Source organism: Humulus lupulus, chromosome 7, assembly GCF_963169125.1.
Source record: "Humulus lupulus chromosome 7, drHumLupu1.1, whole genome shotgun sequence".
NCBI lineage: Eukaryota > Viridiplantae > Streptophyta > Magnoliopsida > Rosales > Cannabaceae > Humulus > Humulus lupulus.
In genome coordinates, this window is record NC_084799.1 from 17,080,527 (window position 1) to 17,152,615 (window position 72,089).

Below are 72,089 nucleotides of genomic sequence, written 5' to 3' on the forward strand. Positions count from 1 at the left end.
GCGCCGCTTCTTGAACGATGGAATGCCCGGCTCGAGAAGGAAGAGGCTGAACGGCTTGAGAAGGAGAAGGCTGAGCAGCTCGAGAAGGAAAAGGCTGCTCCGGGCACCGTTTCGGAGGAAGCTCAGGAGGATAGCCATGCTATTCGTCCTGAGGGGTCCGGTGCCACTGATGCTGAGAAGGCCAAGGAGACTCCTCTCTCGTGAATCTGACCTCGGGGAGATCAGTTATCGGGGCTGCGTCCCTTTATTTCTGTAACTATTTTAATATATGCCCACGGGGCTGATACAATTTCTTTTACCATTCTTTTATATGCTTTACATTGCTCGAAATATTTTGCATATTTTTAAATGGATGAACCGGTTATGTTTATTTATTCATACAAACATAGTTTGGACTTGGGCTCGAAATTCGATGCATTCATGCATATTTTATTCGAATTATCCGCTTCCGACCTCGTTACTTATCAAGGTCGGATATTACTTTAACCACGAACTCGAAAGTACTTATATGGTATGTAATATGAATGATTTGGTTATCTTTTTAGTCACTTTTCCTCATCCTCAGTATTTTGCCTCCGAGGTTATGAGTTCGAAACTATTTTTCTTTAAGATATTCCAGCCTCGATCTCGACATATTTCGCAATAGGTTTAGGCTCCCATTTATCATCGATCGATAATTTGGCTGGTTTGTTCCAAACCTGTTGTGTTTGCACATCTGGTTAACTCCAAATGTTTTAGGTTCTTGATGGTCGGTTATATCCGATCTATCTAAGCTCGCGTATTTGGTCATATCCAAATACTTTGTTTTTGATAATTCGGTTGTGTCCAAACTATCTAAGATCGCGTATTTGGTTACATCCAAATACTTTATGTTTTTTATAATTTGGTTATGTCCGAACTATCTAAATCGCGTACTTGGTTACATCCAAATACTTTATATATATTTTTTATTTTTTAAGCTGGTGGTATGTATACCAATGATGCCCCCTTAATATCCTATGAGTGTGACCATAGGTTATTAAATTAAGGGAGATTGCAAAAATAAAAATACATTACATTTGAAACAAAGCAGAACTTTTATTTGATGAAATTCATAAACAAACAAACAAACAAACAAACTAGTACAGATAGAAATTCATGGTTATAGGCAACACTTCCTACACTATTGATAATATGGTCTAAGGTGTTCGCCATTCCATGCTCGTGGTATCAGGCTCCCATCTAATCTCGCAAGTTTGTATATGCCAGGTCGGATGACTGATTCTATCTGGTATGGTCCTTCCCAGTTTGGCCCGAGCACTCCAGCTGCTGGATCTCGGGTTGCTAAGAATACGCGTCTCAAAATCAGGTCTCCCACTCCGAACTTTCGATCTCGAACCCTTTTATTGAAATATCTTGTGGTTCGTTGCTGGTAAGCAGCATTTCTCAGCTGAGCCTCTTCCCTTTTTTCTTCGATCAAGTCTAGGGTTTCTTCAAGCCGAGTGTGATTTGAATCCTGATCGTAAATTTGAGTTCGAATCATTGGGATTTCGACCTCGATGGGCAACACTGCCTCGCATCTGTACGCTAGAGAGAACGGGGTATGTCCCGTTGATGTCCGAGTTGTAGTTCTATATCCCCAAAGGACTTGAGGTAATCCCTCGGGCCATCGTCCCTTTGCCTCCTCCAACTTCTTCTTTAGAGAACTCTTGAGGGTTTTGTTAATGGCTTCGACCTGACCATTCGCTTGAGGGTGAACCACTGATGAAAAACTCCTTATTATACCGTTCTTGTCACAAAAGTTAGTGAATAAGTCGCAATCGAACTGGGTTTCGTTATCAGATACAATCTTTCTTGGTACTCCATATCGGCATACGATGTTCTTTACCACGAAATCAAGGATCTTTTTCGAAGTTATGGTCGCCAATGGTTCAGCCTCTGTCCATTTTGTGAAGTAATCAACGGCGACCACAGCATATTTTACTCCGCTTTTGCCAGTTGGGAGTGAGCCTATGAGGTCGATGCCCCATACCGCGAAAGGCCATGGGGATGTCAACATGGTCAGTTCGGAAGGTGGAGCTCGGGGTATCGTTGCGAATCTCTGGCATTTGTCGCACTTTTTCACGTACTCGAAAGAGTTCGTTTTAATGGTTGGCCAGAAATATCCTTGGCGTATAATCTTCTTGGACAGGCTATGCCCCCCGGTATGATCTCCGCAGAACCCTTCATGAATTTCTTCAATGATCTTTTTAGCTTCGAGAGGAGTTACACATCTAAGCAGCGGCATGGAGTACCCTCTTCTGTATAACTTTCCATCCAGAATGGTGTAACGAGGAAGTTGATACATCAACCTTCGAGCTTGATTTCGATCTCTTGGAAGAATTCCATTTTCGAGATAATCAACTATTGGACTCATCCAGGTTGGTTCTGTTTCAATCATACACACATCTTCCTCGTCTGGCTCAGTAATGCTTGGTGCTGATAGGTGTTCTACGGGTATAACATTCAGCTCTTCATTTTCGGCGGAAGTGGCGAGCCGAGCTAAGGCATCTGCATTTGAGTTTTGTTCTCGGGGAACCTGTTCGATTGCATAAAACTCGAAATACTCTAATGCGGATTTTGCCTTCGCCAGATAAGCTGCCATTCTTGTGCCATGAGCCTGGTATTCCCCCAAGATTTGATTAACCACGAGCTGGGAGTCGCTGTAGCAATGTATAGCTTTGGCCTTGAGCTCTTTTGCTATTCGTAGTCCCGCAAGTAGAGCCTCGTATTCAGCTTCATTATTAGATGCTTTAAAACCAAATCTTAAATCAGAGTGAAATTTGCTCCCTGCAGGAGTGATCAGAATAACTCCTGCCCCCGCTCCATGTTCATTTGACGAGCCGTCGACGTAAAGTTTCCACAGCTCGTGGGCCGTGGTTATTACCTCGTCGTCGGCTATACCAGTGCACTCCAATATGAAGTCTGCCAAGGCTTGTGCCTTAATGGTCGTTCTTGGATGGTAAGTGATCTCGAACTGCCCGAGCTCAACAGCCCATTTAAGGAGCCGACTTGACGCCTCTGGTTTAGACAGGACTTGCCTAAGTGGTTGATCTGTCAGTACATGGATGGGATGTGCTTGAAAGTAGGGGCGGAGCTTGCGAGATGAGTGGATTAGGCTGAGGGCAAGCTTTTCCATCAATGGATATCTTGACTCTGCCCCCTGTAATCTTTTGCTAATGTAATAGACGGGTTTCTGCAATTTTTCTTCTTCTCGAACAAGCACCGCGCTTATCGCGTGTTCGGTAGTCGAGAGGTATAAGAACAATACTTCTCCCGTCTCAGGCTTCGATAGGATGGGCGGTTCAGCTAAGTGCTTTTTGAGCTCCTAAAAGGCCAGCTCGCACTCCTCTGTCCATTCAAACTTCTTACTTCCTTTCAATAAGTTGAAGAATGGAAGGCCTCGATCCGTTGACTTCGAGATGAATCTGCTCAGGGCGGCCATCCTGCCTGTCAAGATTTGGACATCTTTATGCTTCCGAGGTGAAGGCATATCAATCAGGGCCTTTATTTTGTCGGGATTAGCCTCGATCCCTCGAGAGTTGACAATAAAGCCCAGAAATTTTCCCGAAGATACCCCAAAAGTGCACTTCTGAGGATTTAGCTTCATGTTGTATTTCCTGAGTACGCCAAAGCACTCTTCGAGATCATCAACATGGTTCTTGTTAAGTTGAGACTTTACAAGCATGTCATCAACATAAACTTCCATGTTGTTCCCTATTTGCTCTGAAAACATCATGTTTACGAGCCACTGGTACGTGGCTCCAGCATTCTTGAGTCCGAATGGCATAACATTATAACAGTATAGCCCTTTGTCTGTAATGAAGCTCGTATGTTCTTGGTCGGGGGCATGCATGGGAATCTGGTTATATCCAGAATAGGCATCCATGAACGACATCAGGCCATGCCCCGCCGTGGCATCCACGAGCTGGTCAATTCTTGGCAGCGGAAAACAGTCTTTTGGGCAGGCCTTGTTGAGGTCTGAGTAGTCAATGCAGGTTCTCCACGTCCCATTGGGCTTCGGAACCAACACTGGATTGGCTACCCAGTCAGGGTAAAAAGCGTCCCTAATGAAATTGTTTGCTTTCAGCCTGTCAACTTCCTCCTTTAGTGCTTTCTTTCTGTCTTCGTCCAGCTGTCTTCGCTTTTGTTGCTTCGGGGGAAAGCTTTTGTCTATATTCAATGCGTGGCTCGCTACATTCGGGCTTATCCCCACCATGTCTGAGTGTGACCATGCGAAGACATCCTGGTTTTTCTTCAGAAAGCAGATTAATTGCTATTTTGCCTCGTCTTGGAGGTGTTTTCCGACCTTCACCTTCTTTGAGGGATCAGCTGCCTCGAGCTGAACTTCTTCGAGTTCCTCCAAAGGTTGGAGGTCAACTTTTTCCTCGATCCTCGGATCGATCTCCTCATCAATTTCTAAAATCGTCCCATCTTTATTTTGTATGATAACGAGTGCCTGAGCGCTCGTTTGTTTCTTTCCCCTCAAAGAAATGCTATAGCACTCCCTTCCTGCCAATTGATCTCCTTTTAAAGTCCCGACCCCGCTTGGGGTTGGGAACTTAAGGGCCAGGTGCCTCACAGATGACACTGCCCCCAGCCCGACCAGGGCGAGTCTCCCGAGCAGTACATTGTAGGCAGATGGTAACTCTACCACCACGAACTCCATCATCTTGGTCACCGAGACTGGATAATCTCCCAAGGTCACGGGGAGTTCAATGGATCCCATACAAGCAGTCCCTTCTCCTGAAAAGCCGTACAAAGTAATTGCACATGCTTTCAGGTCGCGAAGGGAGAGTCCCATTTTCTCGAGGGTCGCCTTATAAAGAATGTTGACCGAGCTCCCATTATCTATGAGAACTCGGCGGACTCTCTTGTTGGCAAGCTGAAGGGTAATAACCAATGGGTCATGATGAGGGAACTGAACATGAGATGCGTCCTCCTCAGTGAATGTTATCGGTTGCATTTCAACCCTTTGGCTTTTTCGTGCCCTAGGTTCGGGTTCATAAGGAGACCCGTCCCCTATCTTCAACTCATTAACGTATCGCTTTTGAGCATTTCTGCCCCCTCCCGCGAGATGAGGCCCTCCCGAGATGGTTATTACATCCTCTCCATCAATCGGCGGGGGCCTGTCTTCTTCTCGAGATCGGGAGTTATTATTTTGTGCCGTCGAAGGCGCGGCTACTCTCTGACTCGCAGTAGTCTGTCCAGTACTCTGGTTTTTGACATACTGCCGGAAATAACCTCTCGAGATCAACCCCTCGATCTCGTCCTTCAGCTGTCGACATTCATCAGTGGTGTGTCCGGTGTCTCTATGGAACCGGCAATACTTACTGGAATCCCTTTTTGACTTTTGATTTCTCATTGGGTCCAGACGCCTGAAGGGGACCTGGTTTTCATTAGCCAGGTATATGTTTTCCCGAGACTCGTTGAGTTCGGTGTGTACTTTATATACGGAGAAATACCTTTCTCCTTTCTTTTTCTTTCCTCCTTCAGCCTCGGGGTTATTTCCCTCGCTCTTTTTCCTCTTGGAGGGATTCTCCGAGGTAGGCTGTGGAGCTGCTTGGTCAGCCGAGGTTGAGGCGGAGTTAATGTTTATCGTTGTAGTTTCGGTCTGCGAGGTCGCCTTCAGCGTTGACCTCGCCTCCTCTACATTGACAAATCTCTGCGCCCGTCTGTTAAACTTGGTTACTGACCTCACCGGTTTCCCTTGCATGTCATCCCAAAGGGCACTTCTGGGTAACACACCAGCTCGGATAGCCATCAGGTGCCCACTGTCATCCACATCTCGAGCCCGTGCGACCTCTAGATTAAATCTTGTCAGGTAACTTTTCAGTGTTTCGCCCGGCTGTTGTCGGACGTTAGTCAAAGTGGATTCCTCTGGTCTGACTCCCATCATGGCTCGGAACTGCTTCTTGAAGTCTTTAGACAACTGATCCCATGAAGTTATCGAGTGCCTCTTGTACTTTTCGAACCAACTCTTAGCAGGTCCGGCCAATGATGTTGGTAACAACATACACCTGAGCTCGTAACCCACGTTACTAGCTCTCATAATAGTGTTGAATGTACTCAGGTGACTGCATGGGTCGGTTTTTCCTTCAAACGCTAGGACGTGAGGAATCCGGAACCCTTGAGGAAATTGAGTGTTAGAAATATTTGGAGCAAACGGCTCGAGCTCCTCGTCAAAGTCCTCATATCGACCGTTCCCTCGTTCATTCTTTAAAAGCCTAAAGGCTTTTTCGAGCTGATCAATCCTTTCTTGGACTGGGTCCTTAGGTGGTGTCTGGAATTGACAGTCATTGATCATGATCCCAGGCTCGCGTCTCCGTGAGGGATCTCTACGCCCATTTAGGTGATTCCTTAGGTCCGAATTTGTCTGATCTCCCTTCCCCCTGCTCTGATTCAGATGATTCCGCAGGTCAGGACGGATCTTGCGGCTTCCAGTATTTTTACGACCTCGGTCGCGTTTACTGACGGACCTGGTCTCTCCGGACTCGTCACTGGTGAAACTCATTGATCGGTCGTTTCGAGATGGGTTCTTCCCATGTCACCTTGTCTCCGCAGTGCGAGACCGGGACATCTGACTTCTCTCAGATTGTGCGCCTCTCCGCTCCTGGAAAGTCTCCCTGTGTCCTTGTCTATCCCCCGTATGCCCTTGATCCTGATTCTGAACAGGTTGAGCGTTTCTGCAGGGAGGTGAAGGATATCTTATGGGAGATGGAGGGAACCAGATAGGCGACGGTGGCTGCCTCCCTTGCCTCGGCCTAGAGGGTCCAGAATTTGCCCGAGATGGGTCAGCCGCGTTCGGTGCGCTACCAGGAACCTGAGTCCGAGCCTCGGTAGGAGCTCGGTTATTCTCAGTTCCTGCAGGCGCTTCCGCAGGTGGATTAGGCGGGACCCGAGCTCGGGTACTCCTCTGGGGCCTAGGAGGAGCAGATGGCTCTGCTGGTGCCGGAGGTTGAGTCGGCCTCCTCGTGGCAGCATCTTTTCGTGGTCGTCCACGGGGCCTCCGGGGAGGAACATGCACGTCCCTTGGAGGAGGGACTTGGTTTTCGCGCGAAGGCGGGGGCTGAGCCACCTGCGCCTCCGCGGCTCTCCTAGTCAAATCCTCATTCCGTTTATTGGCTTCTCCCAACAGCTGTTTCAACTGCCGGTTTTCCAGTTCTACAATAGGAACGTAACATTCAGGATTGTAGTACATATCCTCATCCCTCTGTGGAGGCGGTTGTCCCCGAGAATCGGAGGACCCACTTCTCTCCTCAGACTCCGGGTTCTCCATTGGTTGTTTTCCAGGACGGCTTGGGTAGCTATCGTCAGGGGTGTTCTGATTATTTGTAGCCATGAATCTCTCAGGGATGAACGCTTGAGTCTCTCAATGAAAGCACCAAACTGTTGACGCCGTTTTTCGTCAACAGATAAAAGAAGAGCACAAAAACAATGAATGACAATGGCCAAACGAAACAAATAAATCAAACACATGATTTTTTACGTGGTTCAGCAGTTAAATCTGCCTAGTCCACGAGTCTCTGTTATTAATCTCAAGATTATCTCTGAAAAATTCTTTAGTATGAATTCTCCAGAGTTTTCTCTCAATGATCAGAATTTCGGTCATTTACAATGGTGCATGGCTTCTCTATTTATAGAGAAGGATGCAGAATACTATCCCACATATTTTGGGTAGTTACTCTTTTGTGAATAAAATAAATGGCTTTAAATGCCTATAATCAGATAAAAAAGGAAACGTCCCTGAAGACCAGGAAACGCATAACTGATTAAATAATATCACACGATTCTTGGGGATTTACATTAATAAATGAGGATTACATCTCATGTTTATAATACTTGTTGATATTCAAAGCGGCGATCGCGTATCTCTAAGGCTCTTGCCTCCCAAGTTTCCCATTATTGCCCGAGCCAGTGACATCTCCCGAGCTAACGTGGCTTTCGAGATAGTACGTCGAGCTCAAGACCCCTGCTCCGAAGTTGTTCCTGAAGATGAGGGTGCTCTCAGAGCTACCTTTCGAGATCGAGATCATTTCGAGGTCACGATACTCGAGGTCGTGTATCGTACTTTGCAGGCTCGATTTACAATCCTAGAGCATGCCCTAACCCTCACGAGACCATTTATTGCGAACTCAGCTTTCGAGCTCATATTTACTATAGCTCGAAATCTGGGTATAACAATGATAATATCATGAATTTAGACACATTTAATAATCAATACTAACAATATAAACCAAATTAAAAGTTAGGATTTAGAGAAATACAACCTTTGAAATGAGCAATTGAATCTTCAAATTTGGGGAACATCTAAAGGCTTATACGTGAGGAGTATCTGTAACATCTCAAATTACCTAATAAGGCTTAGAGCCTTGATTAGGGGCCAGGATGGCAATATATGAAATTATATGCTTATGTAATATTTATGTATGATTATGTGATTATGTGAGTTATATGATAATTGTTGGGTTTTATGCTCTTATAAAACCATGTCGGACATGTAGCACGATTTCATATTATCAATAAAAGTAGTAGAAATCATTTAGTTTGACAACCGTGTTGCTTGCTTGTTTTATTACATGATTATTGAAATAATACAAACATTTATAAAATCCCGAACATATGGATAGTTACAATTATAGTGACTAGGTCACAGTGGATTATAGTTGTAATTATATGTTCAAAAGAACGAGTCCTAAGATTAGATCAGTGCATTGTATTTTCACTGATTAGTCAATCTACGATATGATCTACTTACACATTCAGGGTGTGATGTCTTGTCCAAGGCTTCGACCAAGTAGATAAGATCAGATGTATTTAGTTACATCGGATTAGGACCGATATTGATTATTGATTGATAAATAAGTATCATTGTTATCAAATCTAATCAATGTCACAACGTTGACCATATATTAAGTCGATCTTAATTCTAAGTGATAATATTCTGCTAATTATATTATTTAAATCTTTTGACTTGTTCGTTACCAGCTTACCCTACGGTCTAGCCCATACTTACATCTTGGAGATTTATTAGTGTAATTGAGTGGGAGTATTATTCATGGATACGAAATCTATAACTTCTGTATGAAAAGCGAAAATATGATTTCCTTAATTGCTTTGTTCAAAAGGTTAAATGATTGAGATCTCATTTCTGTGATTAAGTTCACAGAAATATCATTTATAAGGAACTTAGTGGGAGTTAAGGATAAAATACTAATGAGGGGTAAAACGGTAATTTACACCCAGCTCGTTAGTAAGTCATCGATAGAGGATTGACTGACTGTAATGGTTATAACAATGGATAGCGTATTTATGGTTTTGAAAATACGTTCTATGAATTCAAGAGTTCAATTCCGAGTCTATAGTGGAGTCACGAGGAATTAATAAGGTAGTTAAATTATTCGTAAATAAATTCACGGTAACTTGTTGGAGCTTGATTTCATGGATCCATGGTCCCCATATCACCTTTGAGTAAATCATCTAGAATGTCTCAATTAATTGATTTAATTATCAATTAGGATTTTTAAAGTTGACTAGGTCAATTTTGGAAAATTTACAGAGATATGAGATTTAGAGAATAAAAGAGAATCTTTGGGTAAATTTATTAATATTGATAAATTGGTATCAATATAAATAAATAATTTTAAATCAAGTTTCAAATTATAATTAGTTAATTTGAATAAGGATTTAATTAATTAATTAAAAATACATAAATAAATAAAAGGTTTTGAATTTAGGCCCAGTTGGTATTTAAATTCAAAACAAAGAGATTGGGCCCAAGTCCATTTATGGCTGCCCAAGGCTTTTATTTTTGTTTATTATTTTTAATTAATTTAAATTTAAATAAATCCCATTAAGTTGCCTATATAAGGAATATGATATCTAGGGTTTTCATAAGCAAGTCAGTCTCAGTTGATTTGGGTAAGTGAAAATCTAGGCACTCTAATCCTTTCTTAGCCACAATCTCTTCTTCTTTTCTAGATCTCTATCTCATGTGTTGAGAACCAGCCCACACTAGTTCTAGGTTGATCAAAGGCTTGGTGAGGAAGACTGTGTTGCTGATCTTGTTCAATCTCTTGATAATACTCTGCTACAGAAAGGAATCAAGGGTTAGAGAGATTGAAGGATGGAGTTGTTCCAGTTCCGTTGTGTAATGTAAGTTTTTACTTTACTCTGTATTTGTATCAATTTCATAGGAGCATGTTCTAGGAATTTGCATGTTTGTTTGATAATATGTAAATTGCATGAAAATAAATAAAGATCATACAAGAGTTTATCCTACAATAATATAACTAGTTATGCATGTTTAGTAATATTAAACATGCAAGTGGGCTTGTTTCTTATTAGAAGAGCAATTTTCGTAATTTTGCCCATTATGGGCATAATTGTATATATGTGCATATATGTAATATATGTGAGAGACCACATTATTATGTGGGTTTATTTGGGTTACTCAGCACGAGACGATCGTAGGGAGCAAGTTAGCGGGATAGTTTCAATGAGACCTAATACCCGACTCGGGACGAGTCATGGGGTATTTTAGGTATATAGCTCAGTATCAGGTTATCGGGTAACGGGAATGAATAATTGATGATATATTTGGAGTTAGTGAGATTAGGAGGGAATACTGGGGATTTTGACCATTTTTCCCTCACAGACGTTTTTGGTAACCCGAGCCTCGGGATTAGCTTAAGATTACATAAGCCTTAAGAAAGCAAACAAAACACTAAAACACTCAGCATCCTCCTGTTAGGAACGAGTTTTCTAATACGCAGCGGAATGGTGGTGGGTTGGCCCAGTGTACAACAAATTTTTTTGTAACATATTTAAACTACATTTAAATATGCGGATCCATTAATATACATATATTAATCATAAGTAAGAAAAGAATAGTAAACATACCTCTTGATGCCTATCAAGTGTCATTGCTATATTTTCGTAATTTGAACGAACTTCCTATCCAAGCTGCTCCCAGGTACTCACACCAAGATCTTCCACAACATTCTCTATACCTCAAGAAGTGTGTGAGTGCTTAGAGAATAAATGATGGTTAATTTCTGATTCTACTTGATGTACTCAACACATGAGATCAAGAGAATATGCCTGAGATTGGTTCTTTATCTTTTTCAGGGAGAGATAGAAAAATATCGTTATTTTCTTTTTAGAGCGAATAATATAGACTTTCTTATTTTCTGATAAGTATAACTTAAACAGAAAATATTTAAATTTAAAAAATAAATCTATAATCAATTTACAATTCATCTTTTAATTAATTAATTATCTTATTAATGAAAATATCAAAAAACTAACTTTTAAAATTTTCATTAATTAATTAATTAATTAAATAAAATTGAAAAAATTTATCCCTGAAAACTGTGTAGTACACGCCACACACAGTTCATGGACTATGTGTGTCGTGTACCACCCTATATTTTAAGGATATTTGATTTTTCCATAATTATTTAATTATTTATTTAAACTATCTTTTTAACTAATTATCAAATATAATTAATTATTAGAATAAATAACAATATTTTAAATTCAAATCTAATTTGAACTTATCAGATTATTATCTCTCACTCAAATAAATATATTTAATTAATTATACTCATTAATTAAAACTAATTTAAATTAAATATTAATTTTGAAATTAAATATTTAATTTATTATAATTTTGAAAATTATAATTAATTAATTATTTAATATAATTTCAAAAACTACATAATAATTAAATATTAATTAATTTTGTTAATTACCACTAATTTGAAATTAATTATTTAATCACTATTATCACATAATTGCATATTTGGCTCGAAGAACAAATTTCTTCTTAAATATGTCTTTCAACTATTTTTCATTTTATATCAACTCTTCCATTGAATATTGTTGATATAGCCGCTATGGGGACCTATGGACCTATAATTCCAAGCTCCAATAAATTTGAGATTATTAATTAAATTATTTAATTAAATAATATTAATTTATTAATCTCATGATTACTCCACTATAAATACGAGATTGCACTCTTGTAATTATAGACATTTCATTTACTAAGCACTTTATAATAATAAAGTGTCCATTGATATAATCATTACATACAAATTAACCCTCTAATAATGGTTCATAACTAATCGGGAATAAAATTACCATTTTACCCTTTTTAATTATATCTTGTTTCCTTAAGTATCATTAATTTTACTAGTGAAGGTTAATTCATAACTAAATTATGAATTTGAGCCCAATAACATTTTCAGTCCCAAAAGTCAACCCTTAAGAGAACCATTATTCAATCTCTCACGAGAAGGTATAGATTCTATATCTGTATACTATATCCCCATCCATTTACATTAATGAGTTCCCAAAACAAAAGTTTATTGCTTGATCATTCTGACAGGCCCTAACGAGTGAATCAAAGAACTCATATTACATAAATATGAGTTCATAGTAACTTCAGGATTAAGATCTATTTGTATATGATCATCAGATGATATATTTAATTAATACTTCGAAACGGTATTTAACTAAGTATTAATTAACATATCTGGTCCAGTTCTATATATTCTAATATATAAAGTGCATCCACTAAAGTGTCCTACTACAGTAATGATCTCGATCTAGATCACATGTATTCATAATACTAGTGAATCGTACTTGCAGTAATTAATCTAAAGATTTCATAACTTTATTTTACTGCGAACTATTCAAGTTCATTTATCTCAAACACAATTCTCCCGTAGCAATACGTAGTTGAGATCACATATATGAACTTAGGAATTTTTCTGATATTTACTTAATATTATCACAAAATAATATAGTCCATAAAATATATGCATAACAAATTCAATTTATTTATTTATTTCTTAAAACAATGTCTACTACATATGCTTTCAGGGCACAATTCCCAACAACCTCCCATTTGCCCTAAAGCAAATGAGGCATCACTTTAATTCCCATGTTTCTTACATGCTCCTTAAAAGATTTTATGGATAAAGTCTTTGTGAAAGGATCTGCAAGATTATGCTTTGAAGCTATCTTCATAACTGCAACATCTCCTCGGTGAACTATCTCTCTTACCAAGTGATACTTCCTCTCGATGTGCTTTTCCCTCTTGTGACTCTGTAGTTCCTTTGAGTTAGCCACTGCCCCATTGTTATCACAGTATAAGACTAGTGGCTTATTCACATCTAGCACTACTTCCAAATCATAATAGAACTTCTTGAGCCACACAGCCTCCTTAGCTGCTATATACTCGGCTTCCATGATGGAGTCTGCAATGCTGGTTTGTTTAATACTTCGCCATACTACTGCTCCTCCTCCAAGAGTAAACATTGATCCAGAAGTCCATATCCGACTACCTCTGTCTGATTGAAAATCAGAATCAGTGTAACCAGTGGGGTTCAGGTCTCCACCTGAATATACAAGCATATAATCTCTAGCATTTCTAAGATACTTGAGAATATTCTTCACTGCAGTCCAATGACTCAATCTAGGATTGGATTGATAACGGCTGACTTTCCCTACTGCATAACAAATGTCAGGTCTAGTACACAACATGGCATACATTAGACTGCCTACCGCTAAGGCATAGGGATATTGTCTCATATTTTCCTCTTCCTGAGGTGTTTTAGGACACTGTTCCTTGTAAAGGAATACTTTAGAATGAGTTGGCATATCACCATTTTTGGAGTTTCGCATATTAACGCGTTCTAGCACCTTATCAATATAAGTTGCTTGAGACAGTGCCAAAGTTCTATTATGTCTATTTCTAAGAATTTTAATGCCCAGAACATACTTGGCTTCTCTCAAATCTTTCATTTGGAATTGTTCAGCTAATCATTTCTTTACCTTTGATAATGATGTTACATCATTTCCAATCAGTAATATATCATCAACGTAAAGAACGAGGAATACTACTACACCATCTTGATTTGTTTATAGACACAAGGTTTGTCAACGTTTTGTTCAAAACCAAACGTTTTAATTATGTCATCAAATCTAAGATTCCAAGATCTAGAAGCTTGTTTGAGTCCATAAATGGACCTAAGAAGCTTGCAAAATTTTTGCTCTTGACCTTTTTCTTCGAACCCTTCTGGTTGAGACATGTAAATGGTTTCGTCAAGGTAGCCATTCAGAAAAGTTGTTTTGACATCCATTTGCCAAATCTCATAATCCATGCATGCAGAAATGGACAAGAGTATACGAATGGATTTTAGCGTGGCTACAGGAGAAAATGTTTCTTCATAATCAACCCCTTCTTTCTGTGTGTAGCCTTTGGCTACAAGCCTTGCTTTGAAAGTCTCTACTTTTCCATCCGCTCCTATTTTCTTCTTGAATATCCACTTGCTACCAATGGGTTTGATATTCTCAGGTGGATCTTCAAGAACCCAGACAAAATTGGAATACATCGATTCTATTTCTTGGTTCATGGCGTCTTGTTATTCGTCATTGTCAGAATCATTCATTGCATCTTTAAATGTCAATAAATCGTCTTTGTTTGTGTCAGACACAAGCATTTAAACTTCGTGTTCATAGCGTGTGGGTTGCTTACTAACCTTCCCACTATGGCGAGGCTCTCTACTATTCTGATTAGAACTAGCAGTTTCATTTTGCCGTTTTTCATTGGTTGTTGTTGGTGACTTTGCAACTTCATTCGAGACCATCTCCTCCAGTACAACTTTATTGCGAGGTTTGTGGTTATTGACATAGTCATGTTCAAGAAAAGTTAAATTTGTCGATACAAATATTTTATTATCTTTTGGACTATAGAAAATTCCACCTCTAGTCTCTTTGGAATATCCCACAAACATGCACACTTCAGAGCGTGATTCCAACTTCCCGGTCTTTCCTTTAAGCACATGTGCAGGACACCCTCAAATTCAAAAATGGTGTAAACTAGATTGAGTTTGGTTGGAGAAAAATGAAGAAATTATGGGTTCGCAGGGTCAGGTCATAGCCTTGTTCTTGGGGCGCCGTGCCCAACCGAACCTAAGGCCCTTGGGGGGCTTCTGTCTGGGAGGCGCGCCGTGACCCTCAAGGGTAGGTCGCAGGCCGTATCCCGTTTCTAGGAAGAAGGGGGCCTCTGACTTGAGGGACGCGTCGTGACTCTCATGGGCAGGTCGCGGCCCGCATGGGTTGTTTTGGCCACTATGGGTTTTAAGAGACAATGATTTAAACCTAAGGGCAAGGGATCGATTCTACTACTCGATTTAGTAGAGTTTGAGGTCCCGGAGTCTAGGACTCGATCCGAAAGCCTTTATTTGTTCGATATTGACGGAATCCTATATTATGGTTGTGACTAGGTTATCGCTAGAGGCTCAGAACCGGAATCGTGCTCGAGGGTCCACCTTATTTTATGCTATACTCAGACACGAGGTAAGAAAATTGCACCCAATACGCGATATATGTGATTAAGGCTTGGCCCGACTGTTAATTATAATTATGAATAGGGCTCAAGCCCCTGAGAATGAACATGTTTAAGTTATCGTTTCACTTGTTGATTAAACATACTTGAATATTCTGTACCTGATTAAGTGTTATATGACTGTTCGCATGGTTTGCATAGCTAGGGCTTGGCCTCGTTAAGGACCATGGTTATTACTATGTTTGTAATTATTTGATGATGTTATATGATTAATATGTATGCATACTTTTGTTGTCTGAAGTATGCTTATCTAAATCTGTTTCTGCATCTGTATCTGAATACTTGGTTCAGGGCTTGACTTATTAGTCAAGGACGACAATAGCGCGTTGTGCGCTGGTCGAAAGGTTTATGCCCAAATCAGAAACGTACTATTACGTTGGCCGACCCAATGGTCGTTGGAAAACAAAGCATTTGGCTAGCTCTATGGCTAGTTACCCAGAGCTAAGGGCGTAGGACCCAGGTGATCCTATGGTCCAATAGCTAGGGCATAGGGCATCGGGGTTGGCTCTATGGTCAACTGTTCAGGGTAGTGCCTCCAAAATGGTCCAATGACCATTTATTTATGATTGTGTGCATGCGTGAGTAGGTTTTTACTGTTGGGCATGCTAGATAAGTATTTGGAAATCTGTATTTTCTATTCATTCACATGTTTAAGTTTTCTTGCTGAGCCTTGGCTCACAAGTGCTATGTGGTGCAGGTAAGGGAAAAGGAAAGCTTGACCAGCCATGAGTTGAAGAGCTTCGATGACAACGTGTACATATGCGGCTGCTCATCCACCACGACCGAGGATATCTCAGAGGAACCAGGGTTGTAGCCCTAATTTTGCCGCTTAGGTCGGCCGGTTATAACTTTTGATGTATATACACCCTTTTAAACGTTTGTTTGTAATATTTTGGGATCACATGTATGTATAAAAAATTTTAAATAAAAAAGGCAACAATTCCTTTGACAAAAAATTTTAACCCTAACCCTTGATGTAAACCTTAGTTACATGTTTATAACCAAATGACTTGATTAGCAAGTCTGACACAATTTAAAGTACACAGTGTAACAGTCCTGGATTAGGAGGACGTTACAGTATCACTGTCCAAAATCTCTATTCTAGGCCTTTCCATTAAATGCTTGAAGCTTCACCAAGATAGAATGAGATTTGGGATTGAATAAGCCTTTGAAACTCATACAAGTCAAGCAATTCTTGATAAGTTTCTTAGAGAAAATTTATGATCTATGAGAACTAAATAGAAAGAGGTTAGAGAGACAGTTGTAAAGTGTGATCAAGACTTTGCAACTCTAATAACCCTTATTTATAGCGCAGGCACCGTCATTATGTCTAACCAATAGGATTAGAGCTTTGAACACATCATTCAGAGCGAAAACTATGTAACCGTACGGCATGTAAGGCAATGCATCGCTTGTAGTGTGTCTTCGAGTATTTCACACTTTAGGCGATTCATCGCCCATGATGAGGCGATCCAAGGTCATATAGGCAGGTCTAACTTCTCAAAAGTGACCGTAAACACCTCAAAATGCTCCCAAACTTTTTGGGCATGCGTAGATACATCATTGTATCACTTTAAACCGTAAAAGTCAATAATAGATGCCTACTATAAAATCTCACATTTTCACTTCAACTTAAATGAAAACCGTTAAGTGTTTTGCACCACATTATGTAAACAACTTAATCAATCTCAACATATACTAGGGTACAAAAGGAGAAAGACAACTCAACAAAACATGTGTTGAATTAAAATCACGTGATTCTGGGCTTTTAGTGTTATAACATGATGTTCGAAATAGGAAAAAATGACATGATTAATAAAGTGAGCTTCTAGTATGTTAATATGTGAAATTCATGTCTTAACATGATGTTCAATGCATGACAAAACTACATTTACATTAGTAACTTTTTTTAAAATATTAATTTTATTTTAGTCAATATTTAATACTTTGAGCTATTAATATAGTTGTTACACCCAAATTTCGAGAATGAGAATTTTGATCTCAAAACTCAGGCTCGCAAGGCGTAAGCTCGAGATTAGCACAGTCATCATGTGACCTGCAAGTTAGAGACAGTCTCGCTAAGGCAGTAAATGGCAACCTCAGATTGGTGAGCTCGGAAACTACGCAGTCTCGGAGGTGCTCCGAGGTTATAAGTTAGGCTCACAACTCACTGTAGCAATGGTTCAATACTTGTATAAACTTCTTGATTTATTTCCTGCCCTCAGACAGGACGGTTCGAGCTCGAGAGGTGTAAGCTCGAAGAGGATCGTTTCGTCAATAATTACTTATTGGGAGCATAGGCAAACCAAGATGACAAGCTCGCAATAGGCAAACGGTCTCGAAGGCACGTGAATCTAGCATCCAAGCTCGTCAGCTGGGTGTGAATGTGTTTATTGTTGTAAAATCCTTATATTTAAGGGATCAGATGTAATTTGTTATTAAATCCCAAATATCATGGGATATTACCGCGCACATGATAAATGTATGCATTTAATGTAATTGTTTTATTTGATTTGTAGAATAACTTCCCAAAATTTGTGGGAAGATATTCAGAAAACCCCTCTATAAATAGAGTGTGATAATTCATTTGTAGAGACCAAATGATTGATATAGGAAAAACTCTGTACAATTGCTTCTAGAAAGCTATCAGAGAATCCCAAGAAGTTAATAACACAAACTCGTGGACTAGATAGATTTTAACTGTTGAACTACGTAAAAGAACCTGTCTTTCTGTTTCCTTTGGTTTATTTTGTTTAATTGCTTTTCTTCTCTAAGTTGACGAAAAACGGTGTCAATAATAGTGTAATATATATATTAATTTTAGGTGATGTACATTTTTTTTTAATTATTTTACTTTTAAACAAAATGGGTACGGACACGTATTTTAAGCTCAAAATGGCGAGTTCTTTAGTCCTAATCATATTGTAATGATGATACCTACACTATAAAATGATCCTAATAGAACTTTGGAATATTCTATCACTCTCTCCCATCTCTATTTTTTTACTTTAGTTTTAATTCTATTTTTAACATCAAAAGTTCAAAATATATTAACAATAATAAGTTTGGGGGACCAATTTGCCAATACACACAAAGTTTAGGGACCAAATTATTTATATTGCCTTTTCTTTAACATAATTATTAACATTGTTAGTCCAAGGATGTATTTGCATCAAACCAGAAAGTTTGGGGACCAATTTGCCAAAACATGTAAAACTTAGAAACCTGCCTTACAAATAAGCCAACTGTCAAACTCTTTGTTCACATAACAAAGAGCTAGTATAGGGGCTAGTAACTTTCATTAGATATGGTCTTGCTCTTAGCCCTTTTCCTAGAGATCTAGGATATAAATACTTTTGTTCAAATTTTTTTTTTGATTTATCAAATATATATAGGGAGCTTATTAGGTAGATGCATCAGTTTTGCTTCTACCGTATGGGCATTTTTTATATTCGGTACTTTGAGAAATTATAATTGATTTTTTTTTTTTTGTATGACAACATACATGATAGTTATAGTAGGTATTCCGCTAATTTTCGAAAAATTCTGAATAATTTACGGTGCCGAAATTAGAGTTCAAAGAGTCTATTTTCCACGCGTATAACAAAAAATTAGGCATATATGTAACTGACTGCTTGAACTTTGATTTCGGCACCATAAATTATTCTAAATTTTATAAAAATTGTTGGGGTGTTTGTTATGTACGCCATCATGCAAAAAAAATTAGATTATAATTTCTCCAAGTACCAAAAAAAAAAAAAAAAAAAACGCTCCTACGATAGGGGCAAAAGTGATGCCATTATCTAAAAAAATTCCTATAGGGAAATTTCATGCTCTATGCTTGAAAATATATCTAAATTAAAAAAATGACAACATTATTAGGCATCCCAAAAATAGGTATTTTTGTAAAATTTTGACCATAGTACCCTTGCCATTAATTCTTTTCTCTCTCTCCCTCATAATCTATCTTTCTTGTTCTCTCTCTTTACCAAGGCGACACTACTACCACCACCACCACTATCTTATGTTGAAGCTCTTTTTCTCTCTCTTAAATCGTTTATCAATATCATTTCTCCTTCTAATCTCTACCCACAACCATCCTCTTGGATTGAATCACCATGGTCATTAATACCCCATGAAACATGCATTGAATGAATAATCAAAATTGTATATTCCTTATATAAATTTTAAGATTTTATATAATTTAATTTTGTAGATTTAAAAAAAAATTAAAATTAAAAAACAAAATCATCTAAAATAGATATTTAAATAAAAATATATGAATCTTCAAAATTTTCATTAAATTTATGAAATTAAAATAAAAAATGTTATATTTGAATACTTTTTATGTACCAATCGGAAAAGTGAGAATAAGAATTTATTAGCACTCCTCGTTAATATTTTTATAAGTAATTGTGTTGCAAGATTTGATCATGATTTTCTAACTTATTATAGAATTTTTATCGTACTTTATTATATTTTTATATTAAAAATAACAACAACTACGAAACCAAACTAAATTTCAAAAAAATCATTACGAAGAGGTAGTCATACCCAACGTAAGAATTGCACCCACTTATTACAACAACTAAACCATAACTAAACCACTAAATGATAATCACATTCAATAAAGCGAATGTTTTACGCTTCACCATCAATTATTTATATATAGTGTTTTGTTTTTGGTAGAATTGGGTGATCATAAGAAAATGAATGAAAGAAAGAAAAAAAAAGAAAGAGAATAATAAGTATTAAAAGATTTGATAAAATGTTACAAATAATTACTAAAAAGAGTACATACAAAAAGAAATGATAAATAATATCTTTAAGAAATTGCTTCTTATTATTCTAAGTGGCAAAAATTAAAAGAATAAAAGCTGATATAAAGACCTTACAATTTGATATAGTTTTAACAAAATTAAAAAATTATGTCCACACCTTTTTTTTTCTTTTTATAAAAAAAAAGTCACGAACCTTCTGACGTATATATACAAATTATTCTCTTCTGTATACTTCTCATTTAATTTATTTATAAGTTCAGTTCATGCCATTTAAAAAAGAAGAAGGAATATTTGCTTTTCCTCTTAAAAAAATAAATTAATATTTCTTTTATAAAAAAATCCTCGCCGATCTCAAGACTTTCGTTTAAATAAATTAAAATTAAAAATAAAAGAAAAAGTATTATTTCAATTAAATTGAGCTAAAATTAACGCTTTAATTAATTTATTTTATTATTAATTTTTGTAAGGTTTTAAGTTCATCCTATCATACTATATTTTTTTTCACTAAAATTATTACAGTGTTTCGTTCATAATTAATCCGTGATTCCCGAAAGTGATAATTTTTTTTAAAAAAAATTAATTTTTACACAATGATTCTCCATGCAGTATGGGCAGAGTGATTATTTAATGAAGGTTTTTTTTAAAAAAATAAATAAAAAACTATAGTTACCATTTTTTTAGTGGCTTATCCCTGACTCCATCTCCATGTTCATTTTGGCAGAACAAGATTTGAACTTTTTCTTTTTATTTTTAGTGCAAGGGCAGAACCTTTTCAACAAATGACTTTTGTAATAATATAGCTATATAGTAAAAAGAAATGAAATAAAATGATGACTACAAAAGGGACCAAGCATTTAATGGAGTCATATCATATCATGTAAGTAATGTATACTTGTAAGCTTCATCCCATCCCATTATGTATATTTGGAAAAGTGTCACGGTCAAACCCAAATCCAAACTCATTATTACTCTTTATAACTAGTAACGAAATCATATCCTTTATTATTTATTGACATTGTTAATATTTGTGGAAGAAGGTATAGTGAAATAGATCAATTAATTACATGGTATTGTTATATTTAACTTGGAATAATGGTATTGTGAACACCATGAATTATTTTAATTTTTTGAAAATTGAAAAAAAAAACTGAGATGAAAATTATTTTTTTAACTAAATCAGAATCTTGCCTTATCCGTGTCTTTTATTTTTTAAGAATCGTCCAATAATCTTTTTCTGAAAATGCATTTTCAACCTCAAAATCTTGTATAGATATTAGATAAAGACCTTTCACCTCAATTAATTAATCGATTTAATCCACCCGAACCCGAACCCGAACCCGAACCCGAACCCGAACCCGAACCCGAACCAATTCCGAACTGCTGGCAGGTTCAACTGGCGCTTTCACTAGTTGTTATAGTAAGTAAATAATATTTGGCCATTAGTTCTGTTTCAGACCACCCACCACAGTTTTCTCTCTCTAAATTTTTCCTTCTCTTTATCATTTTCTCCCTCTAGAATCCTAGGGTTTGTCCTTTGCTCCCCAATTGTTTAAATCCAACCGAAGATTGGCCTTATTGTTAATATTATTATTATAATAATATTATTATATCTATAGGTATATATATTGGTTCCGAAAAACGGAATTTTCACGCATCAGTTTGATTCCTTTTTACGTTTTTTGTTTGTTTTCTCTTTGCCTCCAAATTGACCGACTACACAGTCTTCGTCCTCTTCTAACTGTATTCAAAGTTCCCCTAAGAAGACGATTCCGAACGGAGAAGGGTTGCTTCTTCTTCACTAGTTCTATTTTGGGCGATTCGGCCTTTATTTTTAGCTGTAAAGCGAGTTGCAGACAACTCGGTATTGGTTTTTCTCTTCTGCGTTGAGTTGAGCTGAGTTTAGTCTTGATTGGAGACCATTTTCGGTTTCTGGACTCGTTTTGACGTACTGATTCCGGAGCGAGTCACGATTTAAGTAAGTATATACATGGACATGTTTTTTTCTTCACATTTTTCGTTTTTTAGATCGATCACGAGTTGAAAACTTCGAACGTAGCCGTTCTGATTTTGATCGTAGAGATTAGAGAGGAGAGATTTTGAGGAGTTGGAGTTTAGACTTCTTGGGTTGTGTGTTTGTTTGGTGAGAAAATTTTGACGATAGAAAGAATCGATTCTTTGAATCTCTTATTCTGTGATTTTTGTCTTGGGATCCTCTGCACAAAAACTTTTAATTTAATTTTTTTTTATTTTAAGTTGGGTTATTTTTTAATTTAATAATAATTGATTTATATATTTACATATTTATTATAAATAAAGTTAATGTATTCTGATCTCTAGGCGTTTTCTCAGTAACCAAACCAAAAGCGTTGGATTTTATTAATACTTGCGCGCGTGTGATTGTGTGAACGCATCTATTTGCCATTTTTTATTTTAAGCAGGATTTTTTTGGGACTTCATTTTTGTAATTTTGTAATTATGCAGGGCTAAAGTGGAGTTGGGTATTAGTGCGTGCTTTTGGATGCTAAGAGAAAATCGTTTTTGAACTCGAGTTTTCAGAAAGCGGAGAAATGAGTAAACTTTTGGAAATTCAACCTAAAGAATTGAAGTTCACAAGTAAGTTCATCATTATTGTCTTATGGGTATTGGTCCCTGATTTTAGCATCATCGTGATCCCTGTAATTATTAATGAATTTTCTCTTTTTCTTTAATATGATTGATCGTTAGTTGGGATTGTGTTCTTGCAAAAGCTCTGTTTTTTTTATTTATTTTTAAAAAATTTATATACTAGTCTTGTGTGTCAATTATTGGGGAAGAGGGGTGGGAAAGAAGTAAGGTAGTGTTTCGTAAAAAATCAATTGACTTAGTTTTAGTGGCAGCGGCTTTAACTTTTAATATAGAGAACTTGTTTGGCTGTGCTTAAGGAGTTTGTAAGGCTGCTGGAAGGTCACAACTGAACAGTTTTGTTATTTCACTTCCTTGACATGTTTCGTTAGTTCGTCGATTGATTTTCTTATTGTTTTTCATAGTTGAATTGAAGAAGCCTAGCTCATGCTCAGTTCGGCTTGCCAATAACACCAACTATCATGTTGCTTTTAAGGTATATTTAATTTCTGTTGGTTAAGGTAATACCAAACATTTGGTATATGATGGTATCCAGATTGCAATGTGATTTAAGAATGATGATATTGGCAGGTTAAGACCACTTCCCCTAAGAGATACTGTGTACGGCCCAATGTAGGTGTTGTCATGCCAAATTCGAGTTCTGATTTTATAGGTACACATTATTCAATTGCTTTTGTTGTTTGCCTTTCTTCTTTTATATTTTCTGCCTTGCAATTTTTTTTTTTGGCAAGGGTGTAAGTGCTTTCAACCTATCTATTTATTTTAAACAAAACCCACAATCATCCGCTCTAGACAATTTTGAGGCTCATAAATTAACTTTCTGCTTGTCATAAGATCATTTGGTGGTGGGTTTTGTTGATAAGCGAAATGTTTTGCTCAGTTTTCATTTTTCTTTCAGTATGCTCCTTTAGTAATTTTTTTTTCTTTCTTTTATGTGAACTTAGTCACAATGCAAATGCCACGGACAACTCCACTAGACTTGGACTGCAAGGATAAGTTTTTAATCCAGAGCACAGTTGTTTCTGCTGAGACAACAGATGAGGACATTACAGCTAGCATGGTAATTTTTGTTGTTTTTGTTGTTGTTTATCTTGATTTCTCTTTTAGTTTCTCATTGTTTCTTTTTGCAGTTTGTCAAAGATAGTGGGAAGCTGGTTGAAGAGAAGAAACTAAGAGTGATTCTTATCAGCCCAACTCATTCACCAACCTTGTCGCCAATTAATGGAGCTTTAAACCAGGGGATGGGTCATGATTATTTAATTTTTAAAGATCAATCTTTGAATGGAGTTGAAAATTTATCCAAACAGCACACGGTTAGATAAACTCTTTAATTTTACTTTGTTGTCTCAATACCACCTCCTCCTCACTTTTTACATATCAAATTTGCTTTTGTTTCTTATTTTCTCAGACGAGATGCATTGATTTTGCATGGTAAAATAGTTATTTACTTTGGAGGATGCATTAGTGTAAGGACATTTGTCAGGTGTAGATATATATATTTTAAATAAATTCATCATGTCAATTATGCTAAGTATTTTTATTTTTAATATCATTTTAGTCTTCTCGTGACTCAGGTTAGCAAGGATACAGAGGAGTCTGTAACAGTTAAAATTAAAGAGCCAAAGCCAGTAGAGGCTACAGAATTGAAGCCAGTGAAAAATGTGGAGTTTATGCTAGAAAAGGATGTCCAGGAGTTGAAACCAGCAAAGGGCGTAGAGGAGCTGAAGCCTGCGAAGCACGTGGAGGAGTTGAAGCCTGTAAAGTACACGGAGGAGTTGAAGCCTGTAGAGTACACAGAGGAGTTGAAGCCCGCAATGTATGAAGAGGAGTTGAAGCCCGCAATGTATGCAGAGGAATTGAAGCCGTCAGTGTACACAGAGGAGTTGAAGGCATCAATGTTTGCAGAGGAGTTGAAGCCTGCAAGGTACGTGGAGGAGTTGAAGCCATCAATGTGCACGGAGGATTTGAAGTCTGCAAAGTACGTGGAGGATTTGAAGCCATCAAAGTACGTGGAGGAGGTGAATCCAGCAAAGGATGTCAAATATTTGAATTCAGATAAAGATGTAGAGGAATTGAAGCCAGCAAAGGACATAGAGTTAAAATCTGTAGGGAGTGTGGCGGAGTTGAAACCAGTGAGAGATGTTGAGATGAAAAATGTAAAGGCTGTAGAGGAGTTGAAGTTGTTTAAAGATGTTGAGGAGATTAAATCAAAGCTAAGCCAATTTGAACTAAAGCTTCACCAGGTTGGTCTTGTCACAACTACATTTAGTGTTGGTGTGTGGCTTTTATGGATTGCCTTTAGTTTCATATTATTATAATTCTTTACTCTCTTTGTTTTTTTACTTCTTTTCATGTAAGATTGGAAGTTTTTTTTAACCCCGCATGGAAGGAAAAACTGAACAAATGTAGTAATTATCCTTATTATTTGGATCACAATATCATTTGGTCTTTTATCCTTGGTTTTTTTATTGCTCTTTCATTAATCAAGGGCCAACATTAACTGATATTTTTCCTTTGTAGGCTGATGTTGCTATTTTAAAGCTGATGGAGGAGAGGAAATCAAGCATTGAAGAGAGAAATTTTTTACAGGAGAAATTAGTAATTCTTTTAACCCCCTATTCTCTTTTGTGTTTCTGATATATTTCCTTAACTGTTATGTCTTCTCTTTTGTGTTTCTGATATATTTCCTTAACTGTTATGTCCTGCAATAAAATCTGGAAAAAAAAAATTGTAATCTCCATAGCAGCAGAGGGATGAATTTAGCGCTCAGATAGTGAGTGGAAAAAAAAATTAAAAATTAAAAATTAAAGTATGAAAAAGGTTAAGCAAGAAATTAATTTCACAACCATTTAAAGAGTATCTGTTGGTTTGTGCTAACTTTATATGCTAGACTAAACTATGTCTTAGTTGACAAGTACGAGGTAAAGTAGAAGTAAAAGGCGCAGACTTACTTTTTTAAAACCACTACAATCATTTGCCTCTATCAGTTGATGAATGTTTCCTTTTCAATAACTGGCTTGGAGCCTCTACATCACTGAGGTTTTCACAGTATGGCGGAGTACCTGTAATTTGCAGCTTCATTTTGAAAACTGGGTTGTCCTCTCTTTTTTGTATTTGTCTGGGTGTAGCTTCAGAGCAATAACTTTCTTTGTTTTGCCTTGTTTTTTGTTCAATAAGAAGTCACGAGTTCACCCTCGACTTCTGCATCAGAGACCTGTCTCAAGTGTTATTCTTTTGTTAACTGCAGGCAGAGTTGAGCAAAGGGGGCGTGAAAACAGTCCAAGTTGGGTTTCCTCTTCTGTTTGTTTTAATGGTTGCATTTATCAGCATCGTTCTTGGGTACCGTTTACACCCCTGAAAAACCCTCCTCCTCCTGATGGTTGAATGAAGCCATTATTATCTATGCCATTGCTTGTATGTAGGAATATAGGTATAAGAGTTTCTTTACTTCTCTTTATCTACTCTACTCCACATGTGGAAAAAGGAAAAGATGAATGGATGGTCAGTTATTGATGTTCATCAACTTAGTCTTTATCTACTCCAGGAGTAAAACTCTTCTACATGCAATATGCCAGCCACTTTTTATTATCTATAAAAATATATATTATGTATATTTAGAGAAAACAGAGGATAAATCGTGTAAAGTATTTTCGTGTTATTTAAAAAAATTATAAAAAAGAAGAGCTACTTGCATTTGGGAGATGCTACCAAAGTCAATTGGTTTGTAAATTGAGGGCTCGAATATAAAGATTTCTTATGGTGATAAAAGTAGGAAGAGAGCCTATCTTCGAATTTTCTTATGTGGTTTATTAACTTTTTTATTCGTTCCATGCATTTACTTTTCATGCTGTGAGAACTTGGTTCTGCAAGCTGCTACGCAAGTATAAAAGCAAGTAAAGCTCGTCTTTTTCACCTCATTTCTTGTGATTTTTAAAAAGTAAATTGTATTGTTGATTCTCAGCAAGTAAAGTTTGTCTTTTTCTCCCAATTGACAAACGTGCTATGACTGCATTGTAATGAGATCTCTATTAAATAACAAAGACGCGACAACTGTATAATTGCAAAACCAATATTAATTATTGTATAAAAATAAAGCTTAATTGTAGGGTTGGTCTTTAATTTTTGTTCTTTTAAGTGCTAGTTTGTCACACAAGATTAGATTGGATTGAACTAAATTATTAATTGAAATTAGAATGAATTGGATTGGGCTGAATTAAATTGTCTTACTATTTTTGTCTTGTTGTTATAAAAAATTAAATGAATAAACTTTTAATTAAATAACATTTTAATAAATTATATATTTTAAACATACATGTTTAAAAAGTATGTTATATTTAATGTCTGTATAAAAAAATATTAGTTAATTTTTCTTAAATATATCTATAATTTTTAATGAATACAAAAAATATAAACTAAAGATAGAAGAAAAAATGAAAAAATAAAAGTCACGCTACAGGACTATTTTTTTCCCATCTCCAACATGGGTTAAAATAGCCTAAAAAACGAAGTACTATTGTAAGGCCCTAAACTCCAAAGACCGCTAAGGTGTACATTTTAAATAGTGCTAAACTCGCTAATCGAGTCATTTGACCATAATCGTGTGACTAAGTATGATTAGCGGTTTAGGATTAAAATTTTTGGTTAAGACATAACGTTTCACTAAAACGTTTAGTGTATACATTGGGATCCCATAAATATAACTTTAAGGTTCATTACAATAAAATATTTAAAACTAGCCGATCTAAGTGGCAAAATATGGTTTAACCCTAGTTCCTCTTTCAACCCTCAATCGTGGCGGTCGAACAGCCGCATATATACACATCGTCACCTAAGCTCTCTAACTCAAGGATGGTCCAGCTTTCTTTTGCCTTTACCTGCAGCACATAGCACCCGTGAGCCGAAGCTCAGCAAGAAAACTCAATATGCTCTTGAACAGTAATAACATGTCATCAAGTCATAACGTGCATGCTTAGCAAATATAACCCTATTCAAGAATGCAAATAAGTTCGAATAATGATGGGGTATCCAGGATAAGGAATCCTGCCCTCCTGAATGGATGACTATCAAGTCAATCCTATTCAGAAGAGTGATTTAACACTGGTGGTTCCGATAACCATTCTGGGCTTATAGCCCTAATTAAATAGGTGGCTGAGGAGTGAGTCACTAACATGGGATCGGCACCCTTAGGCATGTGACTGATAAACAAGTCACTAACATGGGATCGGCACCCTTAGTTATGTGACTGATAAGCAAGTCACTAACATGAGATCTGCACCCTCATCCATGTGACTACACAGTCACCTGGGCCTTCTGGCCCTGGCTCTGAGTAACTAGTCATAGAATAGACAAGCGCTTTTAGTTTTCATCGAACTTAGGGTCGGTCTGGCATTAATGCTCATAATGAGTCATTCAATGCAGATGTCGATTAGATCTAATCTTTTATCGGCTCTACGTTCATGCCGTTTATGCCGCTCCTGACTTTTAGGTCAATAACACATGACTAGTGCTCAATACCGTTGTTGAACTTGACTAGTAAGTCACAGCTTCACAGACGGGTCTGGCACCATTGCCGATTCTGACTAGTAAGTCAGTGCCACACACAAGTAAGCAATGCTACCAGGCATATATCATATGTCAAATATCCAAATGTAGGGCATTCATCATGCTTACTTAACAATTGCTAGCATAATTAGGATCATGCACAAACACGGAGACTCAATCTCTGAACAATCTCATATTCAACATTCATGGCATGCCCTAATCACATGTTTCTCGTGCATCACATGCATCACATACTGGGTGTAGTTTTCTTACCTTTGGTCCAAGCACAGGTTACCAATAAACGAGCCACAAGCACGATCCTAATTCCAAGCCCCTAGTGAAAATCTAGTCACAACCATAATATAAAACCTCATCAAAATGAGTAAATAAATACTTCCAAATCCAACCCAAGCCTTCAGGACGTCGAATCCCACTCAATTAGGTAGTAGGATTGATCCCAGGCCCTTAGAGTTAAGTCCCCACGACTAAAACACAATTCTGGCAACTTTTTCCCTTAAGTGTCGCGGCCCGCCGCCCAGACAAAGCCCTCCTCCTTCTTCTTCAAGCTTAGGTCGTGGCGCCCTAGAACAGGGTCGCGACCCAACCACGAACCAGCCATTTTTCCTCATTTTCTCCTTTTTAAAACCTTCCAAAAACCTATCCAAACATCTTCAAATTCAAAAATCAAAGTTCCCAAACATCCCCATGATCCAAAACCAACAAAACCCAAGCTTCAATTCAATAAAAAACTTATCAAAACACAAAGTCCAATTCAAGCTTAAAAACTTTAAAAACTTAAAACTTAAAACTTGAATTACCTCCAATTGAGTTGTTTCCCAACTAGATCCTCCGGCTAATAAGCTTTTAATCTTCCCTAGAATCGCTATACCTCGATCCTCGCTTGAATCCGAGTCCTAGAACTCAAGCTTCGAAAATGCGACCGGGAGACGAAAATGGAACTTTGAAGGAGAGAGAATGTTATGAATGTTCTTTTTATTTCTTAACATGTTACTTCAAGCTTAAGTAGCCTCAAACAAATCCTAATGCTCAGGGTCCCGAAAACGTCCCTGGGGGCAAAATAGTCAAAACCTCCAGAATTTCCCCTTGATCTTACTAACTCCCAATTTATCATCAAATATGTATTCCCATTACCCAATAACCCGGTAATGCTAAATACCCCTTGACTCACTCCGAGTCAAGTATAAATCTCGTTGTGACTTTTCCACTAGCTTATCTCCTAGGATCGTCTCGTGCTGAGTAACCCTAGCATAACCAAATAATAATAAAGCACCACACACACATGACACATATATGCCAATATGCTCGAAATGGCCAAAATATGAAAATCACTTAATTAATCATAAATGAGTTCACATGCATATTTAATACACCTAAACATGCATATAATCATTTAATAATATAATAAATCAATTATGATCCTTCCGATATCCTAAACAATATTATCAACCGTCCTAAAATCACTCAAACAAAGGACTAGAGAATATAGTCCTATTCTCTTGTCCAACTCACTAAACGACTCCTAAATATGCAAGTTTGGAGCATTATTAGTAGGGTTTATACCTTTTTGGATCCTGTGTTTTTTCCATTACCTGTTTGGACCCTGTGTTTTGACAAATTATTTTTTGGACACTATATTTTGTAAAATGGTTAAAATAGAATCCTAAATTTAATTTTGATGAAGAAAAAATTGAATATAACAACACAGTTTTTAAGCAGAATGATTTTATTTTTGTTTTGAATTGTTAGTTTGGTAAATTATTTGTGATTTTAGTTGAGAAAACATGGACCAAAATTGGGTTTAGGATAATGAGAAAAAATACCGAGTAAAAAAAATATAAACCTTATTAGTAAATAGATTTGTTCAGAGATCTAAGATTGTCTTGGGCTATTAGATCGAGTCAGATATTAATATTGTGATTAGAAAAGTAGAAAAGTCGATGACAAGACATCTACTTTGGGTGAATCGTTAAAGTATATAAAAAGAGAAATGTTAAAGGGCATCACTGGTGCCCAACACCACAAGCAGTTGGCATACCGCTATTAGTGCAATCCAATATTACGTCCCACAAATTTGAATTTAATAAGTATTATGAGGTATTGCTAACCAACCATAAAGTGCCACCTCATGTGATGTTCGACACCTTAAAGTGCCAAATAGCAACAATCGTATAAAAAAGATCATCTATACTTTTACTCTAAAGTTGTAACTTAGCAAGACCTTAAAGTCGTAGCTTACCAAGACTAGAGGTCTGGTTGTCTTGGGCCATTAGATCAAGTCAGATCTTAATACTGTGATTAGAAAAAAGTAGAAAAGTCGATCACAAGACAATTACTTTGGGTCAATCGTTAAAGTATATAAAAAAGATTATCGATACTTTGACTCTAACGTCGTAGCTTACCAAGACCTTAAAATCGTAGCTTACCAAGACTAGAGATCTGCTGATACTACGTGGATCTCTGATTTTCCTAAGATTAAAGGGAAAGACTTGATAGAGATGTAGCTGATACTACATTGGTCTCTGCTTTTCCTAAGGCAGGTATCAAGATCCTTCCTATTAAGGATTCATATCATGCCCCTTTGGTTCTTGATCTTTTCCTTATTAAGGACATGTTTCGCACCCCTTTCTGATTCTTAGATGTTTGGTGTGGAGACCCGGGTTGTATAGAGGTCATCCGTAGAGCTTGGGATAAATCCTTTCATGGATTGCAGAATTTTCAATTACAAGCTAAGCTTAATAGTACCAGAAAAGCCTTGAAGATTTAGAATAGGGAAGGCTTTGGATTCTGTCAAGACAAAATGAAGCTGCTTCAGGAATTTTTTGTTCAAGTTCAGAATCGCCCGATTACCCCAGACAATAAGCAACTTGAGGCCTCTATGTTGTTGGAAATTGAAAAATATAGCAAAATGCCAAGCAGAGATTTGGAGACAGAAGTCTATAAAATTGTGGCTTAAATATGGAGATCATAACTCAAAATTCTTTAATGCTTCAACGGTGGTTAGGAGGCATCGGAACCGGATTTGGTTTGTTTCTGATGAGGGGATAAACTGGTTACTGGGAAGGTCAGATATTGGAGCCTACTTCACTTGTAATTTTACTGAATCTTTTAAATCCTCCAACTCGAATATTCAATATTTGTGGTTTGAGATCACTAGGCCTGAAATGAGTCAGGAGTCTAACGACTTCATTGCTAGATTCCCTTATTTGGAGAAAGTTAAAGCTGTGGTTTGGAGTATGCTGCCTCTGAAGTCTCCAGGTCCTGATGGTATGCCAGCCAAATTTTAAAAACAGTATTGGGACACTGTAGGGAAAGATTTAGTCGCAGCTGTCCAGGAGTTCTTTGTGACGAGGAAATTGTCGAGAAGTATGATTCGTACCTTCATTGAGCTTATTCCGAAATCAGAGGCAGCTCAGGGGTTCAACGATTATAGACCTATTAGTCTGTGCAATGTGGTCTATAAGGTAATCTCAAAAATCTTGGCTAATATAATTAAGAAGTTTATTGATGATCTTATTTCTCCTTGTCAATTGCCTTTCGTTCCGGGGAGGTGGATTGCAGATAATACGATTCTTGCTCAAGAAACAATTCATACTATGAAGAGAAGGAATGGCCAGGTGGGGATATGGGGATAAAACTTGAAATGTCTAAGGATTACAACCGTATGGAGTGGAGGTTCGTGGATCAGGTCCTACTTGATTTTGGTTTTTCTACCAAAGTGCGTGAGTTAATCTCTTCTTGTGTCTCCACAGTTGCCTTCTCGGTGCTCCTCAACGCAGGCTCGCAGAAAGATTTTAGGCCTGATCGTGGTTTGAGGCAAGGGGATCCTTCTCGCCCTACTTATTTATTCTTTGTAGTGAGGTTTTATCTCGGCTAATTGCTAGGGTGGAAACCAAGGGTTCCATCTCAAGTTTTCGAATTTCCCAAAACGGCCCGCCTATTTCACATATTCTTTATGCGAATGATTGCTTCCTCTTTTGTAAGGCGAAAGATCAGGAGGTTAGTGCTCTCCAGGGGTTCATTGACCTTCATTTCTCCTGGTTGGGTCAGCATGTAAATATTGACAAATCGACTGTCATTTTCTCTGATAATACTAGAAGGACAGATCGTGAGAGGTTGAAGGCGAAGTTGGGTTTTAAGTTTATGGATGAGAAGGCAACTTTCCTTGGAAACTCCCTATGTCTTTCCAAAAACAAGAAATATTCTTTTTCTTTTATCAAGGACAGAGTCCTCAAGAGACTAGAAGGTTAGAGTAGTAAGCTCATTTCCCAAGCTGGTCGTACAACCCTTATCAAATATGTTGCCTCTAGTATCCTAGTGTACTCCATCTCTTTTTTCCGTCGGCCTAAATCACTGTGTTTGGTGTTGAGTCTAGTTTATGTCATGCTTATGTGGTGTTTTAGGTAGTCTTTTATGTTGTTTTTATTTAATTTAGTGCGAGTTTATGCTTTTGTTTGTTTGTTTACAGTTTTTGTGAATAAAAATGAAGATTTGAATACTTGGAGGAAATTGGTTCAAAAAAGAGAAGGAATATCCAAGTTTCGGTGTTGTTTTCGACAAATGATGGATCTCGACATGATTTGAAGGCATTGGTGATTTTTCGGGCTTAAAAATGCATGAGTTGAAGAATTTCTTAAGGGTCACGACTTGAGCACTTTGGAGTCGCGACCAGCCACTTAACAAAATCAATGTTTCAGAGTCGAGACTCGGGCCGCGACATGGCTAAGGAGGGTCGCGACTTTGCAAAGCTAAATCCCAGAAATCAAAGACACGGGCCACGGCATGGCTTTGGGAGAGCAGTGGCCTAGAGGTGCACAGTCTCAGGAATTAGGGACACGGGCTGCGGCATGGTGCAAGTAGAGCTGCAGCCCGCCTCTCTTAAAAACGAAAAAATTAGGTTTTATAGAAAAAAAAAAGGGGGGGAAACTGAAAAGTAGGACAGATAGAGGGGAGTAGTGAGATTGTTTTGGTGGTTGAAAAGCTTGGAGAATTCTTAAGTGTTTGTTATTCATCTACTTCTTTATGTTGTTCTTGAATTTATTTATGATTAGAATGACAGTCATGAACTAATTTTCTGTTTAGAGCTATTAGTTGAATCACTTGAATCCTTATTATGAACTAATGCAATTATCATTTCTTCTTCATCTTCTTTTTAATTCTTTACAATCTGTGCTTATTGATTGATTATTGACTCGCCATCTATAGTCATTATCTGTATGTTTTTTAATCAAAATCTGAAAAGTGCGATTTGAATTTTCTTTGGTTGTTCAAGACACAATCATAATTTGGAACGAGAGTATCTAGATTAATTGTGTAACTATCTTTTTGAGTTGGTGTGGTTATTGTAGTCTTTGTGATTAAATTTACCATAGAAATATAGGGAATTTTCACTTAGGTTAAGTTTATAATTCATAATATGATTATAAACTACTTTTGTCAACTCGTTAATTGAAATAGGAAGAAATAAGAAGAAATTGCTGATCTGTATTAGGGATTAATAGGGATGATAGTTGATGAGATTAAATGCCCTAATTACTATCTCATTATTTAAATTCAAGGTTTTGTTATTACTTATTGTTTTATTGAGTCTTTGAGTATTGTCTTTGCAATTTATATTTTCTTCTGCTTTGTTTACAAGAATCAAAGTTTAATTGACAAAATAGAACAAAAATATTAATTGACTGGTAATTGGTGATTCAGTCCTTGAGGACGATACTTGGTTTTACCAAGATTATTACTGAATTGTGATATGTGCACTTGCGTAGCTATAATTTTCGCAACACTTTGATCTGGATAAGTCCTATCGAAAATTCTGGTGGATTGGGTGTGGAAACAAGGACAGATTTATGGCTTTTACCAGTTGGGATAGAATATGTCGTCCAAAGTAAGGGTGAACATTTGACCCGCAAAGCCCGAAAACCTGCATAACCCACCCGACCCGAACCCCGAGAACCTAGTTTTTTGGAAAACACGTTCATTTCGAACCTAATCCGATCCGAAGCCGACATGTGTCGAGTACACATGTCGAGTTTGGGTTCTAACTTTTAACATACACGAGTTCGGGTTACACCCAAACCCGACCGAGTGTATTTAAAAAATATATATAACCCTTTCTCTTTCTTTCTCACTCACACATGGGCAACCTCTCCACTCCACACACAGACGACACGACAAAGGCAGACTGGACCCTCCCTCCCTCACGGCTTCACCACCACCCCAGTCAACTTCTCTCTCACGCACGAGCACAACCCACCACAACCACCTCCTCCCACCGTCGCAGACACCGCATGAGCAGCCAGCCACCACTACAAAAAATCTTAGTTTTAGTCACAACAAATTTTGTGACTAAAAACAAAAAATTTGTGACTAAGGAAAAATCATTATATCTATGTCATCACTAAAAAGTCCGTGGCTAAAAGTATTAGTCACAAAGATCACAATTTGTTGTCACTAAATGTATTTTTAGTCACAACAAACTTTATCACTAAAAATAATAGGTTGTGACTAAAACTACATTAGTGACAACTTGTGATTAAGTATGACTTTTTAGTCACAAGTAATTTTTTGTTGTTATTAAAAATGGCATTTAGTCACACAAAATATATGTTGTGACTAAAAAGTTGTCACTAAAGGTTACCTTTATTTGTAGTGCACCAACCACCATCACTTTCTTTCTCTCTTTTGGCTCACACTCAGGGAGCATGCCAGCCCAACGGGGACCTCCTCCCACCACCACAGTGCCACCACCGGCGCAGCCACCAGCCAGCTGACCCCTTCACGGTGAACACACCTTCTTTCTCTTTATTTTGATTTTTATTCTCTCATTCCGTCTCTATATATTATATACTTATATACTCTATCTATAGGCTCACTGAGTTGTTATTCTATGACTCTATGATTATCAGATTATATATCTAATCTATATAGTATATAATATGATTGTGTTATTATTTTTAATATCTAATCTATGAAATATATAATGTGTATATGTGTATACTATATATGTTCACTATTTTTTGTATCTATGACTATGTGATTACATATTTAAATTCCAAACTATGTGATTAAATATTTCATTTTACTAAACAAAGTTGTGAGTTCATTAGTTTTGAATTAGGTTTTACATTTAAGGTTCCTTTTTCTTTTTAATTAACCATGATCTTTAATTTTTTTTATGAAGGAAACTTTCATTGATTTTCAAAGTTTATGTATAATATATGTTTAATGCTAAAAGTCATGGTCATATATCAATCTCAAATGCTGAAATTTTAATGACAATTACTTATTTTTATGGATTTACAAATTGGAGCAGAAGCGGGCTAGTCTAAATTCATTGCTTCTACTTTGAAGATTGAGGTAAACTTATTATCTTTGTTATATTGGATCATAATATATAGGCTTGTGTGAATGTGTGCTGCCCTGTTGTAGTGGATATTAAGCTTGTTGTGTGCTGCCCTGTTGTAGTGGATATTAGGCTTGTGTGTTGCTCTGTGGTAGGTTATTATAGGCTTGTGTGTTGCCCTGTTGTAGTGGATATTAGACTTGTGTGCTGCTTTGTTGTATTGGATTATAGGCTTGTGTGCTGCTCTGTTGTATTGGATTATAGGATTGTGTGCTGCCCTGTTGTAGTGGATATTAGGCTTGTGTGCTGCTCTGTTGTATTGGATTATAGGATTGTGTGCTGCCCTGTTGTAGTGGATATTAGGTTTGTTGTGTGTTGCTCTGTTGATTAGTTTTTCTTAAAAATGTTGTATTAGGTAATGAATATTGATGAGGTAGACGAAACTCATCCTCCGATAAATGATCAACCACCTCTCACTCAGACTGAAAACCCTACTCCTATTGATAAGGGTAGAAAAACTAGGGCTAGAAAGAGGGGTAAACCTCCCATCCCTCTTGGAAAAACAAAGGGAAAAATGTCATCTGTTTGGGATCATTTTACTAAGGAAGATCCTCATCCACCCCCGACAGATCCTAACGAAGAGCCTCCTCCCCCCAAGTGTATATGTAATTATTGCGGGTTTGAATTCTTGTGTGACACTAGAAAACATGAGGCTAGTCATTTGTGGAACCATTTTAAGAAAGTTTACAAGTTAAGTATGTTTAAGATTGATGAGCATAAACAAAAGACTTTAAGCTTTAAGCCTATAAAGGGAGGGAAAGAGGGGGAAACAAGCTTAGTAGTGGTAGCTTATAACAAAGAAGCTTGTAGGGTAGCCCTCATGCAATATATTGTGTTGGATGAGTTGCCATTTAGACATTTCGATGGTGAAGAGTTCAAAATATTTGTCAAAACACTCCAACCTAGGTTTGAGATCCCTTCTCGAATGACTGTTGCTAGGGATATATTGAAGTTATATAAGGAGGAGAAGGTGACATTGAACAATATTTTGAGCTGTGAGAAGATATTGATTACTACTTATACTTGGACTTTCATTCAAAATTTGAATTACACGGTCATCACTGCTCATTTGATTAATAATTCTTGGGAGTATCAGAAAAGAATTATCAAATTTTGCCAAGTGGTATATCATAAAGGGGAAACCATTGGAAATGAGATCGAGTTATGTCTTTTAGAATGGGACATCTCTAAGTTATTTACCATTACGGCAGACAATGCCTTCTCTAATGATGTTGCCATTAGATACTTGAAGAGGAAGTTCAAAGAGAAAGAGAAGGGACTAATTTTGGATGGAAAGTTTTTACATATGAGGTGTTGCGCTCATATAGTGAACCTAATTTTCACTGAAGGGTTGAAGGAAAAACATGGGTTAATTGCAGCAATTAGAAATGTTGTGAGGTTCGTTAGGTCTTCTCCTTCTAGGCTAAAAATTTTAAGGAGCGTGTGATGGGTGAAAAGATTGAATGTAAATGGCTTTTTGTGTTTAGATGTCTCAACAAGGTGGAACTCCACATGTCTAATGCTCAATTGTGCAATGAAATTTTGGAAGGCATTTGACAGAATAGAATCAGATGCTAATTATATGAGATATTTTGATGAGGTTGACAAAGATGGAAAACCAAAGGAGAGCCCCCTCGGTGATGTTGATTGGGATAACACTCTAGTGTTTTTGAGGTTTTTGGAGACTTTTTAGGAAATAACATTAAAGTTTAGTGGGTCTACTTATATTACTGCTAATAAGTACTTCATTGAGATCTGCCATGTGCAACATGAGCTGTATGACTTAGCAGTTGACGATGATGAGAACGAGTTATTGAGGAAAATGGAAACGAGCATGAAACTAAGGTATGACGAGTATTGGGGAAAGCTTGATAATTGTAATGCGGCACTTCTAATTGCCTTGGTCCTTGACCCAGGATACAAGCTTGAGTATCTCAGTCATTGCTTTTGTAACGCCCTACTACTTTAGAGTCGTTACCATGTGAGTTAAAAATGTGTCATTAGCTCGCTAATCGAGGTTTCAGGTTGAAAAGTGTGACTAAATTGAATTTAAAGACTTATTTGACAATATTGGATATAAATATTTGGACATTCACTGAAATCATAAAAGTTGTATATTTGAGATCCCAAAATATTGTTTAAAAAATGTATTACAACTCAAAAATATAATTACGGTCGACCTAAACGACAAAGCCAATCATTACAATACATTTCCCAAGATAACCTTGGTCGTGGTAGCCAGGTAGGCCGAACATGTACTCGTCGCTCCACGCTCTCCAACTCATGATTGGTTGACCTTTCCCTTGCCCTTACCTGCACCATAGAGCACCCGTGAGCCGAAGCGCAGCAAGAAAACTCAACACATAACAATTCACAAATATCAATCCACAATATGTAGCAAACACAATCAACAAACTAAACACATAACGACCTACGCCGACCCAGGGGATTTACCAGGCCTTGGGTTCGCAGTCTTCACCGAGCAGGTGGATTCAGAACCCTTGGAGGGTCTTGCCTTAGCAGCCTGCACTCAGTGTGCTTAACGCCGATCCTGGCCCCTTGCCATATCTGACCTTCGTCGTTTCCGACCTTCCCGTTCTCGGTCTTTGCCATTCATTCATTAACATGCATAACACAACATAGCATTCATAGATATTCATACATATATTAAACACAAACAATAGGGTCATGCCCTGAAACACAAATAATAGGGTTATTCCCTTCTCAACGGGCACAAACAATTTTCTTACCTATGTCCTGAGCTGATTGATTACCGTGATTCCGAGCACAGTCCCCTAATCCAAGCTTTGACGTAAACCTAGTCATAACGCATCCATATTAACAATCCATCAAGCCTTAAACCAATTAATAACTTCGGAATACTATTCTAGCCTCTAGGACCTTGGATTCTACTAAACCGGGTGGTAGGATCCCTCCCGAACCTTAACATTTGGGTTCCCAAGCTTAAACTCTTCAAATAGCCAATATTTCCCATTTGAGACGCGGCCCAACCATTAAGGGCCGCGGCACGCTCAAATCAAAGAGCAAAGCTCAATCTGCTGAAGGACATAGGCCGCGACGTGCCTCAATCTGCGCCACAGCGTCTGGGCAAAATTATGAGGCCCCCAAGCCTCTACATTCAAGCGAGCCGCGACACCCGATGAACAGGGTTACGTCTCGAGCCCCAAAACCCAGAATTCCCCATGCATTTTACGAGCTAACCTCCCTGAAACTCACCAATCTCGAACCTTAATCCTAGAATTCAGCCTAGGATTCATATCCAAACAAAAGAAATGATACAGGCACCCAAAAACTCAACAAAAACCTCACCACAACCTAAGCTCAAACACTTAAATTCAAAACCTTAAGACACTTAAAATAAACTAAAGATTTCAGTAACAAGACTTGCTTTGAATCTTACCTCATTGGAGATTCCGAGCTTAGACTAGGTTTCCAACACCCCTAGCTTATTTTCCCCAAGTTCCTAGCTTCAAATTCAAAGCCTCATCACCAGAATTCTCCAAAATTGCCTAAGCCTTCAAGAGAAGGAGAGGGAGCCGAGAGATAGTGAGTAAGGGAGATATAAAGAATTCTGTTTATGTACTTTCTAGTAAGAAAAATGTCATCCCACAATATCATTCCAATTACTAGGACATCTATACAAAAAATGATTAGTGAGTATATAAGTGGTATACTAAACTAAGTCTATCCACAACTCCCCTAAAATTTCTAATGACCAAAGTGCCCCCAAGTTTATCCTAACCCTTTAGTTTCACTGTAACGCCCTGGTTACCCCAGAGCAGTTACGGTGAACGGTGAACCGGAAATTTGACCCGCTGCCCGAGTCCTTTGGTTAAAAACGTGATCTAAGTGTTATTATTAGGTTAAGGTGAAAAACCGGTAAAAAAAAAAGAAAGGGTACATTTCATTAAGTAAATAAACTGCTCATGAGCTTTTCAGAATGTTTACAAGTAGTTCGTAATATAAAAGAGTCGCTACAGTTCCAAATTTACAATCCCCGCCGGCCTAAGCGGCAAAAATAGGGTAAACCCCTAGTCCCTCTGAGAACTCCTTGACCGTGGCGGTCAAGCGGCCCTGTATGTACACAACATCGCCCAAGCTCTCCACTCAGGGCTGGTTAAGCTTTTCCTTCCCTTTACCTGCATCACAAAGCACCCATGAGCCAAGGCCCAGCAAGAAAACACAATAAGACATGATATAATATCAACAACGGTCGTGATAACCACTCAAGACTATTAGTCCAAGTAGTAGGTGACAATGGCTATAAGCCACGATAACGAGCATCGCTCCCTCTAGCCATGTGACGATAGGGTCACCAGGGCTTAACGGTTAAGTGATTCTTTCATATGTTCGACCAGGACAGGTGCATGGTGATTAGTCACCAACAAAACCTTCCTCACGACTCTAGAGTCGAAGCTATGGACAACGTCCCTTAGCCACGTGACTAACGGTCATCGGGGTCGTATACCTTGGCTATAGACATCTGGTTGTAGACCAGGCAAGCGCTTATAAGTTCTTCGACCTTAGGGCCGGTCCCGCATTAATGCCATAGAGCCACTCAATGCGTGATCATCGACATTAGAGTCGGTCCCTGACTAGTCAATGTCTTAAACAGATAATCAGCATGCATTAGCATTTAATATGCAATCCATGTTCACATATATCAACCAATATGCCTCAATATCAAACCATGCATGTTATATACCTGTACAGGGTGCAACTGTATCCATACACTGTTTTCTTACCTCAAGTTCGAGCGAGAAGTATGATAAAGACGACCCCTGAGAACGATCGACCTTTTAGTTCCTTAGCGGTTACCTAATCACAACCAATTATAACCTCCATTAATGAGAATCCACAATAATAGGGTCTTAACCTAAGCACCACCATCAGGACCTCGAAACATGCCCACACGGTGAGTAGATTCGATCCCGGGCCTTAAGGATTGAAACCCCAAGTCAAAAACCCTTAAAAACACTCAAAACGGGGTTTGGAAGGAACAGGGTAGCGCTACGGCGCTCAACCCCTAGCGCCATAGCGCTCTACTCAGAACCGCCCAAGTGCCAGAAAGCCTCCTGAGGAGCGCTATAGCGCCCTAGGGTGGGCGCTGTAGCGCTACCTCCAGGCCCAAACACCCCTGAATCGACCTTCTTCAACTTCTTCGATTCTAACTCGATTTCCAAGCTTCCAAAGCCTATTCTTGATGCCAAAAGAACCCAAAAACCATCCTAACACACCCCAAACATCACAAGCATGGGAACCCTAGCCAAAACTCCCCACAAAACCATGAATTCACTCTAGTAAACTCAGCTGCAAAACAAAACCAAAACAGGGCAAACCAGAGAAAACCATGGTTAGAAACTTACCCAAGGCTCGGCTTATGATGGTCTTCAATGGTGGAACACACTCCCAAACTCTCAAGGCTTGCTCCTCAAGCTTGAATCCTCAAAGTTGGTTCAGAAACCACAAAGAAAAATGAAGAGAAGAAGGTACGGGAGAACTCTTTTGCATACTCTGTTTTTCCATCATTTTCTTCAGCCATCAAGAGTTATATCTATCCTAGGGGTGAAATGTCCATTTTACCCCTAGGTCAATTAATACTTTCTAAAGGCTCCCAAGGGCATATTTGGTACTTTCCTCCTACCTCGTTAATCATAATTAACGCTCTCCAATTCCCGCTATTCTCAATAATCATATACACCAATAACTCACATCCCGTTACCCTTTATCTCCCGGTAACACTCTAATCATCAAAATCACCCCGAGACTCAACCCCAAGTCCCAACACTTAATCTCGTTGTGACTAAACCGCTAATCAATATTCTACAATCGTCTCATGTCGAATAGCTCGAACAAACCCACATCATAATGTGGTCTCAACATATATCATCGACATGCATACAATTAACATTATATTATAATATAATTCTCATAAACATGCATAAATGAATTTAATGGCGTAATTAAACAATTATGGCCCTCCTGGCCTACTAATCCAGCCATTAACCATAATAGGGAAATCTGGGGCATTACAGTCACCAAGGGCAATCCCGTCATTTGCCACATCCCGCTAAATCCTTGAGTGTTCCTATAAATCCCCATTTAATCCCGACATGCCCAAATAATCGCTAAATTCCTACCCACTACCCGGTAAATCCCGAACACCAACTATGTTCCCAAAATACCCTTAGGTTCCTCCCGAGCCGAGTATTCGACCCCGTTGTGACTTTTTAGCTAATCCATTCCCTAGGACCGTCTCGGGTCGCACATAAAATTATATCACCACAATCTCATGGTATCAATCAAAACATACATATATATTGCATTTATGCCCTCAACAGGCTAAAATTACAAATATACCCCTAATAACCAAATTGGGCCCACATGTATATTTAATTCACCTAAACATGCATTTCTAATCACATAATTATTTAATTCACATATTAACATGATTAAATCAATTATTGCCCTTCCGACATGCTAATCAAGACCCTAAGCCTTATTAGCAAATTTGTGACACTACAGCTTTAGTGCTACTTATGATGAGATGACGTGCAAATAGATGGTGAAAATGGTAGACCAGACAATACATGCAATGTTTGATCAATATAATGAGACAACATCAAGTCTTCATCCATCGACATCTATGACTTAACTATAGTCTCAGTCTATTGTTAGTGGTTCATCCACATTCGTCATGCTTGTTAGTGGTCAACCTACTGTCAATAAGTCATGTAATTTGCATGATGAGTTTGTGGCACAGAGATTGGAGAAGGATGATGGAATGACAAAAAATGAGGTCGATAAATATTTGGAAGAGGAATCTGAGCGACCAAATGAGAATTTTAATGTTTTGGGATGGTGGGCTAGTAGTGGGTGCAAGTACAAGATCTTATCACTCATGGCTCGTGATGTGTTAGCTATACCGGTTACCACCGTTGCTTTTGAGGCGACATTTTCTATAGGAGGTCGAATTTTAGATCCTTTTAGAAGCTCACTAAGCCTAAGGATGGTCGAAGCATTAATTTGTCTCAAAAAACTGGTGGAGCAGATCACATCAACCCATCATTGTTCGAGACTATATGGATGAAGAAGAAGCGCTTCAAACATCAGAGTATCTTGAGTCAGGTAATTTATTACATTTTATTTGGATTTTCATGGTCTAACTTGCAACTTATAACTTATAAATATTTATTTTAAGTGTGTGAATGTTTTATAATCTAATATTTATCTTTTTATATTAATAATATTTGTAGAGATGACCGATGATGTTACTAGTGCTGGGCCAGCCTCATCCTCTGTCAATGTTCAGTCTTCAGCCGCTTCAACTACACAACAATCTACGAATTGAAATAATTGCTTGTAAGAATTTATTCGTGCCTTATTTTACTTAGTGTGTTGTTATTTGTTATCTTTGATTTCTTTTCTTTAATAAATTTTTTTATTTGAACATTTGAATTTTGAAAGGAAGGAAGGAGTGGTCATACATACTACTAATCTCTTTCTTTGTATTTTGGATTTTCATAGACTTTATGTTTATGGTTGTAGAGTTATGGACTTTATTATGGTTGTAGTTAACTAGTTATGGCATTTATGTTTGTTTATGATTGTATTTTGGGACTTTTGACATTTTTCTGTTTGTAATTTGGACTTTGGACATTAGATAATAGATAATAGGTAAGAGATTGGACTTTGGACTTTATCTTTAAATGCTTTAGTATATTACTTTTGTAGTTTGTTTCTTGAAATATATTAAAATCACATTTCTTTTCTAATTTTCTATAAACTTATGTTTCATGATTTTTTTTTTCAAAAATTTTACCAAGGCCCAATTTGTAAAAAAATCAATTGAACCAAACTAACAACAAACTTTAAAAAATAAAAAAAGTGTAAAAAATGGTATTTTTGAAAATTTTGTACCAATGCCCATTTTCAGCCCAACCCGAAACCGACCCCACCCAATCCAACCAAACCCGAAACCTGAATTTGAACAAAAACTTGAAAATTTTGGACCGAATTCGGTACTACTTTTCTCCACCTGAAACCCACAAAAACGAAAATCCACCCGTGTGCACCCCTTGTCCAAAGGATGCAAGAGGATTGGGGTTGACCCATGTGCACGCCTTCTCAAGGAGTTTAACAAGGCGTTAATTACTAAGCTGGCCTGGGCTATGGTAGAGAAGAAAAATTGCCCTGGGGTTGATGTGTTATCCAAGAGATATTGTAATAATAAAAGTTTTTGGGAGGCTACTCTTCCTGAGTTTGCTTCATTCATTGCTAAAGGAATTTGGAGCATGAAGGACTCCTTGAGAAGAGAAACATGTTATAAAGTGGGAGATGGGAAAAACACACCTATTTGGGCATCTCCTTGGTTGTCGTTTGTTGATTTTGATCGGTATTTAGGATTGATCAATCCTAGAGTTTGGGAACCCACAGATATTGTCCAATGTTTGCTTACCGAGTTAGGAGAGTGGGATGAAGAGGAATTGAGGAGGTGGTTCAAGCCTGAGTATATCCAGCAGATTATGTCTTTAACGCCTTTACCAGAGGATATAAAAGACACTCTTTTCTGGAGTTCAACTGATGGCAGTTTTTCAACCAAAAAGGCGTATAGAAAGGTGATCAGTAACAGGGCCATGGATGTTGTTTCGCTTTAGAGGAGCTTATGGAATGCAAAGCTCCATGACAGGGTCAAGCTTTTTCTCTGAAAGTTGGCTATTAATGCTCTCCCCTTCGGTCAAAGACTCGCTCCATCTTCGGAACAACTTACCAATGTGCTCTCTGCGGGAATGGTTTGGACTCTTCAATGCATTGTTTCTTTCAGTGCCCTATCACTATGGCTGTCTGTTTTGGAAGTCAATGGTGCATGAGGACTGACCAATTGTTGTTTAACTCAGGTTTAGATATTGTTTATTGGATCCTAAATGGTTAAAGAACGAGGCAATCACAAAACAAACTAAGGTATGAGTTCACATTGTTTGCGTCTTATGCTCTTTTTAACGTTTGGTATGCTATGAATGCTGCGTATAATCAACATCAGAGGTGTGATCCTTGTACCCTGTTAGAAAAAAATAAGGTAGATGTGACAGAATTTTTGAAGAGCAACTCTTCCTCTGTGAACCAGACCTCTATCGCCTCTGTTATTGATAGGCTTGCTTTACTCCTTCCGAATTTTGGATCGATTAGGATCTTTGTTGATGCGGCCCTCAAAGAGGGCAAAGCCTCAGTAGCTATGGTGGTAAGGGACGGGAGCTCTAGGATCATTCACTTGAAGACCCAACAGATTGAAGCAGGTTCAACTGTAGAAGTTGAAGCACAGGCTATTATTATGGCTTTGCGAGAATCTTGTTTTCACATATGGTCTTCCCCTGTGTTGTTCTTTGACTGTCAAGTGTTAGTCAAGAGTGTCCAAACTGGCTCTATTGCTGAGTGGTGGAGTGCTAATTTATTTTAGCCTTTTCAGCTTTGTCAATTTCGCCGGAGTTGATAGTTTTCATATTACTGGAAAGTTGAAGCGAGTAATATGATGATTTGGAAACGTACATCATTGTGTTTGGTTGTGTACTGTAATCTTATTTGTGATTCGTAAGAATATCACTTTCTGCATTTGGTTGTGCATAGGAATCTGTCAAATTTTCATATTTTCATAAGATTAATATAATAATATATTTCTTCAAAATAATAAATAATACAATTACAAATAGCAAATGACATTTTAAAAAAATTACCAAATTTTTTCGTAGATTATAATTTATAAACAATTTTACTCATAAAATATTTTTTAACAGAATTAAGAAATACAACTATTAAATATTATAATCAAGTATAATTTTTAAAATTACAAAAATACCCCAATTTCATTTTTAATAATATTTTATTTATTAATTTAAACTAAAGTAATGATATAAAGGTTTTACATATTAATTTCTTTATATAAATAAATATTACTTATCATTTTATAGTTGATATATGTATATTTGTTTTTATATTATAAGCTTCAAAAATACAAATAAGTCATTAACTAAAAAGTATTGGTTTAAGAATTAAAAAAAAATAATAATAATTTTGAAGTGTTTCACATTCCTGGGTATCTGAAAAACATTTGTTAGATGAGTTTCACTTTAACCCAGAATCAGGAAAAATTAAAACCCTTGGAGTACAGTTTCCCAAATTAGAAAAACTCAAACTTAGTACCAAACATGATAAAGTGTTCATATTCTCATTACCGTTTCCAGATTCATGTATACCAAACGACCCGTAAGTGCTAAGATAGTTTGAATTCCTAGAATTCATAATAGATCTGCACATGTATTGGTTGTTTGGGGTTTTAACACCTCTTTTTCTAGACTTGTTATGCTTAGGGAGTAGCCCCTCTGTGGCTACCATTTTATTTTAGGAAAATTTACACAGATCACTTAATTAATCAAGTAAATAATGTTTATATGGTTGTACGAGAATTTTTACATTTATACAGTTACACGGGAAAATTTACATTTATACGGTGTCTCCTCCAGTCAGCAAGCTCTCCGATGTTAGCTCAGTGGTCGCTAGTGGTGGGCTTCTCGCTTTAGCTTCATCATATTATTTTGGTCCCAAGCCAATAATTAAAAAATATTTTAATACTGTTAAAGGAAGAAGAGGATAATATGACTAAGAAAAAAAAAACAAGAATTACCATGAGAAAGGGTTCAGTGGGCAAAAGCTTGGAGAAAGTAAAAATGGTTGGTGGTGCTTCAGTTGGTACGAAAGCACCGATGAAGTGAAGAAAAAAGAAGACAGCAAGACCAAGACTTGGAAAGGGCTTACCTCAGAGGCCAATTACATGAAGTCACGTCGTATTGAGGCCAAACATATCAGTTCAATATTGTTTGTAGATCCACCGCTTCACAACATGCAATGACACCGAGAGTGTAATGTCCAGCATGCATGTGGTTAAGTGTCATATTTTCTATACATTGTGAGGTGTGAGCAAGTTACTAATTAAGGACTGATTAGTGGTGAAAATTGCATTATTTATTTATTTTAATAGCCAAAATAAATTAAGTTTAATTAATATTTTCATTAAATTAATATGATTTATTTTATAAATAAAAATATTTAATTATGATTTAATTTATTGTTATTTTGTAGGAATTAAATATGCATTTTGTCACAAAGAAAAGAAAATAAATAAATAAGTAAAGTTGAAGAAAGGAATGAAGAAAATGGCATTTTTGAAGGAGTTTGGCCCAGTCCCGAAGGCCCAAACGAAAGCCCAGGCCCGCTGGCCTCTTTCTCCACCTTCAGTGCCACTTGTCGCGCTCCTCGCATGCCACGCGTCCCAGCAGCCATCTTTGACCTTTGACCCAGCTTTGACCTTTTGTTAGTCTCCTTCCTTGCTTCCTTCTTCAACGTGACCTGAAGCACTTTCAGCTGAAGGCCCAACTTGCCAAGCATCACCAAATCCTTCCTTTAAGCAAGACCAGGCCAACGAGACCCTTCACTCCTAGCCTCCAAGGCCCATCTGCCTTCAGTCAACCTTCAGCATCAGTCCTCCTTCAGCCACACGCACGCCCAAGCTTCCCCAAATGAAGGCCCAATTCACCCCAGCCAGCTGCCTACGTGTCGCACTCTCATTAGCTAGAAATTGTTCAATGGACCAGCTGTCACTAGCCACCTTCAACCCATATTTTGTGGGTATTGGGCCTTGCAAAATTACCATTTTGAGCATTAAAGCTCATCTTTTTTGGTACTTTTGAAAAATGGCATTTGACCATACACCAAAATAGCTAGGGTAATATTAATAATAAGATTTTATTTTTTTAAAATCATATTTTATTATTAATATTTCATATTTATTTTGTAAACCTCATTTTGTTGTTTAATTTCTTTTTAGTCATTCTCTCCATCTATAAATAGGGACACTTTCTTCACATTTGGTATGTAATTTTTAGGTAGCAAAACTCTACCAAATTTTAGTCACATTTCTCATATTTTCTCTCTAGAATTTCATGAGAATGTCTAGCATAATAGGCTAACCTTCTTAGGAAGGTTAGGATGATCCTATATGCACTATGACTTTGTTTGGTATTTTTGATTCACCATGTGCTTAAAGTTTATATATTTTAGTGATTTATTTTCTTTCATCTCTACTTCTTCATCTTATTATTTATATTTATGTTTACTAATAGTATATAGATTTTGTCATGCACTTTCTATATATTATCAAATTAGTGAAAATAATATAGATAATATCTTTATCATTTTCTCCATCTCATCCATATATATTTACTTTTGCTAAAATCTATATAGAATTAGTTATGCTCTTTCTATGTATTTTATAAATGGTAAAAGTAATATTTGTGTTAGGTTTTATGTCCAATCTTTTATTGCATTATTGCCAATGGTATAATGTCATTTTTAGATTTCTCATAAGATTTATCTCATCCTTTCACGGTAAAAGAATATTAATCACTTGAATGCATTTTTGTGAAATATATTTGTGCTTTAATGTTAAATCTTCCAAATGAATAGTTGGGATGTGAACTATCCATTTGTGTAATTTTTGTGAATCAAATATCCAAATAAATAAGTATGCATATTGGTGATTCTTGATCCTTCCTATTTGTTACCTATTGTTACATCACACTTTATTTTATTTTCATTTCTAATCTTTAAATTTAAAAAACAACAAAAATATTACTTGTTCTATTTTCTTCATATTATTTATCTCTAACATTTATTTATTGATTAACTTTGTTTCTTTACCTCCTTGTGGAATCGACCGCCCATCTATACTACGACTACCCCTAAGTGGAAGTCACGTTTGGGCGTTAAACAAGGACAAAAGAGGGTGTTGGCTTGGTTTGGTCAAAAATAGACATTGTTATATATATATATAAATATATATTTATAATGATTTATGTTTATTTATTTATATTTATATTTATATTTATATGTTTATATTTATTGAGTAATAAGACATATTATGAACCTTTTTATTTTAGTTTTTAGTATATTTGTTATTAATTTAATTTAAGTTTTTTTACGTATACTTTTAATTTTAGTTTAGATTTAAAATATATTGAGTTGTTTGTTAGTTGTTTTTGTGTTATTTTTTTTAGTTGTTTAGAATTATGTATAGATGTTTAGATTTATGTATAGTTGTTTTCACATTAATTTTTAGTTGTTTTAAGTTTATATATAGTTGTTCTGTTGATGTCTAATTGTTGTTTAGTTGTTTCAAATATATTTTGATTTGTTTTATAAAAAAAAACATGTTAGTATGTAACGGGTTGACTTCTAGTTGTTCTTCATTTGTTGTTTTTAAATGTGTGTAGTATGCAGTGAGTTAATGTTTAGTTGTTTTTGTGTTGTTTAGATTTTATATATAGTTGTTTTCATGTTGTTTTTTAGTTGTTTAAGTTTATTTATAGCTGTTATGTTGTTGTCTAATTGTTGTTTAGTTATTTGTAGATATATTTTGATTTTAAAAAATATGGTTAATGTTTAGTTATTGTCTTATTGTTGTTTCTTAGTTGTTTCATTGACACCGTATTTTTCTAAATATAAAACTTTAAAAATATATTTTCTGAAAACTTATGATAGTATTTTTTTTAAAAAAAAATCAGGGACCGTAAAAAAGTAGAAAAAAATATGTTTTTGAAAAAATCCCGAGTGCAATCATTTTCAAAATTACCATATTTAAACTATTAAATATTATTTCTTAAACAATTCTAATATTGAATCTTTATTACTTTACATATGTCACTTTTTTTTTATTATGATTTAGTAATAAATCATATAAAAATTGGAATATATAAATAGTGGAATAAATAATTGCTATAAAATATCAGCAGATCTATTAAATTGGAATCTTGCAAAAAGGCCCATGACTCTGCTATCGATTATGGACTTACACTAGAAGCCCACCATTCATGGCCGGAAAGATCAGATCATCTTCTTCATTCTAAAAAGAGAAAGCAGAGCAGAGTGGAGGAGAGAGAGAAAGAATGGGGAGAGAAGTCTCAGAGAGCTGCGTGGATAGTCTACTGACGGAGATGGTATCAACCTACTCCGACCGATTCTACGCCAGTAAGCCTGATCTCGCCGCCCATAGCATCGAGGCCATTGGTTACCAGGTCGGCCTTCAGCTCTCTGAACGGTAATTTTTCAATTTGGCTTTTTTTTAGGGTTTTTAAAGCTCTGGAATTTGGATCTGAAAGACTGAAATTTTATTCATTGACTATATTAACCACAATTATTGATGGCAATGGAACTATTTTTATAGATTTTAGTGGAGCTGTTTGGTTTCCGAGAATTTATAGGAAGATGAAAAAAGGGATAGATAGTAATAAGGTTAAGAATCGGTCTTTGAGTTATATGCATTTTGTATACAAATTCAATTGTCTATTTTATTTTTAGGTACACCATGGATCGGCCTCGCTTCGGTGATCATCTAGAGGCTATCAAATTCATCTGTAAGGACTTCTGGTCTGAACTTTTTAAGAAGCAGATTGATAACTTGAAGACCAATCATAGGGTAATTTTTGCTTTTAGAATCAATGAGGGAAGTTTTGAGTATAAGATGTGTGTTCACTTAAAATTGATAGAACCACACACCTTTGTTTGTTGTGTTTTTAGGGTACATTTGTACTGCAAGATACTCGGTTTCGCTGGCTTTCTCGGGTGTCGATTGAGCCCTCTGAAAATGGAGATGTACCTCAGGATAATCCTGAGGCTGTGACTGAGAACAAGACTACACAAGTTACAAGGATGCATCTCAATTTCCCATGTGGAATCATAAGGGGAGCTCTTTCTAACTTGGGAATTCCTTGTGCTGTTTCTGCTGATATAACAAATCTTCCAGCTTGTGAGTTACTTGCACTTGTGATCTTTATCGCTGCTAATGCCTTTTTGGCTCTTTTTACAAGCACTTGATTATGAAGCTTTCTGGTTTTCTTCTTGGTTTGTTAATTTAATGCATCAAGGTTAATATTCTTGTTTTACGCATTAAAAGCTGCTCCGCAGGGCTGCAACAACAACGATCATAGAATTGTGGTTTTTCCTTTCTGTTTCTTCCTTCGACTTATTTGTTATGTTAATTAGCTGAATAAAGCATTTACACACTGTATAGTTGATATATCTGTAAACTTTTGTTGCTAAGTTTAATTAGCCTGGACTTGTTATGTTATGTCTTTCAACACCTATTAGTATTTTTTATACTCAAAACTTTTTGATTTAGTAGTCTTGTTTGATAGCCTGCACTAGAAACATGCCAAGACCTTTCAAGCCCTTTTTTGTAGATTCTAGACAAGCTTCTGAACTCTAAGCTCTGTCGTTAAGTCTAAGCACCTAAGCTTATTTGAGGATACAGCTAATATCTTTTTTATTAGTAATATTTACAACTTAATCAATCATTATCAGATTCTGAATTCTTAGGGTTTCCTGTTCGTCCAACCCAATGACTAGTTACTCATCCTCTATCTATTTTGTATTACTACTAGGTCTATCCTCAAAATTGCTTCCATAAGTATCTTGTTATGGTTTCCCTTCTAGCGTGAGATGATGTTTTGTGAAAATGTACATGATAATGATGCTTGAGACATTTTTGGACAGGCTCATTCGTGGTTCGTATAAAGGTCTAATCCACACTTTTCCAGAAAATTGGCTCTAAGATTGGTGTCAGTGTTTAAGTCATATGTAGAGGTTCTGATGATGCACATTGTACCTTTCAAGACATATGGTGGTAGCTCGGAAGTGAAATGCGAAGAAACTGATTATGGATTTGCTCTGCTTTAAATTGAAAGCTTAACCTTCCACCATCATCTTTACTATTTTGTTTTACCTTTTAACGTTTTTGTTTCTGTATTTGGTGTTGTTAGATATGAAAATCATAAAGAACTTGTGCTTTTGGAACTGATCTGAACTTAACTACACATGACTACCCATCCCTTTTACATCATGGGGAAAGTATAATATGACAATCTATGAAATTTACTTCGTTAAATCTTGTAGATTGTCAGAATTTAGTTCGTTAAATCCAAGTGAAAATTGGGATAAAAACAACATGATACTCCTAATTAAAAAAACAACGTCATCCTAATTAGTAAATTTGCTAAAGTTTTATTGTTCAAGTATCAACACTTGCTAAAAGCCTTATGTGAATATTTACTGCTCTTCTATTGAAGTTCTTATAATCGACATTTCTACTGAATTAATTGTCGCTCTAATGAGTGTCAAAAGACTTATATTTTTTCTCATTACATACCAACTGCGAACTTTATTGAGATAACAAACCGTACATATTGTTTTTCTAATTCTATTATGTAATAAGACAATGAAATGACACACAAAGTTTAGCTTGGTTTGGATCTTAGGGCATTTTCAATCCATAACAACATATGGTACATGGTGTTGCACCAATATCAAAACTAAAGGAATCTTATAGCAAAAAGTATATTCTTTATTATTATATTATTTTTTAATAAAATGTAATATTCTTTTTATTATTATATTATTTTATCATTTATTTATTTAGTTAATTCATTAAGTAAAAATAATATTATTAATTTTAATTACATGAAACTTATATCATAAATATTAAAACTTGACAAATTATAATAACACATTACATTTTCCTATTTAAATGTTACACTACTAAAATAAAATACTTTCAATTAACTCCAAACACAACACACCCTTGAAATATTAATTAAATTAGACTAATTTTCCGAGTTAGTATATTCGTCCCACAAATGTTCAATTAATGCATTTCGAAGTTCAATATGAGCATCTTTATCTTTGATTTTTCTATGTCGAGCCAGAAATTCTTGAAACCGAGCATCATCATTACCCACCATCTCAACTTTTGGATTTGGCACTTCGAGTCGTTCTTCAATTGGTGCATTAATGTCACCTTCATCTTCTATTATCATATTATGTAAAATAATACATGAAGTCATTATATCATGTAATATCCTCTTGTTTCATAGACGCGTTGGTCCTACCACAATGAAAAATCTTGATTACAATACTCCAAACGCATGTTCTACATCTTTTCTTCATGCATATTGTTTTCGAGCAAATAATTGTTTCTTCGGGCCAAGTGGCTCACGAATGGTTTGAACAATAGTAGACCATTTTGGATATATAACGTCGGCTAAATAATAACCCATATTATACTATTTCCCTTTAATGACATATTTAGCGAGTGGAGCAATACCCACAGCAAGATCAACAAAAAGATGGGACGCCTCCAACATGTTAATATCATTGTTAGATCCACGTAGACCAAAAATATGCATGCCATATCCAAATATCATAGTCAGCCACAACTTCAAGAATAATAGTCAGAGATCCACTGCGACTAGCGTATTGTCCTCCCCAAGCCGTAGGGAAGTTTTTCCATTTCCAATGCATACAATCTAAATTACCCAACATTCCTGGAAAACCTCGATGTTCACCAATGTGTAGTAGCCTTGCAACATCATCAGAAATAGGTGCTCGGAGATAGCGGGTTCCAAAGACCTCGATAACAACACAACAAAATCGTTTCAAACTTTCCAAAGCAGTAGATTCTCTTTTTTTTTTATGTACTCGTCAGTAGCATCTGCCGGTACACCATATGCCAACATTCGAAATATAGCTGTTACTTTTTGTAGACCTGATAACCCGAGCTTATCGAGTCCATCTCTTCATTGGATGAAGTAATTGTCATGCCTTTGTACAACATCCTAAATATGAAGGAATAAGCACGACCCATTCGACATCTTCGGCGGAACATCGAGGTAGAAAATTGAGGGTTCTCTGCAAAATAGTCGTTGAAAAGATTGCAATCAACATTTTCTCGGTCACGGTTGACTACTATATGACCAGGAATTGAGCCCATGTGTGACCCTTCGTTATTTTGGTGTTGAGCGATGCAAAAATTGTTGTTAGCAGTAATTTGACATACCACTTGCTTTTATAGATCATCATAATAATCATCATCATATGAAGAAGAAGACGAGGCCAAATAAGCTGATCTACCATAATGAGAATTCATCTTTAATCCACGTTGATTTGTATGTGTTGTTGGTCTATATAAAGCCCATGTTTTATAGTAGGGGTGCACACGGGTCGGATTTTCGAGTTTCGGGCTCATCGGGTTCGGGTTTTGCGGGTTTCGGGTTAAGAAAAATGGTACCGAAACCGATCCGAAATTTTCGGGTTTTTCGGGTTCGGGTTCGGGTTCGCTCGGGTTCGGGTTCACTCGGGTTCGGGTGTAATTTCGGGTTTGCTGGGCCATTTCTGATTTTGGGCCGAAAAGTCCAGATTTGCAAAAATACCATTTTTTTTCAAAAATGCCATTTTTTTTGCATTGCATGCATCATATGTTCATTGCCCTGACAAAAGTTTAACTAAAAAATTGTATAACAAAAATTGCATTCGGAAACAAAAATTTCAAAATGAACCCAAAATCTCAAACCCAAAATCTCTGACTTTTGTGTACATACATACAAGACTTGCCTTATTTCAGCAAACATAGCCGTTAAATTTATAAATATACCAAAACAAAACTGCCTAACATATATATATATATATATATACACTAAATGTAAATATATATATATATTATATTGCCGTGCTTACTGGAGTCCGAACCCGACCCGACTGTTGCTGGCGAGGCAAGGCGAGGCGAGGCGAGGCGAGGTGAGGTGAGGCGTGTCGCGCCGCTGGTGGTGGCCGTCCGATCTCGTGGTGCCGCCGCGTGAGAGCTGAGGGTGAGAGGGAGGCTCCGGGCTCTCGTCTGGGCAGTGGCACTGGCAGGCACTCCACTCGGCTGGGCTCTCTTCTTATCTCCTGCTTGTTGCCGTGCTGAAGATTGAACCAAGAGGGAGGCTCCGAGGCTGGGCTGCCGTGCTGAAGCTTGAACCAAGAGGGAGCTGCCGCTTGAATGAAACGAAGGAGAAGAAGACCAAAAAAAAGGGGTCGGGTTAGTTACTTTAGTGCTTATAAATTTTTACAGATTTTATTTATTTATTAAATTTTTTTTTAAAATCTCAGTCGGGTTTCGGGTTACACCCGAACCCGACAGCACACAATTCATAAATCCGAACCCGGCCCGATTTTTTTGGGTTCGGGTCGGGTTAGACCCGATTTTTTCGGGTTTTTCGAAAAAACGGGTTCTCCGGATTCGGGTCGGGCGGGTTTTGCGGGTTTTCGGGTTTTGCGGGTCCTGTGTGCACCCCTATTTTATAGTGTAGATATCCATTGTCTTCAGATTTCAAATTATTGAAGATAAGAAAAGATACCCGTAGTATTGTATTGTCACATTGTATTTTGTCTTCAGATTTCAAATTATTGAAGATAAGAAAGGATATCTATAGCATTGTATTGTTACATCGTATTTTGTCTTCGGATTTCAAATTATTTTGTCTTAAGAAAAGATACATGTAGCATTGTATTGTCACATCGTATTTTGTCTTAAGAAAATATACTCGTAGCATTGTATTGTCACATCATATTTTGTCTTCAGATTTCAAATTATTTTGTTTTAAGAAAAGATATTCGTAGCATTGTATTGTCGCGTCGTATTTTGTCTTAAGAAAAGATACTCATAGCATTGTATTCTCACATCATATTTTGTCTTCAGATTTCAAATTATTTTGTCTTAAGAAAAGATACCCGTAACATTGTATTGTCACATCGTATTTTGTCTTCAGATTTCAAATTATTTTGTCTTAAGAACTTCAGATTTCAAATTATTGAAGATAAGAAAATATACCTGTAGCATTGTATTGTCACATCGTATTTTTTCTTCAAATTTCAAATTATTGAAGATAAGAAAAGATGTTCGTAGCATTGTATTGTCACATCGTATTTTGTCTTTAGATTTTAAATTATTTTGTCTTTTACTCTTTTCACAAATTATTGAAGATAAGAAATCTAACTTTTACATTCCTATATAATGACATATTTTTCACATAAGATGACCACACGTCTTCAACATAGTTCTAAACCAACTTCTTTCCTGTCAAAATGACTTCAATTCGAACTTCTTCATACTCAATTGAAGAAGATGTGCACTTGTGTCATGTGTATCTTGGCATTTCTCAAAATCTAATCATAGGAATTAACCAATCCAAAGATCAATTGTGGGCAAGAGTTGAATCATCGTATCACTCTGAACAATTTAGTAGTCAATCTCGACTGACAAGATCTTTGCAAACTCGAATGACAACCATTCTTGCGGCAGATTCAAAACTAAGAGGATGCGTTGACCAAATTAAAAATAAAAATCCAAGTGGTGCTTCTCAAGAACATATTGAGTATACACTGTTATAGTTTATTTTTAGTTAGTAACTTGTTTTTAAATTTTACTGACATTATTTATTTATTATTCAACAGTTAAATCAAGCGAAGATGCTATTAGCACAAGATCCAAAGTATAGTAGAGGGTTCAAATTTGATCATGTGTGGTCCATTCTTAAAGATTGTGAGAAATTTACAAATGAGAACACCAATTCACCAGCTAGATTCCAACAACAAGGTCGTAATTTCAATTCCTGCTAATCTTGTTCCCCTGGCTTCGAATCACCGACATCGGCACCCACCGGTATGAGTTCATTTGATCTTAATATGAATGATGAGGAAGTTCCTATTAATTTATCTGAAAGATCTATTAGTGTGAAAAAAGCAAAAGGAAAACAAAAAAATGATGAACAATTTAAGAAATTAATGGATCAAAGTCAAAAACTTGTTAACGTTATGAAAATGGTAACTTTGAAAGAAATGAACTTCTGTGACAAAATGTTGATGTGGCTAGAATGAGAGAAGAGAATAAAATATTATTTACAAATTTGAATTCTATATCCGATCCAGAGTTTCGCCAATTTATTCAAAGCGAAAAGAGAAAAATTTATAGATCAAGAGCACAAACATCCGGACATGGAGAACAAGAAGAAGGATCTCAATACCGAGCATCTCAGTTCCAAGGATCTCAATATGAAGAAGAACAAGGAGAAGGAGTTGAAGATGAACATCAACAATTTCAAAATCCTTCACAAGATTATAGTCAATATTATGACTATCTTGGCGGAACCGGGAATAATTTTTAAAATTATTAGATATGTGTCTTAGTTTGTCTTGTGTTCTGTATATATATATATATATGTTGTTGTTTTCTGTTTTATGTTTGGTGTGTTTGATTTTAATATTAGAATGTAAGTTTGTAATATTTTAATTATCTTTTGTCTCTTTAATCAATTTCAATGTTGATTTTATTTTTTTACAGTGTAGAGTAAGAATTTTCATACACAAATTAAAATAAATTATATAAAAAATATAATTATGAAATATTTGAAATTTTATTTAGAAAATAAAATTATATGTGTATTAATAATTTAAAAAACCCAACATAAAATATAGACTCAAATAATACCCATATGTTTATATATATAGGATATAAATATGTTTATTTTTAAAAAAAGAGATATAATATATACATATATATTAAAAAAAGAAAAAAAGTGCTCTTTTGTTGTGTGAACAGTGCACAACATATAAGCCATGACACTGTTCACACACGACTAAATGATGTAAAAATTGGCGTGAGGTTGGAGGCCTTTTGAGGGAATCACGACATATTTATGTCGTTTTAACGTTGCATTGCAATTGACCTTAATAAATCCTATGAGTTACATTTATCGATAAAGCTTCACACAATCAAAGAGTGATCATTCAGATTTTTGTAAAAACTCAATTTAAAAATTGGCAGAATATTGATACCATTCTCATAATTATTCCCTTATTAAATGAAGATTTACATTTAATAAGCAGTAGATTGCTTTAAAGGAATGGTCCAAGCAGATATATAATGGAGAATCTGAGCTATTAAGTGCTCGAGTAGTTTCTACTCCATGAATTTGATTACACATGTCACTATGCCGGGTGTTAAAATTAGTCTAACACAATAATACGACTCGAAACTCGTACACAATAAATAAGTTTGAGTTTATTTTAAATGAGTTTGGGTCATTTTTTGATTGACATGTCTAGTTCGTTTATAAAACAGAACATTTTCGAGTTAATCCGTTTAACTTGAAAATGACACAATAACAACTCATTTATTATATTTATTTTTTAAAAATATATTAAATGTGTCATAAACAATTCACATTAATGTTAAATTAGTCATAAATATGTCATATTAGTATTAATTGAGTCAAATACAAGTAAAAATTATGTTAAATAGGTCTTAAACATGCTATAAACGTGTTAAATATGTCATAAATATGTTAATAAGTTGCATAATTATATAAATCGAACACAAATTTTTCATAAACAAATTATATGAGTTGTATCATATCAACCCAACCCATTTATAATCAGGTCGGGTTTGATTATTAAATGGATTGGTGTTTGGTTACATAACATGAACATGACCTGAAAAATATGAACCAACACCCCTTAGCCATTAACCTACTCACATAAAAATTTCATGTCTCTTTCTTCAAAAGTCAAAAGATAAATACAACCTTTTGTATATAAAAAAGTGTGTAATCTAGTCATTATTCATTGAGGAGGATAATAAAAATTAATGGTTAAATAGGAGAAATAAATGTATTTTGGATAATTTTAAGAGATATTAGTTTGAAAATAAAAAAAAATTACTACTAACATTCACAATTACACCCAATTGTGATAAATTGCTAATGTAGATTTTTTATTGGAAGATGATTAGTGCTCAAAAATGCAAATTCATTAGTTTTAAAGTGTAAAATAAATTAAGTTTTAATTAATATTTTCATGAATTTATTGTAATATTTTTTTTAATTGAAAATATTAAATTTTGATTTAATAAAAAGATAGAAGAAATGAATAGTTAAAATTGACAAAAAGAGAATAGAAAATGGTATTCTTGATATTAAAGCCCAACTAAAGAAGAAGCCCAGGCCCAATTTCCTCCCCAGCCACTGAAGCCGAGCCGAGCCTGCAAGCCGCCTGACGCTGCTAGGCACTCGCCTCGCACCACGCGTCTGCATCCTCTCCTCCAAAGCATCTCTCAGCCCACCTGTCAGCTGCCCTTCAACACAACTCCTTCAGCATCCGAAGCTCTTAACGTAATTCTCCTTTAGCCGTAGCAATGCCCAACACAACTCTCTTCAGCTCACCAGCCTTGCCCAGCAGGCCCAATGTAATCAACCCCAAGCCCAATCCGAAGCACCAACGCAAGCCCCTTTTCCTATCCCAGCCAGCGCCACGTGGCGCCTCCCCATTGGCTAGGAATGGGTCAAAACCCATTTCTGCCACCAGCCACCTTCAATCCATATTTTGTGGGTATTGGGCCTTGCAAAATTGTCATTTTGAGCTTTAAAGTTTATCTTTTTTGGTGCTTTAGAAAAAAAGCATTTTGACCGTACACCAAAATAACTAAGTTAATATTTATAATAAGATTTGATTTTTTTTAAATCATATTTTATTATTAATATTTCATATTTATTTTGTAAACCCCATTTTGTTGTTTAATTTCTTTTTAGTCCTTTTTTCACTCTATAAATAGGGACTTTCATTTCATATTTGGAATGTAATTTTTAGAGTAAAGAAACTATAGCCAAATTTCTACTCACTTTCTTCTCATATTTTCTTCTTAGAATTTTGTGAGAATCATGAGCATAATGACATAATCTTCCTAGGAAGGTTAGGGATGATTCCATATGCTAGTGATGTTATTTTGCTACTTCGATTTACTATGTTCTTAATGTAAAATATTTGAGTTATTTATGTTATTTCATCTCCATCTCTATTTTGTTATCTTTATTTACTTATGTTAATAGTATATAAGATTAGTCATGCTCTTTCTATGCGCTTTTAATTAGTAAAAGTAATATTGATACATAATTTTATGTCTAATCTTTTATTGCATTATTGTCCTTGGGTATTTTGTCATTTTTAGATTTTTCATAAGATTAACACTGTGCTTTTAAAATAAAGAACTTTATAACTCAAATAGACTTTTGTTAGAAAAGAATATGAATTTTAATGTTAGATTTTCCAAGTAAATGTTGGGATGTGAACTATTTACTTGTGTATTTTTGTAAATCAAGTAACCAAGTAACTAAACAAACATATGGATGATTCTTTAAAACATTTCCATTTCTCAAACTCTTGATTACATCTTACCCTTATTTCACTTATCTCATTTTATCACTTTATCAAAAATACAATACCAAAATCTCAAACATCTTTTTATTTCCATTTCTTATTTATTTCTTATTACTAATTTTTTGTATGTTATTTTCCACTAATCTTTTGATTTCAGGTTACCTCCTTGTGGATCGACCGCCCGATCTTACTACAACTATCACTTAGTGGTAGTCACGATTTGGGCGTTAAACAGAAGATTGTTGCTATATCAGTTAAAAAAATCATTTAAGATAAGTATAATAAGTTTTAAATCAATTTATTGACATATGGTTTATTTTAAGTGTATATATGAAAGAATAAATATCATTTTTGCCTCCTGAACTATGACAACTGTATGATCGTGCCCCCCGAATGATTTGCGATGTTAAAAATTCTCCCGAACTATGCACGTTACTGAAATATGAGATTTCTGTTAGATTTCGTCCTAGGTGGCTAACAAATTAATGATGTATCATTTTGTCTCTTGATGTGGCAGTGTCATGTGTAGAATAATTAGAAATTTTGTCCCCCGAACTTTGACCATTACCAAATTGTGCCATTATTACTAAGACTAATTTAGTTTTTTTTTTAAATGATAATTAAATCCTTAAAAAAAATCATTTTAAAAGATTAAGAAAATAATCAATACTAAAAGTTTCAAATTAATTAAATAAAATTCAAATACTCAAAAAATAAAAATCTAATTAATAACAAATAATTTTTTTACTTTTTCTTTTCTTTTACAATATAAAATAAATATATTTTAATATAAAAATTAAAAAATAAATCCTAAGACAAAGTTTTTTCCCCTTTGTCCTCCTCTTAAATTAAAGGGAAATTATCCCTTATACGATCTTTTATCATTATTTTTTCATATTTACGTTATTTGTTTTTCATTTTCATTTTTATAAAACTTTTTATTCAAAATTACAGTTTAAATATTTTGTATTTATTCTTTATTATTTCTTCTGCTCTTTCTCTCCCGTGTCATAAAACCAAGTGTGCATACAAAGTTTATTTGTTCATCCAAGAATCTCATTTTATAAAAGCAGAACCACTTCCCTGTATAAATATATTTCAACTTTTAAAACACAAATGATTTGTACTGTACATCATCATAATTATCAAATTTAACATCATTCAAAAAAGAAAAACTTTAAATAGTGACAGAAATACATTACATAATCTTATTAAAATATATAAATCACAAGTTCCACCTTACACATAGATATGATTTATTTTTTCTCCTATATATAATATCTTATAAATTGTTGAATTTGAAGTTTTCTTAAGAAACTTTTTGTATATATTTTTCATAGAGTTTAAGTTTGTTTCCAAGGATTTTCCTTGTAATGGTGCAAGACCACTTTTAATGAGAGCCTCAGAAGGTAAATAAATCATTATTTTCTATTTTCTTCTTCCATCCTTATGCAACTCATGCAATCCTCTACAACCTCGACAACCCAATGCAATCTAATGCAACTTTTAAAAGCTCATTTGCAAATTTCATCCTTATGTAACTTACGCAACCTCAAATGCAAGCCAATACAACCCAATGCAACCCTAATAATGCAACTAATGACAATTTTAAAGCTCATATATGCAACTCATGCAACCCTCTACAACATCAAATGCAAGTCCAATGCAATCTAAAACAATTTTAGAAAATCTCATATGCATATTTTATTCTTATGCAATCCAATGCAGCCTCAAATGCAACCTAAACCAACCCACTGCAACCTCAAATGCAAGCTCATGCAATTTATTGCAACTTAAAAGCTCATATGCTAATTTAATCATGATGCAACTCATGCAACCATAAATGCAAGCTCAATGCAACCTCATGCAATCTCATACAACCTAATGCAACCTAAAGCAACTTTAGAAAGCTCAGTTGCAAATTTCATCCTTATGCAACTCATGCAACTCACTACAACCTCAAATGCAAGTCCAATGCAACCTAAAACAATTAACTGTAACCTCAAATGCAACTAAATCAACTTAAGCAACATCATTATGCAACTTTATCATCCTTATGCAATCCATGCAATTCACTGCAAAATGCAAGCTCATGCAACCCAACGCAACCTCAAGTAACCCACGACAATTTCAAATCCTATGCAACTGATTGCAACCTATTGTAACCTCAAATGCAAACCTATGCAACCTCAAGCAACCCATTGCAACCCCATGCAACCTAATGCAATATAAATAAACTTTAAAAAAATTATTCGCAAATTTGATACTTATGCAATCCAAAGCAACCTCAAATGCAAGCCTAATGCAATTAAAACAACCCATTGCAATCTTAAATATAAGCCCATGCATGCAAGTTTAAAACTCATATGTTAATTTCATCGTTATGTAACTCATGTGGCCAAACTAACATCAAATGCAATCCCAATGCAAACTAAAGCAACCGACTACAATCTCAAATGCATGCTCATGTAATCTAATGCAACTTAAAAAACTCATATGCTAATTTCATCCTTATGCATTTCATCCAATAATGTCATGATAACTTGGTTCGTTCATAAACCCCTATGTGGTACTATTCAATAAAATTATATTAGACATTTTACTAATATATATGGTTCATTGTACTATATGGTAGCTGAACACATCCACATACCATTCACAATATTAGCACAACTCGTTTTTTTAGAGACAAAATTGTTAAACTTTAAAAAAGGCGAGCTAATAATAAAATGTTAGGAGTGTGTCCTAAAAGCATGTAATTTGTTTTTTCTGTGAATAAATAAATACGATGGGTTTATTATTCTTGTTATATTTAGATTGTTAAATTATTGTTTGAATAATTTTGTAAATATCAGAAAAATTCCATATTCATTATTGAGGATGTGATCTTGTATTAGTACGAGAGAATTAAGATCACATGAATGAATAAAAATAGTCAACAACAACAAATTAAAGTTATGGAATTCTTTAATTGGAGTTGTAAGTACGGTTTACTGAGTATCATTATGATACAAATAATCTAGATTCGGATTATTGATGTGGTAAGACATCTCGGTAAAGGTGTTTTATATAATATGATTATATATGACAATGACTGATGTGAATTAAAGTCTTTATCCAAAAACCATTTAACAATAAAGACTTGTAATTCATATCATAACTGATGATCATTTATAGATCAACCTGAATCCTGAGTGTGCATGAACTCCTGTTCATGTTTATTAAATCTCTTGATTCATTCGTTAAGGTCTCTTCAAAGAATGAGGCTAATGACTTTTGTTTTGGAGATTTAATATCATGGATGGCTGGGAACATGTATCAACAATACGGAATCTAATCTTTCCTAACAGATCGTATATTAGTTCCCTTAAGGGTTAATTCTGGAACTGAATGATTTTGAGCTCAAATCTATAATTATATTATAGATTAATTATTCACTAGTGAATTAATGGTACTTAAGGAATAAGAAATAAATTAGAAAGGTAAAATGGTAATTCTTCCATTCTAATTTATGAACTAATTAATTAGAGGGTTGAACTATTGTAAGATGGTTATATCAATGGACGACTTAAGAAAAAGATTTCTGTAAAAATATATCTATAACATAAAGAGTGCAATTCTGAATTTATAGTGGAGTAATATCAGAATTAATAAATTAACTATTATAATTAAAGAGTTTAATTATTTAGTTTCAATTTATTGGAGCTTAATGTTATAGGTCCATGGTTCCCGAAATAGCTCAAACAATCACTATCAAAGGCAAATACAAAAATGGGCAAAAAGGACTTATGTGATAAGTAAAATATTTTTCTATGTATCAAACATAATTATTGATTAATTATGTGTAATTAATTAATTATTTGATTTATCAGAAATATAATTAATTTTGAATTAATTTATTTTTGGGATTTTTGGTATTTAAATAATAATAAAATTGGGAAAAATCACATGCCTGCACATGCATGTGGTACACGTGTGGCACAGTGCACATGAACTGTGCTACACGCATAAGAGAAGAACTGAGTCTCTTGATTCCACAATTTTAGTTATTTAAATATTAAATAAATAATGAGATATTTTAATATGATTAAAATATTATTATTTAAACAAAAATCTGATAACTGATCAGTTATTTTGAATTTGTTTAAAATAAAAAATATTTTAATATATTGGATATTATTAAATATTGGATATCAGTTTTCAAAGAACGTAAGTTTTCAGGGATAGAAAAATATCTAGGATTCTCTCAGAGAAAAAGATCAGTGACAAAAACAAAGGTCATTGTTCTTCATAAAACCTAGGTCCAAACTTTATCAGATCTCATGTGTTGAGAATATCTGATAAATAGTTATTGCCTATTATTTGTATAGCGAGCCCACACTCGTTCTTTGGGTGACTGAGAACATTTTGGAAGATCTTGGTGTGAGATCTCAAGGATTCAGCCATACGAAAAGATAGCAGCAAGGAAGGACCTGAGGTAATGTTTCTATTCTTGTCCTTGATTCAATATATATATGAGTGTGAAGAAGTAGATCTAGAAATCTTATGGGATTAATCTGACAATTTGATTGTTGTTCCGCTGCGCATAATCTCTGATTTGATCAATAAAAACCAACATAAAATTATATGAGAAGGCAACCAAGATCTTACATATCCATTTCAAGGGTGTTGAATTCTTTAATATTAGAATATAAATGATTAATTATCTCATCACTAACTCACTCTTTGTTGCATATTGTCAGAGATAATTAGCTGTACTAATTCCTTTTCTGTTATGTTTAGCATAGGATTAGTTATGATAGTTAGTTATAGTTCTGTTATTCTGTTTTACAGCTTGTTATATATATCGGCTGATATATCATCACTTGTAATAACCTTTTCTTGATAATAAAGATTGAACAGAATTCTTTCTCAATTTCCTTTGTGTTATCACATGGTATTAGAGCTTTTTCTTTCTAACAATGGTGGATTCTTCCAACAATGACGGTTCGTCTTTACCATCTCCTACCTCTACATCACAAAATCAAAATGCCTCTCTTCTTCCCAAAACCTCTTTAGTGACTTTCTCTCACTCTCTTTCTGTTCGTTTAGATGAACATAACTATCTGCCATGGAAACATCAAGTTTACCATGCAATCAAAGGCAGTAAACTTCTCAAGCACCTTGATTCGACTCTCACTCCACCGAAGTACCTCACCGTTGCAGATCGAGAGGTTGATCGTGTTAGTGCAGAGTATGAGGATTGGGATCAACAGGACAACATCCTTGTTGCTTGGCTTCTCTCCTCCATGACTGAGAAGATTTTAACTCGAATGGTCGGATCTGAGACCACTGCACATATCTGAACTGCACTCAGTGAATATTATGTTGCTCAGAATCGAGCCAAGATCGGCCAGTATAAAATAATGTTACGCAACACAAGGATGTCTGGTTCGCTAGATGATTATCTCTTGAAGATCAAGAGAATTGTTGATATCTTGGCTTTGATTAGCCATGTTCTTACACCTCAGGATCGCATTGAAGCAATTTATCCAAGGACTATGAGGTTTTTATTACCTCTGTCAATACACGCACAGATGCATACTCAGTAGCTGAAATTGAAGCTCTCCTCATGTCCCAGGAAGTTCGGATTGAGAAAGGGAGCAAAGAGCTTGATGTTCACGATGGTGAAGCAAATATCTCCCAGACGAAACTTCCCTCTGGCTTCCGAGGTTCTGCCACTACTCCCCTTGCAAATCAAACTCTTCGCTCTACACCACCCTTTGCTAGAGGTGCTTACCCTAACTTCAGTAGTTACAGATTCTATGGAGGCTCTGGCTCTAGTATGGGATCACCAGGCTTTGTGCCTATGTTGTTTGGCCCACAAAGCTACGGGCTAGGGTATGGACCACCTGGATTTGGACCATCTTTTGGCTCTCAACCATTTCTGTCTGGTGCTCGTGGAGGACACTCAGCTGGTACCAGTCATGGTCAGACATCTAACACTAGGGGAGCTGGACGTGGTCAGTTCACTGCTTGGGGTCAGAAACCACAGTGTCAATTATGTCACAAATCTGGCCACACGGTAAAACAATGTTTTTATCGTTTTGATAAGTCTTTTTCTGGTCCTGAGAGTTTCCAAGGGTTTCAAGGCAATGTTGCTATGGCAGAAATGCAAGCTCTCTATGCTACTCTTGAGTGCGTTGTCGATCCTTGCTGGTATCCAGACTCGGGTGCGACTCATCATCTTACACCTGATGCTTCCAACTTGACCTATAGCACTGACTACAATGGACCACAACAAATTCATATGGGGAATGGTACAGGTTTGCACATTAAACATATTGGCCAATCTGTTTTCTCTTCTCCACTTATTTCTCAAACACTTACTTTAAATAACTTGCTTCATGTCCCTGCCATAACCAAAAATTTGCTTAGTGTATCTCAGTTTGCTAATGACAACCACGTATTTTTTGAGTTTCACCCAAATTTCTGCTGTGTCAAGGATCAGGCTACCTTGAAGACCTTACTGGTTGGGAAGCTTGATAAAGGCCTCTACAAGTTTGATTCCATTCAATTATGACGATTGGCAAGTGAGCTATCCAACTCTGAGTCTGCTGAAATCAATTCTTCTAGTGTCAATAATGTACAAACTGAAGCTTGTTATACTCCTAAACTGTCTGTACCCAACTCTGATTTTTCCTTGTGGCATAATAGGCTAGGCCACCCTACTTCTCGAATTGTACAAACAGTCTTATCATCTTGTAATATCAAACTTAATAATAAAAAGCATTCAGACTTGTGTGCAGCATGTTCTCTTGGTAAACATCATAAACTACATTTTCCTATCTCTACCACAGTTTATATAGAACCATTGCAACTATTACACTCGGATCTATGGGGTCCATCACCTCATAGCTCTGCTAGTGGCTATAAGTATTACATTAGTTTTGTTGATGCTTATTCCAGGCACACTTGGATATACATGCTTCGCACAAAATCTGACGCCTTACCCACTTTCACTAGCTTTAAAGCACAAGTAGAGCTTCAACTAGGGACACCAATCAAAGCTATCCAAACTGACTGGGGGGGAGGGGGTGAATATCGTGCATTTACTGATTTACTTCAATCCTCTGGGATTATTCATCATGTGTCCTGCCCTCACACTCATGAGAAAAATGGTGTGGCGGAAAGGAAGCATAGACACATAGTGGAGACTGGGTTAACTCTCTTAGCTCAATCTTCTATGCCATTAAAGTATTGGGATGAAGCTTTTCGCACAGCAGTGTTTCTGATAAAATAGAATGCCTACCCCTCTCTTAGGACATGTCTCTCCACTTGAGCTTTTGTTTCATATCAAACCGGATTATTCCATGTTGAAAGTGTTTGGCTGCTTGTGCTATCCAAATTTAAGGCCCTATAATAAACATAAGTTGCAATATCGATTTATTCCATGTGTCTTTGTTGGATATAGTCTCACACATAAGGGCTACAAATGTTTGGCTAAAGATGGTAGAGTTTACATTTCTAGAGATGTTTTATTTGATGAGTTTGCCTTTCCTTATTCACATGCTGCTCCTTTAAATGCTGGCCAGTGTTCCTCTGTTCAAAATTCTCAGTTCCAAACATCTGCATCTCCACCTGTTCTTTCTAGTCTGTCCTTCCCAACACCAGCTACTTCATTGTCCAATCCGAGTTCTTCCACTAATTCACAACCTCTCACTAATATTTCTGACCCTTCAGCCTCTTTACCATCTGCTCCAGTATCTCCTTCTCATACTCAACCTGAGTCAGTTAGTCCATGTTCTGGCTATAATGTTACTCATGATTGTGCACATTCTGTTATACCTATTTCTACTAATGATTCTAATGTAGCTGTTCCTAATACTCATCCTATGCAAACTCGGGCCAAGTCAGGCATTCAGAAACCATGGGTCCTTGCTTCCACTCTTGAGCCTTCCTCGGTTAAAGCTGCTCTTTCAGGTCCACAATGGACAGTTGCTATGCACACTGAGTTTGAAGCTTTACAAAGCAATAATACATGGAGTTTGGTTGATTTACCTCCTGGTCGATCCCCCATTGGTTGCAAATGGGTGTTCCGAGTTAAAGAAAATGCTGATGGTTCTATCTCTAAGTAAAAAGCGAGACTTGTGGCCAAAGGCTTCCACCAACAAGAAGGTTTTGACTATAGTGAGACTTTTAGTCCAGTTGTAAAACCAATGACAATTAGAGTAGTCCTTACTCTAGCTATTTCCAAAGGTTGGAAAGTTAGGCAACTTGATGTCAATAATGCGTTCTTAAATGGTGATTTGAATGAGGACATTTACATGATTCAACCACCAGGGTTCATAAATTCATCCTCTCCAACCAAAGTGTGCAACCTTCACAAAGCTTTATATGGATTAAAGCAAGCACCAAGAGCATGGTTTGAAAAGCTGTCTAATGCTCTCACTGGTTTTGGTTTTGTCTCAGCTAAAGTAGACCACTCCTTGTTTATTCGTGCTACTTCTACTCATACCACTTATGTCTTGGTTTATGTTGATGACATTTTAGTGGTTGGCAGCAGTGATAAATTGGTTACTTCTTTGGTTCATGATCTCAGTCATGCATTTGCCTTAAAGGATCTTGGTGTTGTTGACTATTTCTTGGGTATCCAGGTCCTTCATACATCGGATGGTATACTCTTATCTCAAAGAAAATATTTGCAAGATCTCCTTTGTAAAGCTGAAATGCAAGGTGTTAAAACTCAAAGTACTCCTATGAATAGTGGTCTTCGTCTCTCATCCTATAGTAGTGATCCGGTTCTTGATCCTACGCTTTATCGGTCTATTGTAGGTGGTTTACATTATGCTACGATTACTCAACCTGATCTTGCTTATAGTGTTAACAAGGTCTGCCAGTTTATGCATTCTCCCCTGCAATCTCATTGGGTTGCTGTCAAAAGAATTTTAAGGTACTTGGCTGGTACCTTAGATTTTGGCTTACACTTGCGTCCAGCTGCAACTCTGTCCTTAGAAGCTTTTTGTGATGCTGATTGGGCATCTGATCCTTGTTTAACGCCCAAAATGTGACAACCACTAAGCAGTGGTTGTAGTATAATCGGACGGTCGATCCGCAAGGAGGTAACCTAAAATCAAAAGATTAGTAGAAAATAACACAAAAAGTTAGTAACAAGAAATAAATAAAATTGTAAATAGAAAGAGATTTGAGATTCTGGTATTGTATATTTTTTGATGAAATGATAAAGTGAGATAGGTGAGATAAATGTAAGATGTAATCAAGAGTTTGAGAAATGGAAATGTTTCAAGAATCATCCATATGCTTGCTTAGTTACTTGGTTACTTGATTTACAAAAAATACACAAGTAAATAGTTCACATCCCAACATTTACTTGGAAAATCTAACATTAAAGTCCATATTCTTTTCTAACAAAAGTCCATTTGAGTTATAAAGTTCTTTACTTTAAAAGCACAAAGTTAATCTTATGAAAAATCTAAAAATGACAAAATACCCAAGGGCAATAATGCAATAGAAGATTAGACATAAAATTATGTATCAATATTACTTTTACTAATTAGAAGCACATAGAAAGAGCATGACTAATCCTATATACTATTAGCATAAGTAAATAAAGATAGAGTTGAAAGAACATAAATAACTCAAATATATTACATTAAGAACATAGTAAATCAAAGTAGCAAAATAACATCACTTGCATATGGAATCATCCCTAACCTTCCTAGGAAGATTAGGCCATTATGCTCATGATTCTCACAAAATTCTAAGAAGAAAATATGAGAAGAAAGTGAGTGGAAATTTTGCTATAGTTTCTCTACTCTAAAAATTACATACCAAATGTGAAGAAAGTGTCCCTATTTATAGATGGGGAAAAGGACTAAAAAGAAATTAAACAACAAAATGGGGTTTACAAAATAAATATGAAATATTAATAATAAAATATGATTTTGAAAAATCAAATCTTATTATTAATATTACCCTAGCTATTTTTGTGTATAGTCAAAATGATATTTTTCTAAAATACCACAAAAACATGATTTATAAAGCTCAAAATAGCAATTTACAAAGCCCAATACCCACAAAACATGGCTGGTGACACAAGAGGGTTTTGACCCATTTTTAACCAATGAGAGAGTGCCACGTAGGCAGCCTTGGCTGAATAATTAGGCTGCTTCAAATGGGCCTGCGTTGGGAGCTTGCTGAAGGAGCTTGGTGTGTTGGGCTTTCATATGCATTTGGGCCTTTGTTGGGAATGGTCACGTTGTACATGCTGGAGGAAATATGCATATATGTGCATGTTGGGTCAATGCATTTGGGCCTTTGTTGGCTTTCAACTTTCTTGGGCCGCTGGTGATGAATAGCTGATGAAGGGAATTGGCACATGCAGACAAAATGGCTGAGTTGAAGGAGCTGCTTGGGACGCGTGGCAGGCAGTGGCGGTGACACGTGGCGGCTGCGCAAAGAGAAGAGAGAGCTTGTGCTGGGCTTGGGCCGAAAAAAATGGGCTCATTCACTTCAAAAATGCCACATTTCCATTTCTTTCTTCAATTTTATTTATTTATTTTTTTCTTTGTTTCCAAGTGCCAAAATACCAATTAATTCCTACAAAATAAAATAAATTAAATCATAATCACATATTTTCATTTGTAAAATAAATCATATTAATTTTATGAAAATATTAATTAAAACTTAATTTATTTTGACCATTAAAATCAATAAATGTGTATTTTTCACCACTAATCAATCCTGATGATAGGCGTTCCACTACTGGGTTCTGTGTCTATCTTGGTGACAACCTTGCTGCTTGGCAGTCCAAAAAGCAGAGTACCATATCTCGTTCCTCCACAGAAGCAGAATTCCACAGCCTTGCTACTGTTGTGTCTGAAATTGCTTGGATTCAGTCACTCCTTACTGAGTTACATGTTTCTGTGGTTGGTCTTCCTTCTATTTGGTGTGACAATCTCAGCTCTGTCATGTTGGCTGCTAATCCGGTTCTTCATGCTCGGACTAAGCATATTGAATTAGATTTGTACTTCGTACGGGACAAAGTGCTTCAAAGACAGATCCAAGTGCATCATGAACCAGCTGACCATTAAATTGCTGGTTGTTTAACAAAGCCTATCTCCTGCTCCCGTTTTGCCTTGCTTAGAGACAAACTAAGTGTTGTCTCAGCCTCCACACTTAGTTTGAGGGGGGCTATCAGAGATAATTAGCTGTACTAATTCCTTTTCTGTTATGTTTAGCATAGGATTAGTTATGACAGTTAGTTATAGTTCTGTTATTCTGTTTTACAGCTTGTTATATATACTAGCTGATATATCATCACTTGTAATAACCTTTTCTTGATAATAAAGATTGAACAGAATTCTTTCTCAATTTCCTTTGTGTTATCACACATATGATCAAAATGGTGGCTATATATAAAAATTATAACTATATATGTAATTGTAAATACATATATATATATATAAATATTGATTAATTATTGTCAAGTAATTGTGACTTTTAAATTTTATGGAGATAAATTACATATATTATTAACATTGCATGTAGTAGGAGTAAGTGTGCAAACTTTTATTTTGTAAATATATAATATACATGATGACACTACTACATATATTATATCTAAATATATTTTAATTCTCTTATTACAATTTGATGATATATATATGGAGCCATTTACATAGCCAACAGTTACAAAATAGTGACTATAGAATGAGGTCTTGTAGTGCAGATCTTATAAACGTATTAATAAAAAAGTCCCTAAATTAAAATGTTTATTTATTTATTTAAGTCTTTCGTCCACTTCTTTAATTAAAAGTTTTTTTTTTGTTTTACTATTTATTTTAAATGTTCATTCTAAAATAGTTTTAATTATATTTAAAAGAAAAAGTAAAAAAGAGTAATTTGTTGATAATTAAATTTATTTATTTATTAAGGATTTAATTATTATTTTTAAGATTTTTTTTTTATAAAAGGGGTATAATTTGGTAGTGGTCTAAGTTCGGATGGCAAAATTGATAATTATTCTACACATGACACTTCCACATCAACAGACAATATGCTACGTCATCAATCTGTTAGCCACATAGGACTAAATCTAACCGATTGATGACGTATAATTTGGTAGTAACGTGTATAG

The 72,089-nt window shown here is 35.9% G+C and overlaps 2 protein-coding genes and 1 long non-coding RNA gene across 3 annotated transcripts; all 3 read left to right on the plus strand.

The window, feature by feature from the left end:
* Positions 1–21,664: 21,664 nt before the first annotated feature.
* LOC133790822 (vesicle-associated protein 2-2-like) lies at positions 21,665–26,642 on the plus strand. The gene is made up of 9 exons (XM_062228607.1): positions 21,665–22,195; positions 22,702–22,833; positions 23,247–23,317; positions 23,413–23,494; positions 23,787–23,902; positions 23,973–24,155; positions 24,417–25,085; positions 25,363–25,440; positions 26,090–26,642. Exons 2-9 carry the CDS (start codon positions 22,788–22,790, stop codon positions 26,198–26,200), a joined length of 1,356 nt encoding a protein of 451 aa, XP_062084591.1. The 5' UTR covers positions 21,665–22,195; positions 22,702–22,787; the 3' UTR covers positions 26,201–26,642.
* A 4,083-nt stretch (positions 26,643–30,725) lies between these two features.
* LOC133790823 (uncharacterized) lies at positions 30,726–33,491 on the plus strand. Its single transcript, XR_009874081.1, has 2 exons — positions 30,726–32,647; positions 32,870–33,491. It is a non-coding gene; the product is annotated as an uncharacterized LOC133790823 (long non-coding RNA).
* A 16,211-nt stretch (positions 33,492–49,702) lies between these two features.
* On the plus strand, positions 49,703–51,812 carry LOC133790824 (uncharacterized). The gene is made up of 4 exons (XM_062228608.1): positions 49,703–49,967; positions 50,228–50,345; positions 50,447–50,675; positions 51,422–51,812. The coding sequence occupies exons 1-4, from the start codon at positions 49,816–49,818 to the stop codon at positions 51,448–51,450; spliced, it is 528 nt and encodes a 175-aa protein (XP_062084592.1). The 5' UTR covers positions 49,703–49,815; the 3' UTR covers positions 51,451–51,812.
* The last annotated feature ends 20,277 nt before the right edge of the window (positions 51,813–72,089 follow it).

Bases quoted from the DNA above. Each gene is read 5' to 3' on its own strand.
- LOC133790822 (XM_062228607.1), top strand. From the start codon at position 22,788: ATGAGTAAACTTTTGGAAATTCAACCTAAAGAATTGAAGTTCACAA. The intron at 23,318-23,412 runs GTATATTTAATT...TGATATTGGCAG, and splicing joins ACTATCATGTTGCTTTTAAG to GTTAAGACCACTTCCCCTAA. The intron at 23,495-23,786 runs GTACACATTATT...ATGTGAACTTAG, and splicing joins TTCGAGTTCTGATTTTATAG to TCACAATGCAAATGCCACGG.
- LOC133790824 (XM_062228608.1), top strand. From the start codon at position 49,816: ATGGGGAGAGAAGTCTCAGAGAGCTGCGTGGATAGTCTACTGACGGAG. The intron at 49,968-50,227 runs GTAATTTTTCAA...TTTTATTTTTAG, and splicing joins GGCCTTCAGCTCTCTGAACG to GTACACCATGGATCGGCCTC. The intron at 50,346-50,446 runs GTAATTTTTGCT...TTGTGTTTTTAG, and splicing joins ACTTGAAGACCAATCATAGG to GGTACATTTGTACTGCAAGA.